The sequence below is a fragment of the Prinia subflava genome, chromosome Z (assembly GCF_021018805.1).
Source record: "Prinia subflava isolate CZ2003 ecotype Zambia chromosome Z, Cam_Psub_1.2, whole genome shotgun sequence".
NCBI classification, from domain to species: domain Eukaryota; kingdom Metazoa; phylum Chordata; class Aves; order Passeriformes; family Cisticolidae; genus Prinia; species Prinia subflava.
The window spans coordinates 82208488-82277207 of NC_086283.1; the positions used below are offsets into that span (position 1 = coordinate 82208488).

The 68720-nt window shown below is 53.7% G+C and overlaps 3 protein-coding genes across 7 annotated transcripts; 1 reads left to right on the forward strand and 2 right to left on the reverse strand.

The window, feature by feature from the left end:
• The first annotated feature begins 11725 nt into the window (after nucleotides 1-11725).
• On the forward strand, nucleotides 11726-37228 carry IL11RA (interleukin 11 receptor subunit alpha). Of its 5 annotated transcripts, none has more exons than XM_063422402.1 (13): nucleotides 11726-11943; nucleotides 30067-30166; nucleotides 30510-30570; nucleotides 30679-30845; nucleotides 31013-31127; nucleotides 31984-32016; nucleotides 32428-32591; nucleotides 32731-32894; nucleotides 33007-33148; nucleotides 33571-33666; nucleotides 33848-33947; nucleotides 34580-34659; nucleotides 34773-37228. In XM_063422402.1, the coding sequence occupies exons 2-13, from the start codon at nucleotides 30067-30069 to the stop codon at nucleotides 34787-34789; spliced, it is 1239 nt and encodes a 412-aa protein (XP_063278472.1). In that variant the 5' UTR covers nucleotides 11726-11943; the 3' UTR covers nucleotides 34790-37228. The 5 variants fall into 5 exon arrangements, with proteins under 5 accessions (XP_063278472.1, XP_063278474.1, XP_063278471.1 ...); XM_063422404.1 differs by lacking the exon at nucleotides 11726-11943 and adding an exon at nucleotides 19732-19765; XM_063422401.1 differs by lacking the exon at nucleotides 11726-11943 and adding an exon at nucleotides 19748-19770.
• Nucleotides 37229-56235: 19007 nt separating this feature from the next.
• On the reverse strand, nucleotides 56236-59712 carry CCL19 (C-C motif chemokine ligand 19). The gene is made up of 4 exons (XM_063422810.1): nucleotides 59247-59712; nucleotides 58022-58145; nucleotides 57585-57681; nucleotides 56236-57088 (listed from the first exon to the last, which is right to left on the reverse strand). The coding sequence occupies exons 1-4, from the start codon at nucleotides 59302-59304 to the stop codon at nucleotides 57068-57070; spliced, it is 300 nt and encodes a 99-aa protein (XP_063278880.1). The 5' UTR covers nucleotides 59305-59712; the 3' UTR covers nucleotides 56236-57067.
• Nucleotides 59713-65480: 5768 nt separating this feature from the next.
• LOC134564244 (C-C motif chemokine 21-like) lies at nucleotides 65481-68568 on the reverse strand. The gene is made up of 4 exons (XM_063422987.1): nucleotides 68411-68568; nucleotides 67777-67897; nucleotides 67493-67667; nucleotides 65481-67177 (listed from the first exon to the last, which is right to left on the reverse strand). The coding sequence occupies exons 1-3, from the start codon at nucleotides 68472-68474 to the stop codon at nucleotides 67508-67510; spliced, it is 345 nt and encodes a 114-aa protein (XP_063279057.1). The 5' UTR covers nucleotides 68475-68568; the 3' UTR covers nucleotides 65481-67177; nucleotides 67493-67507.
• Nucleotides 68569-68720: the final 152 nt, after the last annotated feature.

A 68720-nucleotide genomic window follows, 5' to 3' on the forward strand; every position in this document is an offset into this window, starting at 1 on the left:
CACTGTCCCCTCTGATTTATTGCTGGAAATGCTTAGCCCCAGTGACACTGAAGGGATGGAAAGTAAGACACAGGTGGTAGAGGCTCCAGAGACATACAGACAAGCAGTCCTTAAGTCACTCTGTTCTCCTTGTGAGAACAGGGTCTTCTGGCCCAAAGTATACACTGTGGATCTTAGCTCTAAGACCCCAGTGTGGCTGATTACAAGTGGGGGCTTTGCTCTCAGAACTGTCAATGCCACCAGAGGTTCTCTGACAAAAATACAGATCTTCAGTATGCAAGTATGCAACCAGCCAGCACGGTTCCATTTCTGAGTGATCCACTGTTCATGCAAACCCACACCCTACACACATGGGGTCCAACCAGCCTCACCCCTCCTGCATGGTGGCTGCACCACAATACTCCATCCTGCTCCTCGCAGGTGTCCCTGGTCCAGGTTGGGAATGTGCAGGAGGAATTCAGCCTCCTCTGGTCCTGATGCCAGAGTGGCAGGAATGCCAGAGGATCGTGTTGCCATCCTAAAAGGCTTTGACAGATCTCCAGGCTGGAGATAGGGGCCAACATAGCTTTATGATGTTCAGCAAGGAGAACTGCAAAGTCCTGTGCCTGGGGAGCAGCAGTCCCATGCACAGCTGGGCAGTGGGGTCCACTCAGATGGGAAGAACTGGAGATCCTGGTGGACACCAAGCTGCATATTGGCCAGCAGCATGCTCTTGCTGGAAAAGACTTATCCTGGGCTGGATTACACAGAGTGCTGGCAGCAGGTCAAGGGAGAAGAACCCTGTGCTCTACAAAGCAGTGGTGAGGACACAGCTGGAGCCTTGTATCCAGCTCTGGAATCCCAGAAGAAGGGAGATGCAGACATACTGGGGAGTCCAACAAAGGGCCACAAGATGATGAAGGGATTGGATTATCTCTCCTATGATGAAAAGATGGGAGAGACTTGTCCAGTGACAGGACAAGAGGCAATGGGCACAAACCAGAACACAGGACACACTCTTTTATTGTCCAAGTGACCAGCCACAGGAGCAGATTGGCCAAGGAGACTGCAGTTTACCATCTTTGGACACATTGAAAGGCCTCCTGCATGTGGTTCTTGCCAACCAACTCTAGTGGACCCTGGTTAAACAAAGTTTAGCTCTAGAGGTCCCTGCAAACATCTGCCATTCTGGGATTCTGTGAATAACTTTGCAGACATTACAATTTTTGCATTACTTTACAAATTTTACATGCATTACAACTTTTGAGCTGTATTTTTTTGTGTGCCTGCAGGTTGGAGGCTGACAGGGCTACACTCGGATACTCAGCCAGGAGAAGTTGGGCACTTCTGGAGATACAGCCAAGCCTAAGCAGAGGGGAGAATACTTTCTCAAAGCCTGTTTACATCCATGAGCTAAATGAGCCCAGATGCAACACCTGGCACCCGCACTGGTGGGGTTCACTCCTTTGTCAGCAGCCCCAAACACCATCTAAGATCAGGGTCCTCAGAGCATTCCCTGAGCAGAGCTGGGAGGGAACAGGGAAGCCTTTCTCTTTGTCTGGAGAAAGTTTTACTGCACTGGGTAACACCGTCTAACTCCATTTTCTTTCACAGATTCACTGCCTCGTTCCAGAGCTATTGAGCAGGCGAATGTGTCCAAAAGCAGATGGATCCGCTAAGCGGTCCTTTCTTGCACATTATCTCACACAGTTTGGGTGCAATAAAACTTCCAGGCAGAACTAATCTTCAAGCTTGTGCCGTGCCTTATTTTTAGCTGCAAAGTACGTCTGTTTTAGTGCTCCTAATCCCTAGCTTGGTAGTAATTTATGGAGCAAGCTCTTGGCTTGCTTGGGCCAGAAGATTTGTAGTAAAACTTTTATAAGTTGTAGAGATAAATCCCATGGACTCTTTCAGTCTCAGGGGACTCTCCTCTAGAAGTGTGTATTGCTGAACACTCCCTCAGTATGGGAGTATGTTCAAGAGAGAAAGCATCAGAAGGCTGAGAATAAACTATCCTGGGTGTCATCATGATCTGCAAATCACCTGGAAGGGGAAATCAGGGGAAGCCATGGATTCCCCAGTCTCAGACACTCAGACAGAATTTTGAAAGTACCTGCCCAGCAGGAACTGTTTGCCCGACATTTAGGTCCTCTGAGTAGTGCCTGGCAAACCCTGGGGATGAGCAACGTTATCAGGCAATGCCAGGCAGTGAGAAGCCTGAGACAAGAGTGTGGGCTCTGGCTTTAGTGGGGTAATTGGTGTGATCAACCACCTGCATGTGTATCACCTTGGAGTTTTTAGCATGGATGAGGCTGTGGCTTAAGAAGTAGCAGGGATAGTAGCAAAAGCCTATTTCTCCACTGCCTTGCACTCCCTCAGGGGAGGGGTTTGCAGGATGGAGGAGTACTTTATGCTGCAGTGGAGTAGGGGGATGAAAAAACTCAAGGAGTAGGGAAGGGGAAAGAGATTAAGACGTGAGACCCCAGAGCAGCCCCTTCCAGATCCCAGTGGCAACATAGACCCATAGTTGTTTTCCCAGCTCACCTATCCAAAGGCTATGTGTAGCACCAGACCTGATTTTCTAGAAGCCCAGATGTTTTCTGGAGCTGGCAGCTCTCTGAGATGCCCTGTCCCTGAGTCCAACAGCTGAGCTGGGGCAACAACTGGGGCAAGAGCTGCTGTGTAATGACCATGGCACATCACAGCAGGGAGGAAGGTGATTCACCATCTGCATGCTGTGCTGCAAAGGGCTGGTATTTGCTTTGCAGATGTTCTTAGATTCATGCAGACCCATATCCTCAAACACTTCATATTCCCAAGGGCACTTTTTCTAAAGAGAGGGAATATTTCCAGAAACCATAAAGGAAATAAAGCAAAATCCAGAGAGGAGCTGCTGCAATTCCACACAAATTTATAACCCAAGCAGGTACCAAGGTTAGCTGCAACTGATGAGTAGATGATCTCCTGGTGTGCTGCCTCCTCCAAAAATGGAACAGTCTTCTCTGTTCTTGGCATAAAGATCACGGAATCACAGAACATTCAGGTTGGAAGGGACCTTAAAGATCACCTTGTTTCAATCCCACCAGCATGGGCAGGGACATCTTCCACTAGAGCAGGTTACTCAAAGCCCTGTCCCACCTAGCCGTGAACACTTCCAGGGATGGAGCATCCACAACTTACCTGGGCTCTTGAATAGGACAACCCTCTGGTGTTGTTGCCTGCTGTTATAGTGGGAAGAATGGGTCTTGCTCAAAAGTTTCCCAGTAACTGAGTCAGGGATAAAGCTGTCCAATGCCCAAACTTAGTGCCTGTTTGAAGTTCTTTGGCAAACATGGAGAGCAGAGTCAGTCCCATCACAGCCTGTTGGGACCTGATCAGTCTGGGCTGAGCAGGAACATGGCCCTGAGAGGTATCCTCACACAGTCCTGGTTCTTATTCCAGAAATACAGTTAGTCCAGTCCCAGTGTCTATTTTTCCTGGGAGAAAAGTCATTCAGACACCATCTGGAGCTCAGAAACATTGGAAAACCTGTGTTCTGTGCTCTTCTATCTCTAATGAACACTGTCTGCAACAAGGAATACCTGCAAGATTATCAGCAGGATCCTGCACAAACTTTTGCCTTCTCACCCTCCTGATTGCTGCCGGTCCCAATAGCCTACTGCTCCCTCTGCAGTTCACAGCCCACATGTCTTCTGCCCTGTCACCCTCCCCAGCCCCAACTTCTTTCCCCATCACTTGTAGGAGTAAAGTTGGTTTCCTGACACACTGGAGAGGCTTCTGTCATCCTGGGCATCCTCTCCTCCCTCCACAAGGCTCAGAGGGGCCACTGGGCTGAGCAGATCCCCACTCCCAGAACTCACAAGGTTTTTGTCAGCATGAAACTGGCAAAAACTTCCAGTCCCTGTCCCCAGTGTCATGCAGAGATGTGGCCGCTTGGTGCACAGGGCAAATTCTGAGTGATCAGGGCTCCCCATGCAGTTCCCCATGCAGCTCCCCAAAAGCTGGCTCTGTTTCCTCATATCTTTTCTCATTTCCCCACTGAATGAGAAGGATTCACAAAGCCTGAGGCAGATGACACACCTGGAGTAATGTGCACCCAGCCAGGATGGTCACTGCATCTCATCCACCACGGAGTGGAGAAAGGAGATAACATATTTCCTGAGACAGCAGCAGGAATCGCAGCAGCTCCACTCAATCTGAGCAAGCCCTGACCTGTCTGGGGGAAGGGAGCTCGGGGCAAGGTCCTAGAGGACCTGTGCAGAGGATTGTTGGCAAGCAGGTGTGCAGGCTCTGGTCTGTTCCTGCTGCTGATGCTCCTGCTCTCGGCGGTCTGTGCTGCCCTCACACGGCTGTTCTGGGAGCGCTGCAAACATCCTCCAAATCGAGCAAATGCACTCGGACGCAGACTGCACCGCTTGGACAGCCCGAAGAGACACGGATTAACTAACAATGCCACCCTGCATTGTTGGGAGATGTCTGGAGGGATCCCCGCCTCGGTGACCCTCCCTGGCAGCTGCAGCAGGTGCTCTGCCCTGGGGGAGCTCACACAGCCCCTCACGCAGTCCCTCAGTGAGGGACAGACACATCCCCAAAGGAGAGATGCTTCCCCCTCTCCCACATCACCTTCTCATCCTGATTCCAAGAAACAGGCCCAGACCAGCGTCCAGCAATGACCTGTATTTCAGGGACTTACTTGAGACAGTGGATTTAGACTTATTGCATAAATCCCTCTTTTCTGATCACACACTTCTTCATCTGCCCTACTGTTTCCTCCTCCCTGTGTACAGCCCTGCCATGCTGCTCCTGCCACTGCAAGTGCCACTCTCAGCTCATTTCTCATGGGGAGCAGGTATGAACCCAGTGACACACAGGGAAACATCAGATTTTACTGGTGTCTCACATAAATCTCCAGCCCACAGCATCTCTCCCTGGTGCAGGGGTGGCTGTTGCTCCCTTTCTTGTATGGGTGGTCTGTTCTCCATTGAGACCTGCCCTTGCTCAAGGGATGCTTGCTGTTAAATATTGAAGTTCTCATTTTTTTCTGGTGCCTCTAACCTCAAGGCCCTCATCTTTCATGACCCTGTGCCATAGAGGCAGATGTTATGCTGTTATCCTCACCTGTTATGCTCCTTCTCTCCCAGGTGTCCCACTCTGCTGGGAGCCACATGGAGTAGCAACAGCAGCTTGAAACAAAATAGTCAAACTGGATGCTTTTCCCTTTCTCAAGACTGGACAGCTGTTGACTGAAGGAACTCTTTAGAGGATATACCAGCATAATTCAAAACTCTGGTGAAGTTTTGAATGAGGATGGCTTGGCCCCTCTCAGGAAATCTCTGTCTCACAGACATCCTCTATGCTGCCTGCCTGTCCCTGAACCCCAGCATGACAAGAATTACATCTGACACAGTCCACACAGCACCACTGTCCTTTCCACAACAGTTTTTCTGATTTTTCACTTCCAAAACTTTGGCTTTACAGAGTTTTTTTTGGTTGGTTTTTAAAATTTTTTCTCAGAATAAAAAACTCCTAACAGGTGTGCCCAAAGCTCTGACTGTTTCAGGGTTCCACTGCAGCCCTGAGCACTACTGGGCCCCTGAGCACCAGGGAACCAGGACACCTGGGGCATGGAGGAGAGATGCACCTGTCACCTTCTGCAGAACAAGCCACCACAAGCTAAAAGGGAGCTTGGCTTATAAAAAGAGAGAATTTTCATAAAGGCAGATAGGGTAAGGGAGAATGATTTTGAACTAAAAGAGATTTATATCAGATATTACAAAGAAATCTTTTTGCTATGAGGGTGGTGAAGCACTGGCACAAGTTATCCAGTGAAGTTATGAATGCCCCACCCCTGGAAGTGTTCAAGGCCAGGTTGGATGAGCTTTGACCCCCTGCCCTAGTGAAAGGTGACCTTGCCCAGGGCAGGGGGATGTTGCAATAAGGTCATCTTTAAAGTCCTTTTCACCCCACACCATTCTGTGATTCTACGAGATCCCTGGCATTAGGTATCCCAGCGTTCTTTGTCATTAAGTGTAGGGAACAGCATTTGCCCATTTGAAGCCTGATGCTGTCCTCGCCCCTGCCGTGACTTTCTCAGAAGTAAAAGTGGGGTCACTCAATGCCCAGGAAAGCTCCAGTTTGACAGGTCGGAGTTGCTGGGTACTAATGGTCCTGTGGAGAGGGTAACGAGGGCAGAGGGTTGCAAGCCGCAGGTCTGCAGCAGTCCAGGAGCCCAGAGGAGGCGGATGCTGCCCGGGAACTGAAGCTCAGCCCTGTTCGGCAGCCGGGAGAGGGCAGCCGCAGCCCGAGCGGCGCGGCCGGGAAGAATGCCTGCGTTCCAGGCCTCGCCGACGATGTTCCCTCTCCCCCCGCAGCCGCCCAGCCCCAGCTGAGTCCACCGTGGTCCAGCCTGGGGGCGGCTGATCCCGCCGGGATGGACACACCCAGCCCCGTGCCCGTCCCCGAGGTAAACCTTCAGCAAAATCACTACGTGATGGAGCCGGGGATCCAACAGGGCAGAAGGTGTTTATCACCATGATCCCAGTCTCCCCATCTTACCCCTATTTCCCAACTCTGCTCTGTGCTACAGCATCACCCACGTTCCAAATGCGTGGATCTGGGCTTGTGGGTGTCAGAAGCAATGGGACTTTTTGTATAAACACAAAGACTTTTCCCATTCCATGTGAGCCACAAACCAGGAGCAGCCTCCAGGAGCAAGTGCTTAAGGAGATACCATCCTGCCCAGATTCACAGATGTCAGCAGGTACCAGGAATGGCTGCATCAGCAGGATCAGCAGCATCTCAGCTCTGCTGAGATTTGCTGGAGAGATGAAGAGTTATTCTGCCATGAGACTGAGGAGTAGGAACATGATTGGTATACCCTTGGGTCTGAACAATGAAAAGACAGTCTGCAGACAGTCACTAACAGCTTTGGGAAGCAGCCAAGCCTTGTCCATGGGCAGCATCTCCTTGCATAGCGGCCAGCAGTTGGCTCCATAGGATGGGAAATGCTGGGAGATGCTGCCCAGAGCCTGGAGTGAAATCCACCCTTTCATTCCACCTAACATTCCCATTTTTTCCTTTGCAAATAAATTCTCTTGTTCCATATCTCTGGGTTTGATTTGGTTGGTTAGCTGGTTTTTGCTTGCTATCTCACCCTATAAATTTGATGCCTTCAAAAGGTCATATTCAAATATTGTCATGGTCCTTCAGCAAATGTCTGCCTGGACTTTATTTCGGTAAAAAACACAGAAATTTAAGATTTCTAAATACAGCAAAACTAATATCATGCTCTTAAAATCCTCCTTAAGAGGCAGATCTCACTCTCCCCTGCGTAGATTTAACTCTCCGTGACTCAAAACACAGTGTCAATGATTTCAGACTAAGTACTGAGTCCTCCTTAGTAGGCTCCAGCACCCGGCTGTGTCTTCTGGGAGGAGGGCTGCCAAGTTGTCCATGGTTTCAGAGCTGGCTCACTTTCCCCTGTTTATCAGCTCACTAGCACTTTCTCCCTTTAATAGCAATGCAATCCAGCAAGCCATGTGACCCTATAGGGACCAGGAGCCCTCTGAGAGCTGGGAGGTTTTGTTTCATGTCCCCAGGTTGCTGGCTTGTGGTTTTGGACTGCATTCCCTACACGCCAGCCCAGTCCTTGCTGCTGCCAGTCAGGTCCTGGCGGGAGGGCAGTCCCTATAAACAGACGTGTGTAAGTCACCTCTCTCTGCTTCTCTCTTCAACTGCGAGTTTGCCCACACCTCTCAGCTTGCCGTGCTTAACAAGGTGCCTCCCAGGTGCTTGCAGTGCACAGTCATGGGAGCAGCTGGGATGGCCCAAGTCTCCACACAGGCACATGTCCCCAGCCCCACATGGAGCGATTCCCAGTCCTCAGCAGCCTCCAAACCTTAAACTCCACCCTTAAAGTAACTAGAGTCACCACCATGGTATTCTCTCAAGGGTGCGAACCTGCTGTGGCAGCAGGGATGGAACAGTCTGTGTGAAGCTGATGGCCACGGGCAACAAAAAACTGTGGTCCAAAGAGTGAGCCCAGGCTCTGCACACTGCACTGGTAGCTAAGCAGTGTTCCCCATACCTCCTTTCAGGATGAGATGGATGAAAACCCCTGGAGTAGGAGCTATGCTGACTTAGGGTAATGCTCACTATTGTTTTGCAGAGCAGAAGTGAAGAGCTAGGGAAGATCTAACCAGACTGGGACATCCAGGTGTTAGCACAGGTAACGACTGTGATGTGACAGTGGTCTGGGCATCCATCAGCAATTTCTCCTGGTATTGTGTGGCTGGACACATCCGGGAAAAGCCACCGTACTCTCAGACAGGATGATATGTGCACAGCACCAAGCACCCTGCCATCCTTCTCCCGGACAGGATTGCTCCCAGCTCCAGGACAGCAGTGTGAATCAGAGCAGAGTAGGGCTGGCAGGGCAGGAACTGTGCTGCAGCGCTTGGGGTTTTTGCTACCTTCATTTCACAGTGTGAGCAGCCCAAGCTGTGACCATAATAAATAAAGTGACAGCCAGGGAGCAGAGCTCTCTGGTTTCCTGTACACCTCAGGCTGGCCAGGGTAAACACACAACAAGCCTGCACTTCAGACGGGGCCATGCCCACAGCACGTCAGCCAGAACCTGGACACATGCCAAGCCAGCCAGAGCAAAGCCGCTGAGCAGGAGGCTTCACAGGGCAAGTCCCACACAAGGAAAATAGGCTGGTACTGAAGGGCACAGCCCCGTTGCCCCAAGATGCCCTGCATCCAGCAGGCACCTGCACCTCTGAAATGATCACCTGTGTCTCTGAGATGTCAGGGACAGTCCCTGGGGTTGGCTTCCAGGGCATGTGTGTGCCCCATCCTTGCCCAGGCTGCAGGGTTGTAGAGCATCCTCAGACAGGCAGCTCTGAAATGGGCACTGGGAGAGGCTTCACACTATCAGCCAGGCCTGCTTATGAGGAGATACAGCCTACGGCAGTCCCCTCTGCACAGAAACTACAAAAGGACACCACAGATTTCAGATGCACTCATCTCCAGTCCCCATAGTCCTCTTCCATCCATCCATCTGCTCCCCTCATATGATACAGGCAGAAATCCAGCAAGTGCTAACTCAGCCAGCACAGCTGAGGACCAGCGTTCCCATCCCTCAGCACATCATCATGAGAGGGCACCTGCACATCAGCATGACACATTTCACTTCAAGTCTGGCCCAGCTCCAGGTCTCAAGCTCATGATCCCAAACCTCTCAATCTCTTAACCTAGTCTAGCACATGGGAGCCCAGTTCATGGATGTGACTGCTTCCTTCTGGCAAAATTATCTCAGGACATCTTTGAGCACATAGCAGCAAGTCAGGCAAATCTTCAGCCAGGGAGGGAGGGCACCACACAACTCTTATGGCCCAGTTCAGCTTGTCTTGCGTGGGTTTGTGGTAGTGTAATTCAACCTCCAGACATCTGCTCACATGTCCAAGCCTTGATCTGGCTGGACAAGAACTGTCAACTTCCTCTCTGCTCAAGAGGAAAGGGAAAGGGACCCTATAGTCCCTAAATTCAGTCCTTTTGCTGCTAAGAGGGAGACCAGCTGTTGGAGAGGATGCTGCAGACTGCCTGAATATGTCTTTTTGCCATAGCAGAAAGGAGCCAGGAGTTGTGTGGAGTTCATGATCCTCATCCGAGCCTGAGGATGGAGCACAGCAAGAGCTGCAATGTCAGACCTGCCCTGTGCCAGGGACATCCCACCCCAAGAACCCCCAGGTTGATGCATGCAGCCCTATCAAGTGCCCTGCTCAAATAGCAAGCCCCACATCACTGTCACATCTCCTCCTTCTTCACCCAACATTGCAGCTCTCTAGCTCTGCTCAGAGCTGGTGGCCCAGCACAGTCCAGATCCCCACTACATCCCTCCTCCCAGCACGCCACTGACCTGCTCCATCCCTCTGCACAGACACCCCTCCAAATCAGGTTCTGCTGTCAGATTCTCACCCCCAAGGGTGGCCCCAGCCCTGCAGAGCTGGGGGATTCCCCAGATCCTCGCTCAGCTCAGCTCTCCAGCACTGCAGTGGCGGAGAAAGCAGTGCGTGGCTCCCAGCCAGCACTGGCGCCAAGCAGCCCAGCTCCTGGTGCACTGTGAGCACCACGAGGCATTGTGGAAAGGTCAGGGTCTGTTCCCGGGGGAGGACCCAGGGCCAAATGCGTGCTGCAGCCCGTACAACTCTGCTCCTTCCAAGGGAGCTCACCAATCCTGGAAGATGCTCAGTGTCCCTCAGCTCACACAGGCTGCAGAGACCACAGCAGTATCAGGAGGCAGAAAAGGGAAAGTTTGGAGCTGGATGTTGGAAACCTCTCTCCACCCAGGACCAGCCCCTCCTACATCCCCAGGCTCCCAAAATCCACATGAGCCACTAGCTGAAGGAAGATGTGAGCAGGCTGGTGGAACCAGACCCCTCCTGCAAAGCACCTGAAAGGTAACATGAACTGACTCAAGGAGAGACATCCCCAGCCTTGGCCCAGCCCCAGCTTTTGTAGTGCAGGTGGGATGGATCTGGCCACGTGTGCCTGGCTGAGTAGCCTCAGCCACAAGCAGATGTGCCACATCGGGCTGTTCCTTGGGGGATGTGGGCACCAAGCCTCAATCATGGCTGAGCTTAACACTCACAGTACAGCCAAGGAGCCAGCACAGGAACTGCTCACCCCACACACAGCCTCCACCTCTCCCGAAGTCTGATATGGTGGAGTTGCATGGGAGAGCTGCGATGAAGGAAAACACTAGCTTATTGTCGTATACACAGGAGGTGGGATATCTCATGAGAGTGTTTTTGTGGTGTTGAAGAAATAGGATGGGACAACTGCAGGTAGTCTTTTGTTACTCTGGAGTTCAGGGATTTGCCTGAATATGGCAAGGATCAGTTTGTCACTGTTAAAGAAGGAGGCTGTGACCCTGTTCACTCCTGCCAGCCTAGAGAGCCTTCTGTTTTGAAAAGGGAAGTGCTGCACGGGTGCTGCACACACCTGGAAGATGTGGCCATTACCCCTGCACAGGCAGCTTGCCTTGTGGGGAGGGAAACACTGGGTCCATCCCAGGGCTCCAGCAGTGCCAGCCTTGATGGCATCACATGGGGAAACGCCAAACCAGACCCGGCCTCAGGTGCCACCAGATGGGAAAGCTCCCAGTGGGTCTTCACCAGCTGGTTTCCTGTTGCACACTTCCAGCAAGTCTTTTTCCTCTTCAGAATTTTCATTGCAATAAAATGGCAAACCAAACCCATTTCCACAGGAAAGCAGCTTGGGTGGTGGATGTGTCCTGCAAAAGAGGGATGCAAACATACGCCACAAGCTGCAAGGAGGAACGAGACTTTTCTTCAACTCAGGGACACAAGCCCCGCGGCCAGATTTCACCCAAATTTCCCCATCAATAAACCACCACAACAATAAACCCCAAAGAAATGCCCCCCGCCCAAGGGCAAGGGAAACTGAGTCACAGGCAGGACCTGAGTGCCTCCACTCATTCAGGATGCAGGGATGGGGGCAGGCACGGTTGGTGAATGCCGAAGTGCTGACCCCCGAGAGCACCGGGGAGGGTTGTGCACTCTCAGGGTGTTCCTGAGCCTCGGGGGACCCGCGCTCCAGAAGGCAGTGCACATCAGTGCTCCACGACCGGATCCCCATCCCCGCGCTCCGGCCGGACCGGGACGGGGAGCCCCGCGGGGGCACCACGAGTCCCGGGCAAGCGGAGGGCAGCGGGCTCGGATCCCTCCCGGTCCCGGGGGGCGGCTCACAGGCAGGAAGCGTCCCGGGGTGGTGGCGGCAGATTGGCAGAGCCGTGCTCCAATGGAGCGGCGGCGGCAGCCCCGGCGGCTTCGCACCGCCTGCGCTGCCGGCCCCAGCCAGCCCGGTGCGGGCGCCCCGCTCCCGGCCCCGCTCCCGCTCCGCTAGCGCCATGGACACATAGCCGCGGCGCCACGCAGGAAGGTAGGGAACAGTGCCCCGCTCCCAGCCCGCGACGGGAGCGAGCCGCCGCCGCCCCGGCTTCGCGGTGAGGGACGCGCGGCTGCGGTCAGGCAGCTCCCGGAGCTGTTTGCTGCCCGGGTGGAGAAAGTTGTGTGGCTGTGTGTGGATGTCTGCGTGTCTGTGTCCCGTCGCAAAGCAGCTGCCAGGGACTTGCCCTCCCGGTTCCTCTCGGCTGCTTGTGGGTACCCAGTGCTGCTCCCCCTTCTCCGCCCACCGCGCCTCTGCCTTGCCTGGAGATGCTCGGGGGATTGATGTTCCTGGGGTGGGATGTTGGAGCCCTTTCCCCAGTCTCCACAGACCATCCCCTACTATTTCCGATTTGGACACCCTTACTGTCTCTGAAAGGGGTTTTCTGGAGAAATAATGGAGTGCCAGGCGAAGCGCCCCCCTGGCAGGGCCCCCTCTTCTCCTGGGGGGTCCAGGGAAAAGCTGATCCTAATTAGGAGAGGCGCTGAGAGAGGCGCTTTCCCATGCGCGGGCGCTGGCAGGGCTCTGCCTGCCTTGTCCCTCCTTGCCCCGGGATGCTGTCTCAATCCCAGCTTCTCTGTCCTGTGTCAGCCACGATGAGAGGCCAACCCTGGGCTGTGCCTACCACCCTCACAGGCTGGCCGTGTCACCCACCGGGTCCCCTCCAGGCTCTGCCTCCGGGCTGGTGAAAGCCATCAGAGGTGTCCACGGGGCTCAGCTTGGCTTGGACGTCACTGTCAGCAACTGTGACCCCACTGTGATGGGGCATGAGGGTGCCTTGTGCTTGGTCCCCATGGATAGGAAGAAAACCAGCACTGCAGCAGCTCACAGATGTGTTACCATGCACATGAAATGGTGTTGGATTGACTAGCATACCAGTGGCATAGCCAGAGTTGAGACTTCTGGGGCTGTGCAAGGGCCTTGTGTGCCAGGGGGTGGCTGCCCCATGTGTGGCTGTTGTTTTTGCAGGAGGAAGTGGCGTGTTTGCACTCTACCTGTTTGCAGGAGGACAGGTCGCAGCAAGGTTACGTGTGTGGTGACATGAGACACACTACATCTCAGCCTGGCACAGGGAGATGAGCTTCACAGGGAGCTGAGAGCTGGTGGAGGCCCTCCTGTGGTAGGGACAAGAATGAAATATGGCCACAGTGCCCCTGCATCACTCATACACCCTCTGCCCTGCCAACTTGGCACTTTCTGGCCAGAAATGAAAAGGGCAATATGTGCTCTCCAGAGAGCTGCTAACTGACCTTGGCAGCCAAAGTGGGACTGGAGGTGGGGGACAGGGTCTAACTGGTGACAGCAGGGTTGTGCTCAGGGCTGGATGTCACCAGCAGTGAGTGAACAGGGTATGTGGGGTTCAGTAGGGTGGTGGGGAGGGCTCCCTGGAGGGTGCAGCTAACGGCAGAGCCTGCAGGAAGGTGGAAGAAAATCATCTCTGGTCTTGTGCTTCCTATTCCAGGAAGAGGAACCTCGCAGGGAAGGGAAAACTTGACTTGATTATATCTAATAAGCCACTTTTTCCCTGTCCCAGCAAGCTATCCCAGCGGCGGGGGGAGGAGGATGCTTGGCCCTGTTTGTGAAGGATGAATGAATGACTCACCGCGCAGCGAGTCTCCCCGCCGTTTTCATCGTGGCAGCGGCAACAGCAGCAGCAGTTTCCCTTTGCAGCTGCTGGGTTTATCAGAAGCTGTCATGCTGGGTGGGCTCCCAGGCGGCCCACTCCTGCAACCCACACATGAAGGTGTCCTGCCTCCCCTGCTGTTCTCACACAGTGCACCTGGACCATCCTGAGTGGGGAAACCCTCACGGATGGCAACAGTGTGCAGCATCCTCACCTGCCATGAACTAGCACTCACTTCAAACGCTTTCTTTCCACTCCACTCTTGTTCAAAGGCAACTCCAGGCTTTTCCTGCTCACACAGGCCTCAACCTCCCCCTCCGGTTTCCTGCCGAACGCGTTCCTGGAGAGCTTATTCCCCTGTGGGTTTGTGCCAACATTGTGCTTTTAGTTCAAGACCTCTTCTCCCTCTCTGGTGTTTACTGTGCTATATTTATAGCTTCCTCATTAGGTTAAGCAAGCCAAAGGATTCTTGCCTCCTCTTCTCCCATGGGTTTGGCTCTGGAGGAAAACCCCTTGTGAGATGCTTCCTGCTGGAGGGGGCAGGTGCCAGCTTGTGTCTCTGATTTTCTCCCTTTGGAAAATCTCGGCATCTCTCACAGCTTGTTTCCCCTCCTCTTGTTTAGGCATGAAAGTGGGTGGCTCTGCCCCTGCCCAAGATATAGCCAAGGGCAGAGTTTGGTATGGGAACTCTTCCCTATAGGCAATGCTTGGGATGCTTCAGCAACATTTGGGATGCTGATACAATGCCAGCATAAGGGATTAGCCCTGGGATGTCTGAGTTGGCTCACTGGGTTGTTTAAAGAGCTTTTGGTTTTTCTAGCTGCTTGTGTGGTTACAACAGCATCACACGTGTGAAAATCACCAAATCTCTCTGGACAGGGATGCTATGACCTTATGACCTGAGTTTCCAGCAGCAAATCTCTCTGCACCTCCCTGCGCAGTGGTTTTCTTCTCCCACCCAGGTTATGAAGGTGGAGAATGGCACAAATGCCTTGCAGTTGTGGTTGAGTCTTCTCCAATAGGCAGATTCCCATGGACCATTTCTGTGGAAAAAGGAAATTCCTCTGGAGATTAGTAGCAGGTTTGCGGTGTTGGGGATCAGTGTGTAAACAGGAATTATCTCTCAAGTTTGGCTGCTTCCCAGGTCTCCGAATCACCCTGACATGGCAGTGGGATGGGGTGATCTTTGGGCTCTTTTGAAAGGTCACAGCACCTGCAGCCCCAGGAGCATCTGCCAAGCTCTCTGGTACATGTGGACATGTACACAGCTCTCATGTACATGTGGACAGCTGGGTTGGAAGGTGCCATTCCTTCTCTCTAGTGGTATGAGTCGGGGATGTGGCAAAAAAATCCTCCTCCTACTGTGGTGTTTGAGTTGGGGGCATCCAGGAAAAGAGGCACAAGGAATCTGTCAAGACCTGATTTGCCTCCGTCTTACCAGGACTGCCTACTGTGGTCACATTGGTCACATTTGATCAGCACGGCTTGGACTTGCTGGAGCGGGCATTGATCATTGCTGGAAAGGCTTTTGAGGAATTTTGGAAGAGTCTGGGCAGGGGAAGATCATGTCCACGTGCTCATACATGTTTCCTAAAGATGCTTTTGGAGAGGACAAGGAGGCTGGAGGGACCTCAGGAGATCTGACATGGCCGGACATGGGGCTGTCCCATGCAGGTGGCGATGGCCTGCATGCAGGCAAGACTGCATTGACCAGGAGAAGGGAGGATGCTGAAAGCACTTTAGAAATCAGCCTGGGGCTCCCCAGAGGCTGCTCAGCTCTGGTCCATTCCTCTCAGTATGGAGACAACCAAAATAGAAACTGCCTAATGAAAATTGTTATGAACCCACAGAGATTGCCGTATAGGGAGAGGTGTAAAAGTTCAGGGCTCCATCATCTAATGAAATCCTTATGATGGAAAGAAAATCATTTGGGCATCTTCTGCTTTATTTCACCTCCCAAAGTGAAAACAAGACATGCTAACCCTTGTTGAGAAGCCAGTGCTGATGACATATTGAGGGGAAGAAGGGAAAGAAGAAGCTTCCAGCTTTGGTGAACCATCATCTTTGCAGCTATTTGGGGAGGGTCTTCTGGCCCATTGACTTTAAGGAGTGTTGTGCTCAGCTACAGCTGAGCACAACACTCCCAGCCTCAGGAGCTCCAGACAGGGCTTGGGGCTGCTGCCTGCCATCCTGCTGGCAGCCTAAGGGGTGTGGATGTCCTTACAGAAGAGCATGTGGGAGGCAGTAGGGCTGGCACAGCATCCCTGGAGCCCCCAGGCTGGCGTGGCTGTGCCTGTCCAGCTGTTTCCTTAGCCTTCCTGTGCTTTCACCATCCCCTTCCTTAGGGACAGAAGGCTTTCATCCTGGCCAGACCAATAGTCCCATAGGCACATCACCAGTCCCTTTTTGATGAAGATTGTTATGGGCATCAGTGCCTTTTGAATTCAGTAACATCATGAAAGGTGCAGTCTAGCCCTTACTTTCCTGCAAAAATAGATAGGGAAAACCAGAAAGGGCTGTCGTGAAGGGGCTTCATTGTGGTCCGGCCCAGTGCAGTGCCAGTGTTGCGACAGAGCTCACAACAGCTGTGATGCAACAGCCCTGCAAAGGTCTCCAGGGATGGCCCGGCCGCAGTGGCCCAGCTTGGTTTTGCGAAAGCCGCTGTCACGCAGGGTGCCCAGGCCAGCTGGCACCTCCTCAGACTTCCTTACAGGGCCAGGGCCAGCCCCTGGCTGCTGGGGAGGGCTGCAGGAGTCTTTGCTTTCCATGAGTTTTGCCTGAGGCCTCAAGGCTTAGGAGGAGCTGGTGGACCCAACCAGCTATTGCTCCATCCTCGTCTTGCAAGGGCCAGCACGCAGCCCTGGGGGTTCTTCGGTTGCTTTTGATTTTTTTAGCTCCTGCAAGGCTCCTGCTGGGTTGTTTCATGGCTCCCTTGAGGCTGCTCCACCCCATCCTGGCTTTGAGTTTTGCAGCTTCATGGCTGGAGCATAGCTGTGCCTGGGGAGCATTTTCTTTGGCCTCCCTGATCCTTTGCCCAGCTCCGTCTCCCCTCTCCAGCTGGGATTGTGCCCAGAGTCTTTGCACCTCAGCATCCAAAAAACAGTGTACACAGTGAGGAAGATGAGTACCTCCATTTCCTGTGCTGGCACAGGGAACAGTCAGTGTGAGGGACTGGTCTCTCATCCTGTAGACACAGCTCTTGATCTGCTACACATCCCCATTCCTCCTTTCCAATTGGAGTTTGCAGATGGGCACTGGCTTCTCTGGCAGCTCCTGAAGCTTCGTGATTTGCCCTGGAGATGCTTTGGAGAGCTCTGGTCAGCAAGGCACTGAGGCTTTGGCTCGGAGTGGTCTGGGAGGATGGTGAGATGCCCAAGCTCAGATGGAGCAGCAGTGGTGCTTATGCTGTGCCTGGGATGGATGGATGGATGGACGGATGGATGGAAGGAAGAAGGACTTGAGCAAGGCAAGGTCTGTGGGGAAGCACCCCTGGGGTGCTGCTTTAAGAATGGGATGGTGCTGGTGCAGCATGTCCTGCTACATCCCCAAACTATGTCCCCATGAGGGTGCTTGCTCCAGTAGGGTGCTTGATGGTGAGCCATGCATGGAGAACTTTCTTCCTCCAGTGTTTGGGAAGGTCTCAGAGAGCTTTTTCACCTGTTTTCCTCACCTCTCAAGGGCAGAGGGACTGTGCAGCAGCATTTAGCCCTCCTAGGATATGCGGGGAACCTCACATTGCTGCTGGCGACATGGCTGCTGCATCTCCATCAGCAGCAACATTTCAGGGATGGCAGCAAAAGCCTCTCTACCATCCCTCACCACAACCAGAGGAGGGTGGAGCAGTGCCAGAGGCAGCATTTGCGGCCAGCTCTATGAATTTCCAATTACCAGCTCGCCTTGCCACTGGTATGAGAGGTTCCTGCACCTAATTTTTGGTGAAACGATCCATTTTTCTCAGTAATTTAATAGCGTGGGCAGGCTGCTCCTGTCGGAGAGCCAGCAGCAAGCACCGAGGAGCCTGTGTGCCGGGCTGCTGGGCCATAACCACCTTCCCTGGGCGACGCAAGAATGCTGACCTAATAGAAAAGACATTTAAAAAGGAGTTTTGGAGAGCAGCTCAGCTCACATTCGGCTCATGCGCACAGCTGCTGACTGTAACAGCGCCTCTCCATGCTCCAGCAGGTCCTGGGGAATCGCATGGGCAGTGGGGACATCCCTGATGGGAGCCAGCTACCAGGGCACAAGCCATCAATTGGCACAGTCGTTGCTTTATTTTCTGGAAAAAAAAAAAAAAAGTTGCTTCGCCGGGGGCTGTCACAAGTTGTGAAGCGAGGCTGGGTTCAGCGCCCGGCTGCGGTTCTCCCAGGCTGGAAAAGCCATGGCGTTTTGCTCTTGACATTTTCCAAATGAGATGTTTTGATTTATTCTTCCTTCTTTTTTTTTTTTTTTTTCCCCAAATTATTTTATTCCCTGCCCCAAGGTAATGTTTGGAAGACAAATTTAGCTCGATTTAACTCAAACCTTTTTTAAAAAGTAAAACCACTGAAAACTAAACAAGGCCTATCATTTAGAACAAAATGTTTTGGTTTTCATTTTCCTTTTGGCATGAAAAACACAAACTTCATTTTTTTTTCATTTTCCTCTTGACCTACAAACAATTTTACTATTTTCGTTTCTCCTCCTTGTTCATTCCCAAGACCACATTGTGCATTGTTGCCAGGGAACAGGCGAGCCCTGTTCCCAGTGGGATGGGGGTCCCAGGGTGGGTGCTTCCCTGTGGAGACCAGAGGAATCTTGCAAAATCAAGCAGGAGCTGCTCTCCCTGCTGCCAACACTGACTCAGCTGGGAGCTCCTTGTGGAAAAGGGAGGTTCCCGGTTGTGGGTCTGTTCCAGCTCTCTTAGGGGGATGTGAACCCCTGGGCAGGGCAGAGCTGTGCTGCGGGTGCTGTGCTCTGCTGCTGGGCATCTCTATTGAGAAGGGCGAGCTCTGGCATTGCCTTCTCTCCTTGTTTATTCAGGTTTAAAATTAATCTGACCTTCCACTGCTCAGACTTGTGCAAACATGGCCTGTCTGTGGGCAGGGAGCTCCTGTCGACCTGAGGGGAGCCCTCTCTGTACCCAGCTTTTGGCGTTACTGTCCCCTCTGGATGAGATCCCTAGAGGATGCGGGTGCTGGGGGATGGTGGGGCTTCCTCCTGGCACAGGCAGCTCTGGCCGTCAATCAGCACGGTTAATCCTCCGGTACGAGCTGCCAGGAGACTGAGTGCCCGGGTCTGGCGTCTCTGAGCTGGGCAAGGGGTGGCTGCAATGCTTCCATCCCGGGCAGGAGCCCATGTACCAGAGCCAGCGATTCTTTCCCCAGCCTTGTCCCCCCTCCACTAGCCGCCAACCCAACCCTGCGTCTTCCAGCTTTTGCCAAATCACAGCTCTCCGCTCTGCCCCAGCCTCCCCAGGCTCTCAGCCGGGCAGGGAGCAGGGAAGGGATGATGGGGAGCAACACCGTCGCCAGGCCTGCTGTAGAAGCAAGCACCCGACTCATCCACCACCTGATTTCGTTTTATTCCCCTCTCAGTGCCTCGCTGCATACCACAGCCGTGCTTTTTATAGCCCCCAGCTGCAGCCTCGGCGTGCTCTCAGCCAGCTCCCCGCCGCAGCCCTGCTCGCTCCATGCCAGCAGCCCCGGCCAGGGGGGGATGGACGACATTCCCGGGGTCCCTGTGGCGGTTCAGGGAGCGGAGAGCATGGGCTGCGGAGGAAGGCAGATAATTAAACCCTAACCCGGGGCCACGCTCCCGTGCCGGCGGAGCGTTTAAAGAGCCGCATTAGTCACCCCCCGTGGTGGCCGGCACGTGTCGCCTGCCAGGTCGAGGCCCAGTGCTGGTGGCCCGTCCCTCACTGTCCCCGGAGGTGCTGCCCTGGGCAGCCTGCTGCAGGCAGCCCGAGCCACCAGCTCCTTCCGTGAGCCAGCTTGCTGTGCTGGCTGGTGGAGGGGGTGGTGTGTCAAAGAGGGGTGCCCCCGACTGCCCCCCAGCCTCTGGCGGGTTTACAGAAGTTAGAGGCAGATTAGAAGTTCCTGCCCACTCCCCGGGAGCGCTTTTACGAGCATCTGGGGCTCGCTGCTGCGTTTCCACATCTCACAGCCGCTTCCACAGCTGGGATGCTGCTGCGGGATCCGGAGCGAGGAGGAGGAGGTGAGGTATGAGGCTCTGCTGCAGGCTGCGTGCCTGGAGCGCCCCGCTGCTGGGGTGCGGGGTTTGCAAAGCGGGGGCGGCCGGCCAGCAGGCGGGCAGCGAGCATCCTCGCTGGGAAGCAGCGGGGGGGGCCCCGGCGCCTCACTCCCCGGGCTTTCTCCAGACGTGATTTCACCGCTGCGGGGAGGGAGCGCGGCCAAGGGACAGGCCCTGCTCGCCCCGACGGCACCCGGTTCGCTTGCCGGGGCGTTAGTCATTTGGGCCGCGGCTGGGGATGGGCTGTGCCTCGGGTCCCCGTGGGGCAGGGGGACGAGGGCTTGGAGAGCCTGTACGAAGGGAGAGGGATGGGGGCGGGGATGCATGGATGGGGTGAGGGGGGCCTCCAGGCTTGCAGCCCAAAATCCCCCCTGTACTAAGCTGGGAAGGGGAGCAGAAGGCAATAGTGAAGCCAGATGTGCGCTGGGTATCTCCAGCTGAGCAGGTGGGCCAGGATGGAGACACCCTTGCTGAGCTGATGCCTGCAGCTGCTTCTCCTGCTGAGACTTTCCAGAGCTGGACATGGCAGCATGGAGGCAGAGGCAGTGCTGCGCAGAGGCAGCATCCTACTTCCTGGATGGATCTGGGGAGATATCCCAGAGAGAGGGCTTCTCCTGAGGTTTGCGGGGTCCCTGGGAATGGAAGGAGCCCCACGGACCCTGCCATGTGCCCCTTTTTTGGCATGGGCACAGGGTGTTGGGTGCCTGTGAATAATTTTAAGCCTTGACCAAAAGACCATCCAGCTTATTTTACTTCCAGCAGAGAGGCAGGGAGAGGCCAACCAGTGGAGTACTGGTGGTGTTGCCATGTGGCTGCTGCCAAACAGCTGGGGCCAGGCGGCCTTGGCTCCATGCAGGCAGGGCAGTGGACAAGAGAAAGCTGCGGGGGTGACAAGGGAGGGATGTGCAGGAGCGGGTTTTACAGAAGCACAGCTGTAATGTTGACCCCATATGGGTAGCTGTAGAGGGAGACCCTCCCAAATCTGCTTGCTCATGGAGACAATGAGTTTCAGTCCATGAGGGATGGGGTCTCGCTGACAGCACCTCAGCCCTTGGGCGAGCTGGGGTTGGCTGGAGGGGTTGTGGGAAGGGAGAGCTGCTCATGCTGCCGGCCAGGTGCCGAGCATGACGGGAGTGGGGAAAGCCTCAGAGACTCGTTCTGAAACAAGGCTGCCCTTTTCTTCTACTTTACGACTGCATTTTAATATCCACAAACATCCCGCCCTCCCCGGGCTGCTGCCAGCAGAGCCTGCATCGCCTTGTGCTTGGCCTGCCGAGAAACCCCGGCCAAACCCTGGGCCCCAGCGCAGGGGAGAGGATTATTTTTCCCCCCTCATTTTTTTGTAAGATATGTTTTCTATAGCTCTAATTGGACGGGCTTGAGCCCCGGCCAAGGCAAACACACCTGGGGGAGCCTCACTTTACAGACCCCATCTGCTGTGGCGGGGGCTCTGCTCCTCACACAGCCACTGCCTGGCCCCTTTATAGGGGAGGGGGCTGCTGGGGTTGGGGGGGTAGGACCGCTCCCACGCCAAACCACTGAGCAACCTCCGTGGAGGAGGAGAACCCAGCAAGGCGGCGCAGGGAGATGGTGCAGAGGCAGCGGGGGCACCCGGCAGAGCCCCGTCCCACAGCAAGATTCCAGCCCGGCGTGGAGCTGAGGTATCCCCCCCCCTGCCAGTGCTGCTGTGGTGGCACAGGGCTTTGTGCCCACCAGGGTGGGATGCTGTAGGTGGGAGATGCAGCAGGTACCAGCAATGTTTTGCCTTCCTAGGGTGACAGCATGTTCCTCAAGGGATTGCAGTCCCCAAAATCTGCATGTGCAAAGGGGGGATGTGGGCGTTCCCCAGCATGTCGGGTTGTGTTTCGGGCTGCAGGACCACCTACCCGGTAAACTCATTCAGGGGCTCTTCTGGACAGCAGACAAGGGACATCAGCATGCCAGGCCAGTCCAATGGCTTGCATTGACATCCAAATCCACGCTGGACTGAGGTTTAGGTACTTCTTCTTGCAATTATTGGCTTTTTGTGGAGCTTTCTAGCTGGGCTCTTCCCCTTCCAGTTGTTTCAGGATCTACCTTCAGTGCCCCCATTACCAGCGGGCGGAGCAGTGCTGGCACCCTGGTCACCATGCCAGGGTCTCATGGGTTTCACCTCATATCTGTACTTAGACAAAGCCAAGAGAGCTGTTGGGAGTCTCTGCCTGACCTCGCTAAGGTCTCACCTCTTCTGAGACCAGGGTGCATACTCTGACAGCACCATGTGTGCCAAGGAGCAGCAGCACACTTAGGTGGCACCCACCACTTGGTTCATCCTGGAGTACATTTTGTCCTCCCTTGCACACACCGTCTGTGGGGGTGGGCAGGGCAGTGCTGTTCCCCCGCTCCATCCTCGGGCAGTTATGCAGCACACCGTCCCTTGCTTGTCCGCCTGCCCTTGCGGTGACCCAGCAGCACCAAAGAGACATCACTGCTGCAAAAAGCTCTCCTGGTGCTCGAGGTGCCACTGACTGCTCCCAGTGGCACCCACTGCACCCTCTCCCCTCTGCCTGGTGATAGGGAGATGCTGCCTCCAAAGGGAAATGCTGTGTTTTCTTGGGATGCATTGCCACATATACCCCCACAGTGCACCCAAGTACTTTGCACCAGCACCGCTGACTTGGAGCAATAAGAACTGAAGTGGCACCTTAAAATACAAAGGTAGGATCCAGCCTCACCAAGGCCTGCTGTCTAACTTGAGGTGAATGGGATGAGCTGTGGGGAAGGCTGGAATGTGCCTCTGTTCCCCTCTGGCCAGGCCAGAGGATATCTCCCTGTGCATGGTAGGGAGCTCTGGGGCACAGCCGGAGCTGTGGCAGTGCACAGGGCAGCTCAAGCATTTAGTGAAGAATTTTGGAACTGTCTTGGCCTCCAGTCAGAACAGGCTGCAATGGGAACATTTCGAAATTCTTTTGGATGAGGAAAATTCCATGGGCAGCCCCCCTCCAGAGAAAGTTTGGGATGGCTGAAATGTTTGGAGTGAGAGGCTGCTTGCTTTGTTTACTCTGAACTGTAACATTGAAGGGGGGGGAATCCAAATTAAAAAAGAGACACAATAGGAGCCTGTAAACAGAGCTGGCCCCAAGTGGGGCTGGGGCTTCTCTCCAGCACTGGGGAAGGAGATGTGTCAGCACACTCACTGCATGGCCCTGCTTTCCCCCTCTTGGATACAATCACACTTAATCTTTCAGAACTTGGCTGGGTTTTTTTCCCCTAGCAAAAAATGAGCTGGACGGTGTTTTTCCAACCTTCTCAACTTAAGCAGGGCTCAGCCCCCATTCCCCAGCCCTGTACTACACCCCCCATGTTTTCCCCTCCTTTCCTCTTTTTGCCATGTTTCCATCTCCTTTTGGCTAGGGGACTGCCATCTGATTGGCTGGGCAAGAAGTGTGGGGCACGGATGCTGCCCCCAGTGAGGTGTTTTCCCAGTCTCTGTTCCTGCCGTGTGCCTCAACCAACGGCCTCCCCTGAGCCGCCTCCACGTGGCAAATTTGATGATCTTAGAGGTCTGTTCCAGCCTTAATTATTCAATGATTCTATGGAAGCAGGTAGGGTTGACTACAAGCTTGGAGAAGACAGGTCATGGTTATCCCACGAGGTGAAGGAGACTGGCACCATTATCCCCACATCACACATTTTTGGGTGCCTGCAGTTTCCATCCCCTCGCCCCTCTCCCGCAGGGACACTGCTGTTGGTGTACAAAAGGTTAACGGGACACCCTTTGCTGGTGGCTTTATTTGGGCCACCCCTTGGTGATGCCTTTATTTGGCTGTCCAGGTGGTCCTTAATGGCTTCTGAAATCCCTCTCTTGCCCAGAAGGGATTTTGTTTTGCAAAAGGAGTGACAGTGAATTGCTAGCTGGGGGAGCATTTGTGTAAGGTGAGCTGTTTATTTTGGCCCTGCTGTGTTTTGGCTGACCCATGCGCCTTCATGCCTCAGGGATGGAGCTGAGCCTGACGGCTCTTGGGCTCTGGCCAGCTTTGGAGCAGGGGGAGGGAAGGGGGAGCATCTCATATGGGGGATGCTGTGGGCCCCAGCTCCTAATCAGAGTTCCCAGCCCCAGGCTGGAGTTCATCAGGAGCATCAGAGGGAGCTGGGTGTGCCTGGGCCATTCACAGGTATGTACATGTATGTCTGTCCCCTGCATTTATGGATGCATGCGCTCTTGTATCAACTCCAGGGGCAGCTTATGGGGGAACTTTGTTCTGGGAGATGCAGATGGTCCTGGGAGGGCAGGCTACATGCTGGTACCCGGCTGCTCTGCCGTACTGGGAGCTGCATGTTCACTTAATCTTCTGCCAGCCTGGGCTGAGCCCAGGAGCAGAAAAATGTCCCAAATCCCAAAATGTTCCTGGGACAGGAAAAGCCTTTCCCACCCTGCTGTAATCACAGGGTGGCCCAGCTCTCTGCTGGCAGGTCCCACCCGTGTCCCCAGATCCAGCACTGTGCCCATCCCTGTCCTGTAACTATGTGCCAAGGACAGTGGGGCTGCAGCACCCCCTCCCACCAGCTTCTATGCCTCCACCCTAAAAATAATCTCCAAGCTGTAAAGAAACCCTGAAGCACTAAAGCTACAGCGCTGGTAGGTTTCTTTACAGCCGGGAGATTATTTTTAGGAATGTCTTTGGCACGTGGCTTTGGAGAGAAGAGTGTGGGGATGGGGATGGAGAGGGGGGCGCCCCTTCTCTCCCCCCTCGGAATGCAAACACTGCCAGCTGGCACAGTGTCAGGGCTGCTGGCTGCTAACAGAGCCCTCGCTGTTTTGGCCCTTGCCGATGCCTCCAGTTACAACCGGGAGCCAGAGACTTCATCCCGCAGGATGGAGCAGAGGAGGGCGGAAATCAGGGCGTTGGGGTGAGAGTTTCCCGGCTGGGATAAGAGCAGAGCCTGACCTCCATGGTGCTGCTGGCATGCTGAGGTGGGTAGGGGCCCCCCAGCCCCAAGCACCAGGAACTGCTGGCAGCTGCTGACTCCACAGAGGAGAGAGGTGACCCTCGGGTTATGGCAGGGTTTGGGCTTTGCTTTGGATTCTGGGAGGGCTGTGGTCAGCTGGGTATCACCAGTGGATGTTGGAAGGGGTTGGTCTAATTTGGATGGAGATGTGCATTGTATCTGGCTGTGGAGATAACTGGTTCCCTGGACAATGCTGGAGTTATCCCTGTCTTTGGGCTGAGCTGGGGTTAACCCCACGCCAGGGTTGCATTTGTTTTAGCCCCACATTTGAACTGTGTAACCCGATGACTGGGCTGTGCTGAGGTTAGCCCTGTGTTTGAACTGAGCTGTGGATTAACCCCACTCTTGATCTATGCCAAGTTCAACCCCACATTAGCATGACATAACCACATGTTTGACCTGTGCTAGGTCCAGCCTCACATTTTGGCTGAGCTGGGTTTAGCCCCACTCCTGGGCTGGGATGAGTTTACCCACACATCTAGACTGCACTGGATTTAATTCTCCTGGGCTGGGTGGAATTTATTTCTCCTTCTGGGCTGTGGGGTATAATCCAATATTTGTGTTGTCCTGAGGTAAGCCCCACATTGGGACTGTACTGGGTTTAGTCCTGTGTTCAGACTGTGGACAGGTCTTACTGGACTGGTCTCACAGGGAAAGACTCCAGCTGATTTTGCTGATTTAAGTGGGGTAATTCCACTGTGCTGGGATTGCACTGGCTGCAGCTATGCGTGTGTGTGTTCTGGCACAGCCCAGCATGGCATGGTACCCTCCTCAGCAGGTATGGGGGCCCATGCACCCCAGAGAAGTGGTACAGAGGAAAACAGCCCCTTTTGAGGTCTCCAAGGCACTGGGCAGACCTGGAGACAGTACTCAGAGCATCACCCTTGAAGTGCCCAAGGTGGGGCAAGGCATTGCCTCAGGTGCTGCTGGTAGTCCTAGAGATTTGCATGCCCCTGGTGGCCCTGGTAGTGGTGGGGGACGCACTTCCCTCCAGCACCCACTGCTGGGCTTTCTCTGGGCACCCAGAGAGGGTGCCAGCAGCATTTAGGGGACAGGGGTGGCTGTTGAAGGAGGTCATCCAGCAGTGGAGTTGATGCTCCACTCGCAGTGACACGTTCATGCAGTGATGGTGAAAGTCAACACTGCTGCAGGGATGGGGCGGTCCCAGGGCCTGGGCAGATCAGCAGGGACAGAAACATACTCAGACCACCATGGCTCCTCAGAGCAAGGCATGGTGCTTCTGCAGGCCTGTTAGGCGCAGAGGGATTAGCAAGGCACTTCTCCCTAGGCACATTTCCCCACAGGGAAACAGAGAGGGGAATTCCTTCAGCATTCCATATTTCAGCATAGGACATTTTTCCTGCAGCAGTCACTGGCAGAGGGGAGGGTTTGTAGCACAGGGCCAGGGATGCTCTCCCAGCTCAGGGGATACTCAGAGTGGTGCCATCTCTGAGGCGTTAGAGCTAGCTGTGAGACCACTCTGCCCATTGCTTTTTGCAGGTGGGTGACTCCATCAGGGCCTGGCACAGGGTAGGCAGAGCTGCCAAGTGCTCTTGGATTATTTGCCGTATCTCTGTTGCAGCAGTGCTGCCCCCGACCACCGTAGGAGGAGGTTAAGAGGCACCTCAGCTTTCTGTGCTCGATGGGGAGCATCCCATGCCTCCACGCTGCCATCTGCAGCCTTGAGGCACAGTGTCATCTGCTTCTGTCCCTGTCTCCCCACCGCCCCATCTCTGTGTGCAGCCCATTTGCTTTGAAGAGCAACTTCAAATGAAGTAAAAAAAAAATTAGAAAAAGAAAACCCAATGTCTTTCAAAGCCCTGAGCACAATGGAAAGTTGCCTTCCCCCAGGAATCTGTGCTGGGCTTTGCCAGGCCACGGCAGGCCATGGCACAGAGCAGCTGTGCCGAGGGAACTGTCGCACCCGACATTGGTGCCAGTGCACATGGCCATGATTTTGAGGGAAGTTTTGGCTTACAGGACTTCAGTTTGCATGCAGGAAGGGGCTTATGTCAGGATTTCTCCCCACCACTGCCCAAAAACTTTCGCATGAGCTCAAGTGGTGCCCAGCAGAACAGCAGGACTGGGTAGGGATGGAGAGTGACACCCTGCGTTTCTGGCTCACATCCATTGGTGCCAGATGCTGCCTGGTCACGCTGGCCATGCCAGTGAGAGGAGCATCCCGTGCGGAGGGATCAGGGTCCAGCACTGCTGCCCTTCCTACCAGGACCAAACCACACCCCCGGGCTGAGCTGGGTCCCTCTACCCTGGCTGTGGAAATGGGATGTCACCCAGCCCCGGGCTGGCGGCAGGCGTCTCTCTGGCCAGGATTAGCATGAAGGGAGGAAGAAAAGCTCTGATTGTTCCCTCTGTCCCGGCTCAGCTCCAGGCCCACTGTGCCGGGACTCTGTGTCCCCAGAATGTGTCACTGCTGGTGCAAGCATCAAGGGATGTTTTCTCTGCCTGTGTGCCCATCTGTGGGGGTGTGGAGCCACCAAGGAAGGTAGGCCTGGCCATTCACACGCTTGTGTTCATTTGCACGCCTGTTTTTCCCTTGGCCAGGGTGTTTGGTGGCAGAAAATAAGGGGAGGGCAGGCTGTCATGTAGCTCCTGGCCCCCTGCCCTGCTCCGCACCTGGGCCAGGTGACGGCTCTGGATCTTCTCCAGCTCTGTGGCTCTTTCCCCTTTTGTTTGTGGTGTTTCAGCAGGCAAGGAAGGGCTTGCCCTGCTGCTTCCCTCTGCAGTGATGTTCTGTCCCAGGGATCGTTTTTGGCAGTGCTCATGTGGGTCATTTACTGGGTCAGTGTGTGTCTGGAGGGGCTCGGTGCTGCCTTCTCACACTGCGCTGGTGGGGTGTCCCTCTGAGGTAGGGGAGATCATGGGGTGCTGGGGTGAGGATGGGGAGCTTTGGGAGGACCCTGCAACAAAGGGTAATGAAGGATGGAAGATGTGGACTGGCTGTCAGGATGAGCAGTGTTAGGGTTAGTTTTAGGGTTAGAGTTAGGGACCACTAGGGTTAGGGTCTAGGTTAGTGGTTCCTAAGTAGACTTAACTGCTAGGGTCATTATGGAGATGGGCTGGATACCCTCTGAAGTGTTTGGATGAAAAACCAGTATGGGCAGGAGAAGACATTATTTTATTTTTTTTTATAAAGCTATTTTTCTCTCTTTATATTAACACACTCTCTTTTCTTCCTGGCACACACACATACACCCACTCCCCTTCCCCCTCCCCGCAGAACTATTCCTTCACTCTAGCCCACGTGGTTTTGGAGTTATTTTTGGTTGCTGCTTTTAGGAGAAAATACACTCCTTTCTGTCTTCTTTTTTTTTTCTTCTTTTTTTTTAATTCCATCACCAAAATATTTTACTTTCAGGCCAAATGTTCCTAGTTACTTACCAGCATAGTTTTGGCAGAGACCTTTTGACTGATATGTCTTGGGAACATTTTTGGGTGGTTTGGTAGGAAAAGCTTATGACAGTCTCATGAAATTATTTACATTTGGGGCTTGTGTTTGAGGCTGCCTGGCATGCTCAGAACAGGGTTGATGTGGGGTGCCGCACGCCCTCCCCCCTGCAGCAGATTGCCTTGTAGCTCTTGTTTCCTTCGCCAGGCGGTTTGGTCTGTGGCCACGGGCAGCTGGCCACGGGAGGGGAACCGGCTGCTGCTCTGGGGTGCTTTTGCTGTGCTGGAGCATCCCTCCCTCCAGTCTCTCAGCTGTTGAATGCAGGGGGACACAGATTTATACCTACAGATTTATGCCTGCTCTGGGGGCTGGCAGGGACCTCACTGCCTTGTGTGCCTTCAGCCCTTGCCTGCAGTTGGGAGTAGAGCCCAACCGTATGGGTGTAAATAAACAGGCCTGTCCAGTTGTGAGGAGGGTCTTCTAGGGAGAACTTATTCATTTCTGACTGACAGAGACCGTGTGGCACTCGTGGTAGGGATAGTGTGGTGCTGGCCAGGATAGATGCCCTGGGGTAATGCTTGCTGGCAAAGACAGGGTGATGGAGCTGGGATGGACAGGGTGACACTGGCTGATATGTCCTGCAGATGCAGGACTCTTCAGGTGGGTCCAGATGCTCTAGGGTCATGCTGGCTGGCACAGAAAGGGTCCTGGCTGGGGTGGATATCGTAGAGCACTGCTGGCTGCAATGGACAGGTTGATGATGGTAGGCCAGGACAGGGCAATGCTGGCTGTGTTGGCCAGGGTGACACTGGCTGATGTGCCCACAGTGGTGTAGATTGGGATGGAAAAGGTGATGGTGGCAAGGGGACTCCTGCACGGTGAAATGGGCAACTGAATAACCAAATTATTTCAACAGAAGTCAATTTAGTGTTTACATAAAACTCCAGTTGTAGTTTCTAGCTCTACTGTCTACGCGTACAGGTGTCTCTTGATTGGCCAAGCCACTTGTTCACGAGGCAGGCACACATCCTTCAGGGCTCTTAATTGGTCAGGCATTCATCATCACACTGTGTGTCCTCTAAGTTTTGCATTTTTTGCAAGTAAAATCCCAGGCTCTTGATGAATTCCGGAGAACCCTGAAAACGACTGCAGGTGGCTTGTTAACTACAAACAATTTGGCTGTTACACAGAATGGCCTAAGTTGTGCAGATGCATCTTTACAGACTCCAGTCTGTGGCAGAGGTTGACCCAAGAAGAGCTGGGTGCACATCCCCTGCCCCTCTCATTGGTGATCACTGAGTGGGAGGAAGGGATTTCAGGACCATTCTCCCACAAATGGAGACTTACCTGGACCAGCCTCACAGTGGGTGCAGGCATGGACAGTGATGTGGGACTTGGTACAACCTGAGCTAGCACAGCCCTGCTCTCCCTAACTCTGTGAGTCTGTTTAGATCTGATTGCTGTCACCTGCCATGTAAATACAGGCCAGAATTTCTCCTTAGTTCCTTCTCATCCCAGCTGCACGTGCACAGGTCTCTGGACCACCCTTGGGAGCCAGCCAAGGATCCCAGCACAGGATTGCAATGGCAAAGAACCCTTAATCCCACACATCTCCAAGCTCCTGGTCAATGTTTGCCCCCTGCATCCCTGCTGCAGGCATGGGGATTGCTGTGACTGCAGCACAGACACTGCCAGATGTCCCAGCTGGAGTCCCGGGATTCAGTCCTTGTTCTGTCCCCAGCAGGATGTGATGAAATGAGAGGGAGATGCAGCATCCATGTCCCTGCAGGAATGCTGTGGGCTGTGGACCATATCAGCTGCCCCACTGCAGGGAATAACACTCTCTCCTCCCCTTCTCTGCCTCCTCCAGATGCGCAGTTCCATCCCAGGCCTGGGCAGGGTGATGGTGTTCCTTGCAGCAGCCCTGGCATCAGCCTCCTTTGCAGTCCCTGAAGACTGGGGAGAGGAAGGTGAGACCCACACCAAGTTCCCCCATAAAGCACCCACCCCACCATGTCCCAGGCTTGAGGACCCAGAGGGCACACCATTTCCCCCAGACAGAAACGGACCTAGCAGGGCTACATGAAACACAGCCCTGCATCCTACAGTGATGGCCAGCCTGTGTTTCTGCTCACTGCCCAGCCCCAGCTGGGACGAGTCCTTACTAGTCCCCTTTGGTGGTACCTGCATGAAGCAAAACCCCATAGCCAGTGCCCACTGTTGGCACCCCAGGGGCTCCCCACCTGCACCCCCAGCCCTGGTGTGGGGTGGCATGGAGTGCTAACACCCATATGGGGATGTGTGTCCCTCCAGGCGTGCAGTATGGACAGCTGGGGACAGACGTGACCCTACCATGCCCTGGTGCCCATGCCAGGTAAGTCTTTTCCATGCACATCAAGGGATCTATCCAGTGGGATGGTTTACGGGGTGGGCCTAGGCATGCCCGTTCTCTGACACAGCCTGCCTGGTCTCTCCTCCTCAGCTCGCCAGTGCAATGGAGACGAGCGGGTGCCATGGCACTGCCGGAGGGCTCAGCCATCCAGCAGGGATCCCTGGTGCTGCCCAGCGCCAGCTTGGCCCTCATGGGAACGTACAGCTGCCATGGCGAGGATGGGGGCCTCCTGCACACCGTGTCCCTGCGCCTGGGGCGTGAGTAGCATGTCTGTGTGCTGGGCTGTTCTAGGGGCAGTGTGGTGCCTGCACCCCTACCACAGGCTTGCCAAAAGGGGGCTTGGTGTTGACACAGGCATCCCTGTGTGCTGGGTGGGCTGCGGGATGGGGGGCTTCCTGCTGACTGCTGTTTCCCCTGGACACAGACCTGCCTGGAGTCCCCTTTGTGTCCTGCAGAGCATCTGACTATGAGAATTTCTCTTGCTCCTGGACCTCCAGTGTGGAGACCTTCCTTCCCACCAGATACATCACCACATACAGGTGAAATATCCCCACAGGGCATGGATTTGGCTTGTCATGGTGAGAGCTCTGGGTTACAGCCAAGGATAACCTCCAAATCCATCTGGGCCATCCCACACATGCCCTGGGTTCACCTCTGGCCCCAAGGACCATGCTGCACACCAAAGCAGGTCTTGTCCTGGGGTGAGAAGAGCACCAGGCATTTGCTTGCTCTCAGTGGGGGTCTCAGCCGCCATGGGGGGCTGGCACAGGCAGGCCCCCTCCCTGCTGACAGCTCTGCCAGCACCAGAGGGGCAATAAAAGAGAAGCAGGTCATCTGCAAGCCTCCACGCTCCGCTCCGGCATGCTTTCGGATGAAAGGAGCCCTGACAGCATAGCTGCTTCTAATTATCCCTGCAAGCCAAATTAGCAGGCAGCTTTGAAGTCCAATGAGCTCATAAAGCACAGCCCTGCTGAAAGCTGCAGGAGCCGGGGGCTTGGTGGGGAGGGGGCTGAGTGGAGCATCAGGGGCTCCACAGGGAGGGGGAGTGAAAGCATGGGATTTGAGGGGCTTTAGGGGGAGGGTGAAGCCAGCTCTGGGGAGCAGCTTTTATCAGTGTCTCTATGTCTTTGCTGCCGAGTGATGAAATCCCAGGCAGGGAAGGGTGTCCTATTTCTTTTCCCTGGGATGCCCAGCTCCTGCTGCCAGGCTGTTCACCAGAAGAGCTGGACATGGTTTTAGCTCTGTCTCCCATGCTGTCACATGTGTGTGTCAGGGTGGGAGTGTGGGGCTGTTTTGCAGTGTGGACTCCTGTCCCTCCCCTGGGGTCATGGTGGGGTTGACTTTGTGCTGCCCCCTCATCCTAATCATCTGCTTTTCCATCTGTCTCCATGGCAGGAAGAAATCCCTGACAGGCGAAGAAAAGCGGAGGTAGGACTGACTCCCACCCTGCTCCTGCTCCCTAGGGACTGGCCCCGATCCCAAAGGCTCTGCTGCTGTCTTCATCAGGGACCCCAAAGCAAGAGCTGGGAGTCCCCATCAGGGAGCCAACTACTTCCCAGCTACCCTGGGAGTTGGGGAAAAGGGTTTGCCTCAGTGAGAAGGGTTTGCCTCAGGGGGGGACCTTCCCAGGCAGAGTGTGGAGCTGGAATGAGGGTGCCTTCTGTTGTGCTGAGAGGGATATGCTGGACTCTGGAAGGGTGAGTGCAGCTGAGCCAGAGGGGCTGCCTCCTCCACCAGAGTGTTGGGATTGGAGGTATCCCATGGCACCTCCTTGGCAGCATTTGGAAACTGCATGGTGGGTGGGTAGGACGTGTCACCACCCTGCCTCCCTGTCTGCAGGAACAAGAACGGGCAGGTGGGGCTGTGCCTGCAGGATCCGTCCCGCCCCGGCACCTGCACCGTCCACAGGTCAGAGTTCTGGAGCTCCTACCGCCTAAACATCACTGAGGTGAACCCCCTGGGCTTCAGCTACCGCCTTCTTGATGTCACCATGCAGGCCATCAGTGAGTCCCCATCCATCTGTCTGTCTGTCCCACTGTTTGTCCATCCCTGGGCAGTTACCTGTGGATGACAGCGGGGAACCCTACACCCCTGTGCACAGCAGTGTGGGGTGACAAGGGCCTCCTGTCCTTTCCCACACAGTTAAGCCAGACCCTCCAGAGGGCTTGGTGGTGGAGCCCATCCCCCTGGCCCCGCGGCGACTCCATGTGAGCTGGAAGTACCCTTCCTCCTGGCCAAAGGAGCCCCACTTCCAGCTGAGGTTTCGGCTCCAGTACCGACCCGTCATCCACCGTTCCTGGTCTGTGGTAAGTGTGCGAGGAAAGGCAGGGCCAGCACAGGAGCTGGGCGTGCATGGGGCCAGGGAGGGCAGTGAGGGATGGCCCTGCCTGCTGCACAGCTCCCCTCTGCCTGGCACAGGTAGAGACAGTGAATCTGTCCGAGGTTATCACAGACGCCTTCGCCGGGCTGGAGCACGTGGTCCAAGTCAGTGCCAAGGATTTCCTGGATGCAGGGAATTGGAGCGAGTGGAGTGCCGAGGCCCGGGCAACACCAGTCAGAGGTGAGAGGGGGACAGGCTGCAGCCCCCAGCAGCTTACCACGTTTTGCCATCCCTCCCCAAAGTCCCTCCGGAACCCCAAACTGCCCCTCTTCAGTCCCTCCCTCATGGCATTCATTATCCCAGATATCAACTAGAGTGAGTCTCAATTCCAGGGCCACTTAAGGTTGGGAGGCAGAGCTGCAGGAGGACAAAACATCTCCCAGCCCCTGTCAGCCTGTAGCTGTGCTGATGCCATTCAGGGATTGCCCTCTACAGGCCTGGGACAGAGTGGGCCTTCCAAAAGCACCATTAGCACCTCAGTGGCACCCTTGGGCTCATGGGACCTCTGGGGTACAAAGATACCCTTCCACACTCCTCTCTGTGGGTCTCTGGGCTGCTGCATGTGCTTTTGGTGAGTGTTTCTATTCCTTCTGTCCTTCTAGACCTGGCTGCCACAGCAAGTGAAGAAACCACTACAGATGCCAGACTGGAGAGCCTGGCTGAGGAGCCCTCCAAGGCTCCCCACCCTGAGCCCATCAGTGAGTAGAGCTAGGGGTGGTGGGCAGGAGTGCCACGTGTGTGGCTGAGACTAATGGCAAGGGTCTCTTGCCCCAAGTCTTTGTGTAGCTGGGCTGCTGGAGTGTCCAGGAGCTTGCCATAGGGTTCCCCAGGTGCTGGGGACTGTGGCATCCCTCAGCTGTGACAGTGTCTCTGTCCCAGATCGCAGTGACCCCTTGGAGAAGATGGCCGTCCTGGTGTCCCTTGGGATCTTTGCCTTCTTTGTCCTGGCTGCTGTTCTTCTCATCACCACCCTCATCTGGTAGGCTGGGTTTTGAGAAGGAGGAGCTGTATGATTGCTGTCCCCCATCCCATCCTGAACCCTCAGCATGGAGTGTTCTGTGATCCCCCAGCCCTATTCTGGGGTCCCTGCCAAAACACACTTGATGCCCCGTAGGGTGGTTTGTGCTTCCCGTGCCCCTGTGCCAGACCAGTGCGTTTTCCCAGCACACCCATTACTGCTCAGCCTGCCTGGGCTCTTTCTGACCCCAGATACAAGGGACCTTTCTCTGAATCCCCTCAAGATGCTGCTCCTTCTAATCTTCCAAAGGCTCCTGCTGGGGAGTCTCATGCTCCAGAGTCAGCATAGACATCCCTCCATGTGCTTTGCTCCCTGGGAATCCTGTCCCCGGGTCCCCTCTCATCCTGCCATCATGGCATCTCCCTGCCATGCTCTGGCTCTGCTGTCAGTCCCTGTTCCCATCCCAATCCTGCTCTGTCTGCTGACCAGTTCCTCCTGTAGCCCTGGAACTGACCCACTGGAGAGGTTAAGCTGAGCTGGGCACATCTGGGCACAGCTAGATGGAAGCACAGCAGGATCACTGGGAGTGTGGGCAATCCTCATGCTCAGGGAGGCTGTTTAGGGTCTTCAGCCACCACTGCTCTCATCCCTAGGCTCCGGGTGAGGAAACATGGCAAGGACAAGACCAAACCAAACTTTTTGGTTGCTGCCACCCACTTGAAGGCACTACCAAGTGAGTCGAGGTGCAGGGTGGGGAATGGGGGAAATGTGGGGCAGGGAATGTGGAGCATGGGCAGGCCAGTGTCTTCTGTGTCCCGCTTGACCCCCTGTCCTCTCTCTCGGCAGAAGCTCAGATCCTGTAGTGAGCCCTGGCCGATCCCTGCTCCCTGCACCCGCTTGCCCATGCGTGGGACTCGATGCCACTGCTGGCCCCCAAGGACCCCACGCCTCCTGGGTCACCCCACAGCTGTGGACATTGCCAGAGCCTCCAACACCCTGGGGTTGCAGGATGGATCCTAAGGAGAGAGGCTCTGCTCTCAGGGGCGTTGGACTGCCTGAGCCCACCAGGAGCCAGCTGGAGTCACTTCAGGCTCAGGGTGACAGGCCATCTCCACCTCCGAGCGCTGCTAAACAAATGGGGATAAGATACTGAGCCAGCCCCACTTCACTGCCTAGTGTTGAGGGGGACCATGGGTGTAGGCTCCGGGGGGTGCCAGGCATCAGTGCCAGACCCAGGGGTGCTGATCCCTGCCCGTCACCCCCCACCAGCCGCCAGCAGGTGGAAGAGAACAGCCCCTGCCCCTTCCCTCTGCCCCATTCCCCGTGCTGTGGCTGGACGGAGCAGCGATGCCAATAAAGGGGATATGCCAATGCTATCATTGGCACTGTCCAGGCACAACCCCCTTGCAGACGATGCTGGGCCAAGGGAGGGGTGAGTGCCAGCTTGGGAATGGTCCTTGCAGGAGGTGTGTATGCAGCAGGGCTGCCTCCCAAACTATTCAGCCCTCTCCCCAGGTGCCTGGAGGGGCTGAGAGAGACCCATGCTGAAGCTAAGTGCCAGAAGAGGATGCAGACAGGCAGCTGTGTGGGACATCTGCCATGCCCTCACCAGCGTGACAGCTGAGAGAGGACCCTCAGCACAGCCCCCCTTGCTCTGCATGTGGCCCCCTTGCTGCACCTCGATCCGGCCCCTCTAATGGCTTCCATGTGTTGGCACCTCCCAGCCCTGGTGCTCAGTGCCAGCAGCCCAACGAGATCCAGATGGAGCTGGGTGGAAATTCAGACTGTGGCAACGCATGGAGCTTGGGGAGCAGAGCCAGGGCAGAGTGGGGACCCACCTGGGTCCTGGGGCTGCCTGTGAACCCACAATGCAGAGGGAGCCTGGACTGGGGCACCCACAAAGGGTCCTTGTGTGGACTGAGTTGGAGGGAACTGGGACAGGCTGTGCCCTTTGCAATGTGTTGTATGCCCAGAGGCTCCCTGCTGCTCTCACTGGTTCTGGGGTCATGGGGACTCTCCATGCTTGGCTCTGTGGGGTTGCAGCCCCTCACGGTCCCTCATGAGCACAGACACACTGAATGAGAGAGATGGGGGTCAGCCCTCTATCTGCAGTGTGCTACTGGCATGGCACTATCCCTGGACCACAGCAGAGCTCTCCACAGGGCAGGTAAGGCAGGTAACCAAGCTGGGGAGGTATTAAGGAGCCAGGTCTTGCCTGGACTTCCAGGCTCAGCAGCCACATCACCGCTCCCAGGTGTATCCTATAGCTTGACAGCTCCAGTTATATCACACTGCCATGACCTGCTGGGCCCCAGCATCCAACCCAACCAACACACATTCTGATGTGTCACACAGTAACCCTTGTCTTGCCATGGTCACCCTTGTCTTTTCTCAGTCCCCAGCATGGCATGAGCAGCATTTACTGTTGGAAACCTCCTCTTATCACCACCAGAACCCATTCCTCTGCCACTAAGGAAGGGATCAAGGCAGTGGTTGTCCAGAGATGCTGGGGAACACAGGTGATGTACATCCCATAGCTGTGGCTCCGGTGTTTGCAAACTCAGTAATTTCCCAGCATCTGGTGCTGGTTTAGAGACTGATGCCTGCTTAAGATGTAGCAGCACAGCAGCCAGAAAATGGGAGATGGCAGCTCTGGCCTCTATATTCTACCTGCTTTCAAACTCCAGAAAGTCCAGGCATGCTCCAAATAAAAACTTGTTGCTGCTGGCTGGGGAACCCATAGGTCTGTTGTCCCCATGTACCAAGCCCTGTGTCACCTTCCTTAGCTGGGGCTTGCCTGGCCAGGCAGTAGGGACACCCAGTTCTGGTGACCAGGGCAGCTTGAGGGCAGGAGAGGCACATCTGGTCCTCATCCCTGTATCCTGCTGCCCATGCCCCTGGAGGGTAACCCCCTTCCTCTCTGGTGTAAGGAGTCTTGGCCTGCCATCCATCTGGCAGCTGGAGAGACCACGAGCAGGCAGGGGGTCTGCATACCACCACAGATCCCTGCCTGCCTGCACTGTGGCTTCTTGCTGGGATGCCCCATGGCTCAGCTCCCTGCCCCAGCAGCCTGTAAATGTGACACACGGGCCTTGCGGGCCCAAAGGAAACAGCAGATTCTGTGCTTTGGGGAAAAAAGATGCCTGGTGCTGGGTGCTGCCCTCCCCATTGCCAAAGGGGAAGATGCGCTGGTGCTGGACGTGGGTAAACAGGGCTTTCCAGTGGACTGAGAAGATGCAAGGGGAGGGCTGGGGTGAGCAGCAATCTGGAATAAAGGAGAGGGATCCAGATGCCAAAATCAACTTTGTCTTCAAGCTGTGGAGAAGAAAAACAGGAAGGGACCATGAGACCAGTCCCAGTGCCGGCACCTCCCTGTCCCACTGTGGGGCCAGGGCACTTCCTCCAGGCTTGGGCTCTCTGGTGGCTCACGCAGCCACTGAGTGAGCAGGAAGCTTCCTGCTGCAGGCTGGAGCCCTGCCTGGACACACCCTGCCCCAAGGAGGCAGAGGCACATCCAAACTTACGTTTTCTGCCATGTCCCACCCTCCCCAAGGGTGGATGCTGTGCCAAGATCGCCAGGGAAGCTGGTACAAGCCAGGCCAGGAGATACTAAGAATGTGCCAGGTTAAAGCAGCCTGTGGACTGCATCTACATGAGGCAGGGATGGGTCCAGCTTCCTGGCATGGAACAGGGACCAGTCCAAGCCCAGCAGGAAAAGTGTGGGAGAACATGGCCTGGGATATATGTGGTTTAGAGAGTTTCCATCAGCCAATGCTACACATCAGGGAAGGTCCTTGGCGCTGAGACACAGAGACATCCATATCCATTGTCTCCATCCAGCACAGGGTGGCCAGATCATGTCTCGGGCAGGGGCTTGTTTGGGAAATCCATAGCTTTGGCAAAAGCCCTTTGCAGCAGGGCACTGGTTTTGTGCGGTTGTGCAGAACTGCCTGGGCTGTTTGACTGCCACCAACGCTGCCAAATTTCTGAGCTAGCCCTCAGAACTAACCTCCTCCTCTCCCTGCCTCATTGCCAGGATCAGCCCGCATTTTGCAGGGGAGGAGGCGAATTGCACAGGACTGTGAAGCAAAACAGTCTCAACTTACCTCTCATGGCTGCTTCTGCTTCCTTCTGTGCCAAATCCTGAGCCAAGGAAAGAAGTGAAAGCAGCTTCAGCAGAACAGCCATGAAACATACATCTATATGTGTCATGAGATGATGTAGAGAGCAAGGGTACATACACGTCAGTGATTCGGCAGGGAGGGAAGGGTGCATGGACTGAGGGAAGGAGACATGCAGAGGTAAATATGGGTGCGTGGATCAGTTGTCACAGGGAAGAAGGGATAGATGAACATATAGATTAATATATGGATAGGTAGTTTGGACACTCAGTTATATCCTGAGCATCAAAGACACTCACTCAGCAGGAGCTGACTTGTGAAGAAAGATGAGAGTCCATGGGCAGAGAACAAGGACTGTGTTTGGGAACAAGTCTTGGGTGTGACCTATGCACCCAGGCCTCATACAAGTGGCATCACAGCTGACATGAGACAACTGTCACCAGTGCAGGTCCTGAGAGTACTGGGGAGAATGTGGGCCATCCCCAGAGGGATTGCATTCCCCTCAGGAGCTGCTTCCATCTCACACTGCCCAGGCAGAGAGCAGGAACAGCAGGGACAATGCCCAGAGACACGGTGAATCCAAACATGAATGCTTTAAAAATGTAGTGCTGAGCATTTGCCATGGTTTTCTTCTCACCTGCATGTGGATACCTCTGCCTGGGAAATTACTAGAGATCCAGGCACTCAACCCATTAGAGACCCCTGCAATCCCGCATACTCCCTCTTCTTCATCTGCCTCCCTTTCTAGCTGTCACAGGCCTGAGAATTCCTTGCTCTCCTTTCCTGAAACAGGAGACATCACCTGCCAGGCCAGATGAGGAGAAGGGAGTGATCTGAGACATCTTTTGCTGCTGCATTGTCAGCTTCTCCCTCCAGAAATGGGTTGTTTCTTTCTTTTCTTGCTGGGGCTGGCCCCTTCCCTGCTTCTAGGATGCTTTTGGTCTTTCACAGATGGGAAATGCCAAGCACCTGGCCACAGAGATCCTGGGAGGCAACAGCCAGCAACACAGCTCTGCCTAAGCACTGCTGCTCGTTATTCCTTGGGAAGTGGCTGCTCCCTGCTCCAAGCAGCAGCAACCCACGATTTTCCTGCTAGGTTTTTTTGGGTTTTTTTCTTTCTTTCTTTCTTTTTTCTTTTTTCTTTTTTTCTTTTTTTCCCCCAGCACTGGAAACAGTCCTATCTCCCAAGCAAAAGTTGCCAGTGTTTTGTGTTCCTGCCCTGGAGTGTGGTGGCACAAGGAGACGTATGCTGTGTGCTCCCCGTGCATGCATTTCTGCTGTGCAACATGAGGACTACACTTCCTCAGTACTGCCATCTCCCTTGTTCAGAGGAGATGGTCTCCTCCCTTCCCCATGGGAGGAACTCCATCTTCTCCTCCAGCTGCAGGGACTAAAACAGAGCAGGACACACTTTGGGAGCTTCCCTCAGCAGCATCTCTGCCTGATCTCCTGCCACCAGCTGCACCTTTTCCTCCCCTTCATTCACTGCCACATCAACTGCTTTGTTGGCATATGCAAAATAACCAAGTAGAGGTTATGGACAGCATGGCCCAGACCTATGCAGGAACTTCTGAACCAGCTGGGGCATCCAGTGCTCCCCATGTTTCCAGGATTCCATGGTGCAGGCACTGGGCAGGCAGAGCTCTGTACAGCTGCGCCTTTGTCTGCATCCCGAATCTAATGGACTCAAGTTAAATGTGCCTCTGGGAGTCTCGTGTGGTCTTTGTAGGGTCACATCACATTCAAGCAGCTCCCAGCCTTTGTTCTCCACTGGGAGATCTGCCAGAGGTGGGAGCAGCTGAGCTCCACATGAATTCTAGGCACTGGCACGGCATAGTCACCTCTGTGCTGATGGATCTGGAGTTTGTAAGGTGCCAAAAGTGTCAGATCTGTCTGATATCCCCTCCTGGGTTGATGACTGATCCCTAGGATGTCACGGGATCCTGCTACAATCCCTGCAGCTCTTAAAGGCACTGATTCCCAGGAGAAAGCTAACCTGGAAAGTACTGATCACTAGAAATATGCTGACCTGGGGGGCACTGATGCCAGAGAGGATGCTGACTTGGAAGGTGCTGATTGCCAGTGGAGTGCTGGAGATGCCAGCCTGGAGGGCACTGATCCCCTGGAGGTTACTAACCTGGAAGAGAGATGCCTGGGAGGATGCCAGTCCGGAAGGCACCAATCCCCAGGGGTTTGCTGACCTGAAAGGCACCGTTTATCCAGAACATGGTGCTTTTTCCCCTACTACAGAGCACTTGTTTCAGCTCCCCACTAACACTGGGCAGCAGCTTGGCCAGGGTCCTCCCCAGGGGCTTGGGCTAGGGATCCACGCTCAGGCAGGCACCTATGGCTGGCGGCAAAGAGCCTGGCGAGCTGCCTGAAGGAAGCTGAACCAGCACCACCTATTCCAGTTTCCCTCCTCCCCGGAATTCGCAGCTGGGAGCCGCTGCCCAGCTAAGAGCAAGGGGGCGTGTGGCTCCCAGCTATTGGCAAGATAACTACGAGCCGCATCCTTCTGCAGGCAAGATACACAGGCTCTGTTTTCCCACTAGATGGCAAACATTGTCTTCAAAAACAACCTTCGGAGAAATTGTGTCCATCCCTGTGAGAGGAGGCTGAGAAAACCCTCAGGGAAAAGCCTTGGGGGCGACGGGCCTGAGGCTTCTTTCTTCATCATGGGACTGGGGGTAGCAGGGATCCCGGCATGCTCCTTATCTTTTTCTGTCATTTCTGGAACGGTTTTCCTTTCCCACCTGCCTGGTTTCTCCCTGGTCCTGGAAGACCCATCCCTTGCCCTGTGCTGGTGGGACTGAGCACCCTGGGCGTGCAGGAGAAGCATCTGATTAACCCTGGGTAGCATCTTGATCTTCCACAGCCACAGAATGAAGCCCAGAAGCTTTTCTGGGAATTAATTACTCTGTGGTTTGCAAACCAAATGAGTGTTCATTCCTCTCTGCAAGTGCGCAGGTCCACAGACAAGCCATTATGCTGTGTGTAAATAAAGGAGGCAGGTATGAAGGCTGTGCATGGGGATGTGCACGCTTGTCTAAGGTCTTCTTCCAGCTCAGAAGTATTTCCAGGCTTGTTTAAGTTTAAATTCAGAGTCGGATTTTTTCATGGTCTCTGCATTATCCTTCTGCAGAAGTTTGCTGAGTGTTTGCTGCTGGCCCTGGCATTGATGCAATATTCCTGTGTGGTTAAACATGATGTGTCATAGCTAATGAAGGAGCTAACTATGGATGGTAAATGTTTAATATGGACAAATCAAGCCAATTAGGGAATGTCAAGAAAAATGTGTCATCTCAGCTGTCTGTCCTGTGGGGAGGAGAGGTTCTGTGGAAGGGTGAAACCCCTGCCACTGCAGGATCAGCAGCTCCTAACACCAGCCAACGGTCAAGATGCTGGATGCAGGTCTTCCTCCAGATCTCCAGTCCACCCTGTGGGTACCTTCACCTGGGGACAAGGACAGTTGTTTCAGAATAAGACTTTGTTTCTGGAATGCAAACCTCTAGGTGGCTGGAGGGGATGGCAGCCATCTCTAGTACCGAGCTGGCAAATGAGAACTAGTAAATCATCTCACTTAAAACACTCCTTGTAGACCCCCAGCAGGACTCTTGGCCATTCACAGCATGCTGCCTGGTTTTGTGGAGAGCCTGTAGCTCAGCAGTGCTCTGACAGCAGCACCATGGATCACCAACAATGGCTGCCCCTCACCAAGCATTAATTAACTAGTGGCAGCAGCTGTAGTCTCTCCACAAAGCACCCTGGAGCGTGCTCCTCACAGCTTCCTCTGCCCTGCTGCCTCAGTTTCCTCCTGGGTACTTTCTTTGCTATCATTTACACTTGGGTTAGAAGGATCCTTTATGAGTCCTGGCCACTTCCTTCAGGAAGAGATTATTTCCTCTTCTTCCACAAATGCTGGCAAGTCCCTCACAAGGCTATTTATAGTCACAGAGAAAACTCTGGAAAATGAAAGGGAGAATGTGACTAGGGAATAGAAACTGAGGGAGCTGTTGGGAGTTAGTCTGTAGCCTGTGGCTCAGGGCTGCAAGCCAGTGAGGGATTGTGATGAGCCAAGCAGGTATAAAGTCCTTCTGGCCCTTTCCAGCTGGGCTCCCTGCCAACCCTTGTATTGGTATGTGCTGATGCCTGGGGACAACAGGGACAGCAGTGACAACGTGGATGGTGTGGGCTCTGGTGCAGCACCCCTGCGGCTTGAGGCTTCCCCATCTCTTGGTGAAACTCACGGCCTCTGCAGGCAGCAGAGCAGAAGTTAAGCACAAATGAGACTGCTTCACTCCTGGAGCTGAGATTTACCAGTCCAGGAGGGATTGACCTCTTGACCTGCAGACACCAAGGAATGGACAAGTCCCCGTGTCTGGGGCTGTCGTATCTTTTTTGCCTTGTGTGCCTAATTCCAGCTTTCCAGTCCAGGTCCTGGGAGGGGTTCTGTCCCTTCCCTGTAGGCTCAGGGTTCTGGGGGTGGTTTCCACCAAATAAACGCTTCCTGCTTCTGCAGGGCATCTCTAATTGGTGACAGGCTGCCACAGGTAGCAGCTACCCTCCCACCCTCCAGTCTTACTTTAAGCCCCGTCTCAGATCCCTGAAGGCTGGGCCCTGTCAGGAGTGATCTCAAGATAACCAGGGGCTGAAGCAAACTGGGAGCCATGATCTTTCCTATCTGCAGCAGAGTGACACCATCCACATCCCTCAGCTCGTGCTGCCTGGTGAGAAAATCCTCTAAGCATGAAGCCGGCATGTTTCAGAAATACTGCTAGAGTTGCACCAAGTTAGGCAAGGACCTGCACCTCTCTCCCAGTGACCTTGCCCGGGATTTTGGCATGATGTGGGGCACTGGTGGCAAACTCGAAAGGCTGCAGGGGACTGTGGGGCTGGACATCCCCTTTGTGCTGGTTGAGATGCCCCAGCAGGTAATGGGTGAGAGGCATGAGCAGGCAAGGTAGCAAAGGAGCTGGAGAAATGCTTTTGCTGTGTGCAGAGCTGTGGGATGAGCCTCTCCAGACCCATGAGGCAGGGTAAAGACAGCAACCCACCATGGCACTCCGAGAGCCCCAGCAGAAGCATCGTGCAGAAACCAACACTCAGGCCTGCACAGAGAGGTGCAAGGATGCTCCAGCTACATTTGCAGTAAGAAATCAGCTCTGCCAAGGACTACTTTCTGGTAGGGAGTGTTGCCTGCCTTTGGGGTTAGGCTGGCTGACCTGGGCCACAACCTGCCGGAAATGACGCTCAGAGTGTTCCAGCACAATGGGACATTTGCTTCAGCTGCTGTCACCTGTGCAGCCCTGATGCCTTGCAGTGGGCATCCCTCTGTCTTCAGGGGCACTGGGACAGTCAAGAAGGTCAGACTACTGCCTGTGGCCTGGCTAGAGAGAAATGCTGCATTCAGGGGCCCACTGGAAGGGCAGATGGAAGGAAGCACAGTACAATTTGTGTGCTACCATTGCGGGGAGGGCAACCTGCTGTTTCCCAGCAGGAGAGGAACCCAGCAGAAACAGTAGCCTTAGTTGGAGGAAAGAGGAAGAAGTCAGCGCTGTTGGTGGCTCAGATCCTGCAGCGGGTTAGTGGCCTCCCCTTCCTGCGGGATTTTTGCTGTTTACTTATTACATAATCATAGGAGTTTGGCTCTGCTCCAGGGCCCAGTTCTGCAGAAAATAACCTCTTTTCCTTTTTGCATCACAATCCTTTAAAAGCAGCAGTTCCTAGTGTGAGGCCTGAGGTGAAGACCTGACAGGTGATCTACAGACCTGCTTCACCTCTACAGTGCTTCTTGCTCTGCAGGGCTGGAAACCTATAAAAGTGTTAGAACTGGGACCTTGGAGACCAGAGGAAATATATTGATGCCGGAAAGGTCATGCTTTCATTTCTTGAGGAAGGCAGTCACTTCAAAGATAAGAACCAGAAAGGATCTGTCATCTTTGCTGGAACATCAGCTGCAAAGGGAAGCCCAGGTTCCCTTTGCACAGGCTCCAGCACAGCCCATGGTGACTGGTACTGTGATTCTTTTGGTATAATCAATCTGGTACCCTTTCTCAAAGCACAGCTCAGATCTAGAAAGTAAGAAAATCCCAAAAAAAGACAAGGACACTGGTTGTCAGGGTGATGGGCAGCAGCTGAAACCTCACGAGGTGCAAGAAGGGGGTGCTGCCCACCCATCTGTGGGATCTTGCTCCTGTCACACCAAGGGAAGCCCAGCCTCTTCTTATCTCTGGGATCTAGGCTGTTGATGTTTCATATCTCTCCTGTGCTCCTCATCTTTGCCAAGAACGGCAAGGACACAACACAACTCCACACTGCTTCTCTGCTCATGGCTGGGGCCAGGAGTGACAAAGTACCTCTCCAAGCCACACAATCCATCACCAGCAAAGGACAAATTACCATTGGCAGTGCAAAAAGAGAGAGGATAAGACCAAGGTGTGGAGCTTGCGAGTGTCTCTGCAAGGAAATGAACCTTCATTGTAGCACTGTATTTACTGAAATGTACACAGGGCTGTGTAATCTGTAAACCTGAGCAGACTCTAAAAAGGAGGATAAGGTGCCAAGTCCTTCCTTTATCATTTAGATTTACCTTCTCTTCTTTTTTCTTTGGAGACAGTTACTAGGCTGAGTTTTTGTATCTTGTACCCAATAAAGATATTGAAAGCCCTTTAATCTACTGCTGTGTAATCAGCAGCTTATTTCACTGCAGAGGTAAATGACACTGGGGTGAGACATCACCTGTGCATGGCTGGGAGCTCTCTAGAAAACATCCTTGATTAGCTGGGAAGTATTCACTGGCATGCACCTGGGGCAGGCTGAGCAGGCTTACCCCATGCCTGGCTGCAGACCTGGTGGCTTTCAGTGTCCTCACGCAGGTTCAGGGGGCCATGCTCAGCCTTGTGACACCATCTAAGTACACCAGGAGGATGCCAGAAGGGATAAACCCAGCAAATGGCAGTATGGAATGTGTCTGGGGCTCTGATGTGATGTCAGCTCTGAACTGACACTAGCTTACACGTACCAGTGTGGGAACATTGGAAAAGAGTAGCAGAGACCCAGCAGGATGGAGATTTTGGCTTCCTCCCGTGCTCACTGTGTCCTGTGCAAGCTCTTTCACCATAAGCCATGGGCATCTGTGGCTGTCACCTGTGCCCACCTCCCACTGCCTGCCTGCAGCCACTGCTGGTGCTGGTGGGAGTTTGGCAGATGCCTTCTCCTTGCTCTGTGTTTGTATGAGAAGGGAGCTATGGGGGGAAAGGCTTGGGGACCCATATCCCAGCACATCACAAACTCCTTGAGATGGCGTCTCCAGCAAAGACAACCCTTACATAACCAAAGCAGCACTCTCCTGGCCTTGAGGATTGTAATAGTGTCCTCCTGTGATATTAGGACAGTAGGGAGGTGAAGAGAATGCTGAAGCATTTCCCATGGCCCATGCCAGCACTCTGTACTGTGGCTTCAGTTCCTACACAGCAAAAGGAGCATCAGCACTCAAGAGCAGGATGTGCCAGCCATGTGTGCCTCTGTCAAGGAACTGCTGCTCTTACAGGCGCTGTCCAGAGACTCAGACCTGCACCAGACCCCAAAGCCCTCACAATCCTATCTGAACAGACCAGGCACACAATTAATGGAAGAGTTATCTGCCACTCCTGTACACAGGGAAGGAGGAGGACACTGAGTGATGTACAGAGGCCGTGGCAGGGCTACAGTTAAAGAATGAGCCTACTGTCACTGTGGAGCAGAGCTCAGCAGTGTTGTTCTCCCACAGCCCAGGTGCCCCTGGGTTCAGTGCTGCAGCTACATCTCTCTGATAAGCTCTCCAACATAGGGAGGGAGCAATCTCTTCTGCTAGGTCTGCTCCTCCACCTTGGGGCATGCTGATGACAAGGGGCAACTTCCCACAGCATGACCACCAACCTTCTTGTCCCTTCAGAAATGGTGTTTGGGATGCAGAAACAGCAGCTGCAAGAAATTTAGAGGAAGGGTAGGCATCTGTCAGAGCAGCCTCTTACTTTGTGCCTATATTTGAGTCCTGTTATGTTCACCCCAAGCACTCCTGTCCACAGAAATCACTCTCTTTTTAAATAAAAGGAACCAAACCAACCAACCAAAAAAATGAATGAAACCCACAAACAGAAACCAAACCACAAAATACTTCAAATGTGTTGGAGTAACCCACCAGCATTTTTCAGTCAGTAGTCAGCACAGATGTGGTCTGGGCTGCTGTTTCTCTACTGCAAGGAACTGGAGGTACCCTTTGGTAGCACTTGTGAGTTCACATAAAACCAGCCCAACCTCATGTATTATGTCCTGAGCCCTGTATCGCCCCTGGATGCCCTCAGGCAAAGTTCTCTCCAGCTTTTTTATCTCTGCTGCTGGTTTCTGTAGGTCTCCAGGATGTGCTGCCACACACCCACAGCCTGGAAGAGCTCTGTGTGACAGCTAGCCTTGGACTTTGCCTGCCTGAACAAAGACAAGAAGAGACCCGGTGGTGCCTTCCTTCTTCCCAGTGGGTGGCTGCCTTTTTCTGCTGGTCGGGAGTTTTCAGGGAGTCAGGGACATTGGGTTAAGCTTTGCTAGAGCAGGGCAGAGAGCCAGGAGAGCTCTTGTTCCCGTAGCACAGGAGGTCAAAGTACCAGCACAATCCCTCCCAGGCAGCACTCACAGCTCCTCTGTCTGCAGCCACTTCCTCAGGATGTGAGAAATGCTGGGTAGGTAAAGATCTCTTGGGGCTGAAGGACAGAGAAGAACCTCTGCTGGTACCCCTTATCCCAGCCCCCTGTAGGGTGAGGGGGGCCTCAGCAAGCAGGATGCCTGGAAAGAGCAGCTGCCCCAGTACCCTGTGGGGTTCATCAGAGGACATCAACAAGGAAGGTGAGAACAGGTTAATGAGCCTCTTTGATCATTCAGAAAAGTGGCAGTATATACCTCTTGTAAGAATAAAAGGATGTGAAAGGCATCATGTGAAATTTCACAATGCAAAGGGTGAAGGAAGCAGCCCAAGAGCAGCAGTGCTGGGTCAGAGGCTCTCTCATTCCATCTCTCTCTTCAGCTGAGACCACTACTAGGTACATAAGAGAAATCAGCAGACAGAGAGGAATCCAGAGCCATCTTTCTCTACCAGCACTCAGGAGTCACCAGTGCAGGAGCTTCCCCAGGTGTAGCTTGTGTGGGAACCACATGCACCTACCTGTGGTGGGTTTGTCCAGCCCCTGGCTGTGCCCCACCAGCACCCTGTGCTGAGAGTTCAATGGATTATCAACAGAGTGTGAAAAGAACACTGCTGTTGTTTTTAAACTTTGACCTGAGCATTTCAGGGATGCACATGGAACAGTGCCTTTGGGCTGACCCTGGCAATGCTGTAGTGGGCTGTGCAGAGGAAGTTTCTAACCAAATTTGACCAGGGGTCCTGGGTCAGCCTCCCTGAAGAAGAAGGAGGCTTTAAAAGTCCTTTAAGGTCTCCAGGGCATCAGTGCACTACTAATGCTGCAGGGGTAGCTTTATGAGAAGGGAGAGGAGCTCAGGGGCTCAGTAGCTTTCCATGCTGCCCAGTTTCTGATAGTTCCTTTCCAACAGTTTAGGAGTCTGGCTAATGCAATGGCTGTGCTTGGAGTGGGACGCATTTTCTTTTCCCATCCTTCTGACTGTTATCTTGATGACTCTCCCCTCTGTTTCCAGTAAGAGAGGATGCACAAGAAAGTCCTTCCTTAGCAGGGCATGGAGCCAGTCTGCCTTATCAGGCACAGAAGAGCCAGCCAGGGACTTCCCACTCCTTGCTACTGTGCCCCTTCAGGAATACCAGCCTAGTACATCTTACATGCTAGAGACTTCCCTAGCTCCCCCTGTGCACTCTTGGCAATTCTGTCCCAGAAGACTTTAGCTTGACTTTCTTTGATGGCTTTTTCCTGTTCCTGATAAGCCTCTGCCTGGAAATCCTTGGACAGGGTTATCCCACAGGAAAACTGGGAAGGATGACGCTGTTCTGGAACAGTACAGCCCCTTTGCTCCACAGGGAAGCCCTCAAAATCCCAGACACTGCGGCCTTCTCCAGCTACCTTTGCAAGCAGCTGAGGAAAGGTCTCACTTTGGAATTTTGATGTTCAGCTCTGTGCTATCCCTGATGGCCCATGAAAGTATGGCATGGAGCTGCAGACTCTCTTCACAACAGAGCTGTGCCAAGATTTGATCTCTTGCCTGTCAAAGAAATCCCATTGTAGCTGCTCTGTATCAAATCCCTGCAGAACTAGCTGCCCTCCATGTCCATACACGCTGTCCAGAACAGGAGAGCAGACAGGAAGGAGAAATGCTGAGCAGAATGAGGCTGTTCAGACTGGAAAGTACTGACCCAGGAGGTTTTTGTGCAAGTACAACCAGACACAGTCAATGAGGGGCAAGATCTGGACCAGGAGGAATTCCTTCCCAGAGTACACTGAAGGAGTTCTGGAAACAGAGAGGGCAATGACCCAGAGTCCTTGTGAAAAAGCACCTCAGGGTCACATTCACAGGGGTGAATGCCCTGTTGAAAGAAGTTGTTCTCTCCCTACCTTTGCCTGCATGCAGCACAAGAAAGGCTGCAGCCTCAAAACTAGTGGTGCAAGTGAGGCAGAGCCCTCTGGAAAACTGGACCGTTCTGCTCATCATGGACTTGCCCCAGCTGCCAGCACAGCCCATGATGAATGGCCCCAGCATGTTCCAGCACACCACAGCCCCCCAGCATTTACTTTAGACAGCTGCAGCACAAGGAAGACAAATGAGATCCAAAGAAACCCAACCTTCTGTTGGCCCCCTCCGTCTCTATTTACATGACTGTTTTCTCCTCCAAGGCCATGCATCTCCTTTGTTTAGGAGAGTGTCTGGCTTCTGATCTTGTTCCAGATGTTTTTTTGCTTGAATCCTTCTTTATTCTGCTAGAGCACTGAGCACAGACACTTGAAGGCCTGTTTTGATTAGAACTCCCTTGACTCCAGTGCTTCAGACATTGCACCAACCCAAAACCATGGCCTCTGCTTGGCACTGCCCTGGGGGCTAGGCAGTGCACATCTCGTGCCAGCCAAACTTTCACAGCTGCCTCTCACTCCAAATCTTGGAAACATCACAAGGGTGAGGATACACCAGAAAGTGGAATGGTCTCCATCTCTCTGAGCTCTCCAGAGAAAAAAAGGACCCTGCAAGGGCTTCCCCCTCAAGATGAGCCTGAGCTGTGCCCTCGCTCCAAGCCCGGGCTGAGCATCAGGATGCTGATGATACACCCATCCACTCCACCAGAGCGTGCAGCAGCATGAGCGCTCTGCAGGGAACCCAGCCCTCCGAGGACAGGTGGTCTGGGAAGGGCTTGGCAAGATGGGAACAGTGTGTGCTGCCAGCTAGCTCTCCAGCTTCAAACCAGCCTTTATTTATCCCTGAGCAAGGCTGCACAGCTGCTTTCAAAAGGCGCTTGATGCTAAACTCCTTGGCTTCACGTTCACCCTGAAGAGCTAATTTCTGTTATCTCTTTGGGCTGCTTTCTTTTTTTCCTCAAGCCCAAACTCAAATTATGCTGGTGAAACCAAGCCAAGCCTGCCAAGGCCCTCATCAGGAGCACACTAGCATGTGGCCCAGATGGTGACAACAAGAATGCTGGTTTTCACTGCTGGTGGTTCACGCTCTACTATTAGCACCACACATTCTGCTCCACTTCAAAGGTACTTCTGACGGAAGACACAAAAGAGCTGTTTCTTTCAGTCTGGCATGGAAAGCTCTCCCCATACTCCCAAGGCATCTTCATCATTTTGGCACTAGGTCACCACCTGCACTTGCATCCAGGAGCATGGGTTTCTCTTGTGATCACAGGCAGCCTCACGTCAAGCACCCAACAAGTAAATGGGGGCTTCAGAGTGTAACTCCATCCTCCATTCTGCACCTTTTAGAGAGATTCCCAAGGTCACAGGAAGTGAAAGATTTCATGTAGCCCTCAGAAGTATAGCATAAGGCAGAGAAAGTCCATCTCACCCACTAGGAACCTGGTAGGACTGTATGGGGGTGGAAAATGTATCAGGAAGGACTGCCTGGGGTTGTCTAACCCATCCTGTGCTGAGCCAGAGCCAGCACTACTTCCGGCTTTCTGACAAGCTCTGGTCTCTCTGTAAAAGTTTCTGGCAGTGGACATGCAGCATTTCTTCATCTGCTTCTTCCTGAGAAATGGAATTTCCCCCAAAGGTCTGACCCTTATTGTTTCTTGACTTATCAGAATTAAACTCAGTACTTCTTTTCACTTTCTCTTCACTATATCCCTCTGTGCACTTGGAGACCATGTCATCCATTCCTGACAGCAAGATTAAATCAAGTTCCTTCAGCCTGTTGTTTGAGGCCACATCATTCACACCTCTGATCAAACTCACCACTGTCCTTCACAACCCTCCCAAGTGGGTGCACCTTTCCAGAGTCCAGTTGTCCCATCTGGGACCACCCCTCCCAGTGAGACTGATTTTTATGATTCATGCACTACAAGACCACTTCATGAGCTATGTCCAGAATCCTAACTAAAGAAATCTCAGAGACAAATCAAGCAGCCACCCCTGCTGAAAGGGAAGGGGACAGCACCCGAATGCAGTGACAGAAAGCTGCAGGACATGTACCCCTTTTTCCTCATCCAAACACAACCCCCAATTGTCCCATTAGCACTGCACCAGCCGCCAAGTTGGGCTGGAGACCTGAGCGCCTCCTGATGTGAGGCTGACTCACAAATGGCTCTTTGTGGTGATTTTTTACTTCAGTCTGCAACTAAGTTTTAAACACCAGCTCTACAGCACACAGGCATGCCAGGAGATGCTATTTTCTGCAACAAACCACCTGTGCTGGATTTGCTGGCAGCAGGGCTAGTGAGTAGTTTAGCTGGAAACCAGATCAAGGGAGAGAGAGCATCCTTCCTACCACCCTCTGTCAAGCTGCAAAATATCTGCTGCTCCAAGTGTCTGTACTGGGATGGAGGGCAAAGCAGTGCAAACAGGACAGAGCCTGCCTACCCAGAGTGAGAAGGGCTGAGCTGAATGACAGCATCTCCAGGACCTGCTGCCCTCCTGAAGCCAGCTGAATCTCATGGGCTCAGCAAAGAGCCACTGCACAGTGCAGACACAGCCTTCAGAAACAGCCAGGTTTCTTCCAGCAGATATCAGCCCTGCTTTCACCCCAGGCAAGCAGTGAAACACACAGCCCTGTTGGCTCTGAAACTGGGAATTCCCTGGGGTAGCTGTCCTCGGCAGGGTCAGAGGACAAAGCAGTGGCTGGGAAATGAAACCAAGCACTGTGAGAAGAGGCTGAATCCGTAGCTGTAGCGTATCCGGGACACTTCTCCTTTTGTTCTTTGCTGTCATCCATCACCGTAAATGCTGACTGATGCCTTTCCAAAAGCTGTGTCAGCTAAATAGAAAGGGGGGAAACTACACTTGCAGGTACTTTCAAGAAAAGCACTTGATTTATTTGCCAAAGACCACCTCAGCAGCTCACATTTCTGGAGCATTGTCCCTCCCACAGAGAGCAGAAAGTCACAGCTTGATAATTTAAACAGGATTAAGGAGTGTCCATGTAAACAGAGTTGTGGGTTTGCAGTGTGAGGACAGACTGTGCACATCCCAGCAGAGGAGGGGCTTTCCCAGCCATAACATCTGCAAGAAAGAAAATGTTGCTTTCTGTGAGAAAGTGGGGAAGAACGAGATATGTTTGGAGCGAGGAACAACTAAAGGCTGCAGCGGGTGAACCTCCCAAGCCAGGAAGCTTGTGAAACACCACACCTTGCAAATCTGCATTGACTCAGCACGGCTGCCAAATCCTCTGGACAGGCACAGAATAGTCACCACGCCAGTAAAATATATCTAGGGCAGATGGATCCAAGGAAACTGGGCAGAAACTGGGCAGCACAGGGCCAAGCAGACAGAGTGAGACACCAGGATTAGAGGTTTGAGTTTGTTAGATCTAAAGAAAGGTTCCAGGAAGAGCCCCTGGGTCTGCCTTGTTACCAGCAATCTCCTGGCTTTCCCTTTTCACCATGGACAAGGAAAGATTTCTCATGCTTATGGGTATAATGCATCCCAGGCAGCCGCAGGCTGCACACCAATTTCACAGATTCTCAAGAAGGTCTAAAATCTTCTTGTCTTTGCTTGCCCCATGGCTGTCCCTTTCATCCCAAACGGAGCTAACCAGGTGTTTGCTAGCCTCCTCCAAGCCCCATCCCTGCAGTCTGAGTTGGCGGTGACCCCTCACCTCAGTCTCTGGCAGAAACAGTTCTCTTTTGCCCTGTATCCAGACCATTTTGCTGTGGTTGTAGAGCAATTGAGAAAAGAAGGGAGGATAGGCTTCCCCCAGCCTTCTGTTGGGAGGGCAGAAAACATCATGGAGATTAGAAAAAACCTAGAGGCACAGCTAAGCATGAAAACAGGAGGGAGAGGTGAGGAAGACCATGGAAATGGCATTAAGCCTCCTGTCGCAGCCTACTGCTTATTCAGGAGGGATGGGTAACAGGTACTTTCCAGAGTGTTCTTCTCAGCAGGTTGAGTCTTCTCTTTGACTGCCCTCCTGGTGTTGTTTTTATCTCCAGTTTTTAGTGCTTCTGTGCACAGAGAGACCATGTGTAACTGAGGGCAGAGAGATGGGTCCCCCCTCCCTTTCTAAAGGGAGCCCTGGGACCTAGGCAGGGCTGTGCCTGGCTCATGGTTCAGCCCCCAGTACAATGAGCTGTAGTTCCTGCTACTTCTAGAAACACAAAGCTGAGTCAAGTCCTGTCTAGGCACAAGGGTCTCCATATAAGGCAGTTTCTGCGCTCAATTTGACTCCAGGAGCTCAGGGCAGGAAAAACACCCTAGTCCCATGCTCCAGTCCTGGGGATCAGACCATGGAGGTGCAGGCTGGGCAATGCCACCAGGGAGAGTTCAGATGCAGGAGGAGCAGGGCAGGAATGGCACCAGCTCCTTCCTGGAAACATACAGCCTGGCTAAGAGTGCTGGCATCTTCCCACAGGACAAATCTCAGCAGAGAGTGTCTAGACAAGCAGCAGTGGTGATGATATGCTGGAAATGAGGGGGGAGCAAGCAGGGGCCTGAGGATGAGAGATGCCAGGTCTGGATCCTCTCCATCATGCATATATGTTGTTTAGGCACGAGCAAACAATGGAACAAAACTAAAGGGGCTTTTCCACCCTGGCTTCTCACCCTACCCAACCATCCACATGTCCCATCTCTTCACATAAACCCAGACAAGTCCCTGAGCCCCTGCCAGCTGGATCTGGCATTTGTGCCAAGGAAGAGCAGCCCCTTGCCTTGGCACCATGGGGTGGAGACCACCAGAGTGGGGAAAAACTGGCCCATGCACTGGCAAATGTGCCCAGGGCATGTCCACAATTCCTGTTGACTCTTGGCACTAGGGAGTCACATGAAGAAGCTGCATGAAGGTTGTGGGGTGGGAAACAGCTTTTAGCCCCTGTGGTGTTGCTCACCTTGCCTGCAAGTCCGTGTGGGAAAGATGCAGTCGGCTCCTTCCCAGTCGGCTGCTTCCCAGGAGCAGCATGTGCAGCACATGGGGGATGCTTGTGACAGAAAAAGCCCCAGTCTACCATCTCTTTGGAGATGGGGGACAAAACCAGTTCCAGTAAATACCCTTACTGAAAAGGTATTATGGCACCAAAGGAGACCAACATTGCATTTCCTTTGGTGCCTTGCTTGCAGAGAAGCAGATGGGTGTATTTCCAATGGAACCTTCAATCCTACTTCCAGCTCAGTATGTCTGTGCCAGGTCAGACCTTGAGACCACAGCAGATTGTGCCTGCTGTGTCTGGTGCCCCTTGAACTCAGCCTGGGCAGAATCCAAGACTGCTTTCACCATGCCAGGCAGACACACGAGTGCTCTCATGATCCCAGCTGCGAGTGCTGGCAGCCAGGGAGCAACCCGATGCCTGCTCAGTTTGCTTGCATAGATACAGCCTTGTCGTTTCTCTCCTGCCTTGTGCACAGCCACCGAGAGAGTGACTGTTTTGCCAGCTCCTTGTGGAGGCTTTGTAGTTATAGCATCTTGTTACTCCACAATATGTGAAATACAGGTCCCCAGGTTTGAATAAAGGGCTACAGGTGATACAATCAATACTCCAGAGCCTAAGTGATCCCTGCACCTAATTCCTGAGCTACTGAGGGTATGTCTACATCACACTGCAGTGGATTATGGTCCTGTACCACCCACCCCTGAGGATGCAGTGAGGGTAGGAAAAGAGTAAGAAAAACATATCTGGGGAGAGAAAAGCAGGAGGGCTTTTTAACTGAAACTACCTTGGGCTGGAAACTGAGGATTTTGACATGGTAGTGGCTAGCTGCTTTCCCTGAGGAAAGTGGCTGCTTCCTTCTAAAAAGATCGTTGACATTTTAAATCAGAGAAACTTACTCCCTAGTTTATTAAGCACTGAACCAGTCTGGTTTTTGACAGATTTCCAAGAGGAGCTGGGCTCTGGTGGTTGGGGGAGAGGCTGCTGCAGGGCTGGAGGAGGGACAGGAGCCAGGACCACATACCTGGTGCAGGACAGTATCTCTTCTTGTCCTCCCCTGTGGGAGGTAAGAGCAGCCTGCTGCCAGAGCTGGGATCTGGATCACCATCCACTCGAGAACCATGGCAGGCAAGGACCTAGCAGGGATCTCTGGTGTGCAGCTGCATTGCTCTGAGGAGAACACATCTACTGCTCCCAGGAGAGATAGGAACCCTGGGCTTTGCAACCATGCTCTTACGAGCTGGTTGGCTAAGACATCCCTGAAATTCTTATGGAAATGGATTAACCTGCTTCCAACATCCAAGAGATTAGTGCAAGCCCCTTCTCCCTCATTTTCCATGTCCAGGACACTGTTCTCCTTGTCATGGTAGCCTGCAGCCAAGGATGAGTCTGATCCACCCAAGGCTAAGCCCCTCTGGCAGTCCCTGCCCTTCACAGGGACCTGCTCCAGCTGCAGCAGCTCAGCCTTAGAGAAGATCTATGCCAAGCATCCTCCTCCTCCCCGTCACGCCCCCTCACAGGTCACTGAGCGAGCAGCAGGAAGGCTTCTGTCCAAGCCAGCGCCAATTATCCTCATTTCCCACTCACACTGTTTGTCTTGGCCTCTCTTCCCATACCAGCCTTCCTTCCCTTCCTTCTGCTCAGGATTGAATTCCTGGGGCTGTCACTAGAGTTAATGATCTGGGACAGAGCTGGTGCTCTGTGGGAATCACACTCAGAGACATCCGAGCCCGAGGCATTGCTTGTGCAGATACCAGGGATGAGGACCCCAGAGGGGAGAACACCTGAAAGGGAAACAAGCCACCAACTGAGTGAGCCAGGTGACCAGGGGAAAAGAAGGGACAGGATTAAGCTTGCATTCAAGAGGTGTCAGCAAAAAGCCATCAGGCACCTGGGCTTGAACAGCCCTGCCACTGCACCACCATGGATGCCATCCCCTGAGGGCTGGTGGCCATGTTCCCCTTGCTTTCAGGAATAGTCCTGGGCCATTTCAATCCCAACCTGTGCCCAGGCATGCTGACTATCACCAAATCTGACTAATTTAATGATGCAGACAGTCACACAGCAGTGCTTGGGTGGAGAGGATGGTGCCTGCCTGTTGGACACACAAATGCTTCAGCTGGACAGAAAAGCTGTGTTCAAATGGCCTGGACAAAAGGGGACATAATGAAGTTTATCTTTCTATTCACCTGCACCCCAGCTGCCAGCAAGTACTGACCTGCCAGAGTAATCAACCACACTGCACCTCAGTTTCCCTTTACTGCAAGGACAAACCTCCCATTCCTGCAGCGCTTCTTCCATGTCCCCTGCTCCTGTGGAAGCTGGTTCCACTCCTGTGGAACCCAGCATCTGCACTTGCAGAATTGAAGCGTTTGGGGCTGGATGGTGCAATGGTGGCATGCTCCCTTCCACCCCATCCCTGCACACCTTCCCACAGGGACCCGCTCCTGCAGCCTGGCTGAGCAGTGCAGAGCAGGGCGCCTGTTTTGCCACCTTGCTGAGAGACTCCCAGGTGAGACCTGCAGCCCAGCTGCTGTGTCCTTCATCCCTAGGAACCCTCCTTCCTTCTCCCCACACCCCAGCACAGCCCCCTTGCCACTGCAGCACAGTAGGCAGAGCTGTCTGCTCACCACACACTCCACGCTGGCTTTCAGGCTCAAACATGAGGCATGACAACTACCTGCTGGCCTTTCTTTTTATTTAACAAAACCCCAGCATAATAAAACAAAAGAAAGTAAGGAAGAGGCATACACATGGAATTGTTGCAATGAACAGATCTAGCAGCAAATAACCTGAGAGCAGCATGAGCTCCAGGCGTGGGCACGGCGCAGGGCTGGACAGTGGTGTCAGGCTGGGGGACTGAGAAAGGGTGCAATGTCCCAGAGGAGAGCAGGGGCTAGGAGCCACATCTCTGCCTGCTCTGCACTTGTGGCTGTGTTTCTACTCTTGCAAAGAAGGGCAGGTGGGAAATGGTGAAGGGAAATCAGGAGTGAGAGTGGAACCACTTCAGCCACACATTTTCTGAGGGCATCTGGGTTGTGCTTGGCAAGGATCAGCACAATGTATGGCCACTGTGGAACATCTCCATCACTCCCCTCCATCCCCACACTGTTCTATGCTTGCAGCCCTTCCCAGGGACATAGAAGAACTCTAGGTTGGGGCTAACAGTGGAAACCAAAGAGATGGGACTAGAGGTGGAGGTCACAGCTGCTGTGCTGATGGGAAGTCTGAGGCTCCCCAGCTCACCTCGCAAATCAGTCTATCAAACAGCTTCCAGGCTGCAAAGGTGATGGAGTCCAGCAGCCCCTGGCTCAGCCTGACAGCCTGCCGGGTCACATTGGAGGCAGAGGGAAAGAGACAGAACAGACAGGGCTCTGCCCAGCCCCATACGCTGGCATGAGTCTCAAGGAGGGTCAGCCCTGAGGCTGGAGGTGGAAGCAGGCTGGCTTCACTAGCATCAAATTCACAGATGGGAGGTGGTCCCCTCCAGCTATTGGGACCAGCCATGGCTTCTTCAGGACCTACTTGCCCTGGGGTTTGCCCTGTAGAAGTGAAAAACCCAACTGGTATTAGTGTGTTCCTTGGGGTATGAGCTTCCCCAGGGTCCCTTCCTCTGCCAGACAAGCCACAGTGATGGACCTGTCAGGGCTTGTAAAGAACCCACCAAACTCATCTAAGCCCTCTCCTTGAAGATGCACAAGCAGCAGACTCCAAGCTTGCGGGGCAGAAGTGAGGAGGGATTTTGCTCCCAGTGTCATTTGCCATGGCACACACCAGGCTCAGAAAAGAGTGACACTGGGAAGACAAAAGTCCCAGGGCTGAATTTATTTGGGATGGAAGAGGGGCTGCCAAGGAGGCAGACTGGTCCCAGTTGGAGGCAGGAGGGATGGAGACCAAGACAAATTATCCATTCCTCAGCAGAGCATGCCCCTGCTCTTCCCAGCAGCCCAGCCACAATAGGAAAAGCCTGTTTGGCACAGGATAAACCCACCCCCTAGGCTGATCTCTTGCCTGGCTGAGAACAGGGATGGTTCTTACCCTCTTGACAGAGCTGGCATTCAGCCTCTCTTGGAGACGAATCACCCATGGGGAATGGAGGGGTGCACAGAGGCGCTTGCCCTTTGTGGTGATGAATCTGCCAGGCCCATGAGAGAAAACACAAGATGTAGTGAGCAGACACCCCGTGGTGTCTGCTCTCACCTGCTCCCTACCTCGCTGCCCTCTCCTATCTATGACTGTAGATGACTTTCTTCCCTGGCTTTTGTCCCATGCTCTCCCCTCTCAGCTTCTCCCACTCCCACTGAGCCTCTGGATCTCCAGGATCTCTTCTGCAGTTCTCCCTATTCCTTCAGCCTCAAATCCAGCTCAATGTCCCTCCTCCATCCTGCCCTGCCTTCAACCCTGCCTCCGTGCAAGGTCCATCCCTTGGCCATCCCAAGGCCTTGTCCCTCATCCATCCCTGCCTGGGCTCTTACACGGCAGCAGGGATGTCACAGCCGTCCTGTACCAGCTGCAGGCGGTAATCCTGCACGATCCACCGCGGGATGGGCGTCTCGCTTGTCCGCAGGCAGCAGTCGAGGACGTTGTTCCCACCGTGCACTGGAGGAGGAACACACCGTGCCGGCTGAGGTCAGCTGCATCTCTGCCAGCTTCCCCAGAGGGTGAAGGGGCTGTGGCAGGATGGTTCCTGCAGGAATGCTGTCACGCAGTGCCCTGCTGGGCACACAGGCACCAGCTTTACTGCACTCACACCCCAGTGCTGGGAGCCCTTTGCCTCCTTCCAACAGAGAGCAAAGAAGATAGGGAAGAATAAACATGCAGAAAGCAATCCTTCTGCATGACTGTGTCACTCCTGCACCCGAGCTAGCAGGGCAGGACATGGAGGTCTTTATTTACCCTGCTTCAGCGTGCTGCAATACAGACACACATTTCCGAGGGGCTGTGGATGACTTCAGCTTTATTTACTGAAGCAATCACAGGTTGGCAGCTACCCCACCACCAGCCCACCCCACACAGATCATTCATGTGACAGCTGAAGGACATAGCTGTCTGTGCTTCTCTGCAGGGAAGGAGATCCAGAGTCACCCTCCCAGCAAATGCTGCATTCACTGCTAACACCTGACAAGGCTGGCAGCACCCACGGACGTCTGTACCCTCAGCAGCAAGCTGTGGTGCAACATCACAAGGTGTCTGGACCCCCCAGCTCCCCAGCACAGGTAGAGGTTCTGATGTCACCCACCCAGACAGCTGTGACCTGTGCAAACCCCACATCTAACACCAACAGCCCTCAAACACCAGCCCTGCCCTAACAACACCTTCCCTCTGACTCCAAGCCCTGCCACTTGTCTCCAGGCTGCCCTACACCGCGGGATGACAGGAATGTTCCCTCGGTGTACTGGGGAGAATGGGACAAGGACAACCCCAGCCCAATGTGTGCAAGCTGGGCTAGGGCACTGGGAGGCAGGATTGCTCCATGGCCTTTCCCAAACACGCCTTACCAGCCCCAGAATCCTGCAGGCTCCTGTCTGGACTTTGGGTAGGACAAAGTCCCTGTGGGACAGGCTACAAGAAGAGGATGCAGGAGGGCTGTGATGGAGTGGGAGCCACATGTCCATCTAAAAGACTGCTGAAAATGCAAGAGAGAAGAAACAGAACCCTCTCACTTCCATAGGAAAGCCAGACTGAGAGGTCCCCTCTTACCATTCAGGATATGTCCCTGCAACAGGAGACTGAGGCAGAGAAGATACAGCTGCTGCATTTTGCTGCTGAGTCTGGCAGAGGATGGGCTGTAGGCGATGGAGCTCCAGGCAGGAGAGGTGAGCTCTGCACAGCTTCCCTGTGCCCTGCTGCTGCTGCTCCCCACTGCTTATATAGCTCCAGCCCATGGCTTTCACTTTCTTTTAGAGGCTGTGAGGTTGTAAAAAGTCTTACAACAGGCTGGATTTTAATCTCGAGCAGCTCCAATATCCCAGCAGATGCTTTCCCTGCAGCCAGCTGTTCTGTGATCCCATAGCCAAACATACTCTTGCCCTCTCTGCCAGCACTCAGGCCATAGGTGTTGCTGGTCAGGACCAGGCAGCTCAAGGGTTCCTTTACCTTGTGAAAGCACCCCAGGGCCCGGGGGTGGCACCTGGGGGGCTCTCACCCCACACATTTCCCGGTCTCTTCTCTGAGACGTCTCTGGAACATTCACATTAAATATCTCATAGTGTCAACACTCTGATCCTATGGGGGGTAAGAACTTGCCTCAACCCCATTTTTGGGGTATATGTTGGTACTGGGCTGGTGTCTGTCTGCCCCCCAGAGCCTCCCTGGCTGGTTGCTGAAGCCTGGCTTTCTCCTCCTGCCCTCCCCAGTGCCTGCATGGGGACACATCCGAGAGGAGAGAGAGAGAGGAGAGCCCAATCAGCATGCTCTGCTCCAGGGCCAAGATCTCACGGACCAGAAGACAACCTGATTTCCAGGTGTCCCAAAAAATGAGTTCTTGGCCAAAGGCAGCTACAGAGCTTCCTGTAAACAGGTTTTCTCCATGCAAGAGCAGAAATCCCCCACGGAGGCTGTGTGCACAGCACAGGGTGCCAGCAGCTCACCCGCTGCGTGGGCACTGCTGAGTGAGGACCAATGCTCCTGCTTTGAATCTTCACAGGAGCACAGGGACGGGGGTTGTTTCTCCTTGGTGTGGTGACTCACCACTGTGCCAGTGCCAGTGCCACCTGCAGTGATGTCCCTTAAACCAGGCTGCTTCTGTCTCTTGTGGGAAGCAGAGAGCACTGGGGTTGTGCAGCCCAGGGAAAGAATGATGGAAGGCTCACTGCTGTCAGCAGCTGCCTTGTAGGGAGTTGGAGATGCCAGAGTCGGGGTCTCCTTTGAGGGGCCCAGGGACAGACAAATGTGAAGGCATCAGATGCACCCAGATAAATTCCCACCAACAACAGGAAAAATATTTTTCATGAGGGGTGAACAAATGCTGGAGCAGAGTCTCTATGCCTCACCTTTTCCCTTGCTCAAGCTTTGGACTTGTCCTTGCACCTCAGTGGAGAGCAGTGTACAGACCCCTTCCATCCGGCCAAATAAGCACCTGGGTACAAGACACACAGCTGGGACCCGGGGACCTCAGTGAGTCCCTCTGCTCCTCTCAGCAGTAGGAGAGGCTCTGCCCCTTCCCTACTCCATGGTAAGAAGCAAGAGGAGCCGTGTCACCAGACATGGTGCTGCATCCCTGCATGGCACTGGCACTGTCACCAGCCTCATATGTGGGGTGATCTCTTCCATCAGGAGAGCATTGCCTCTGGCTGCTCCTGTGCCCCAGTAAGCCAGCGCTGTGGAGAAGGGATCAGGTGGGGGCTGGTGGGCAGGAGGAGTAGCACAAACAGGATGTGCCAGCTTAACTTCAGTCAGCACCTGCTGACACTCACAAGCCAGCAGAAGGTGAGTTTAGGTGGCGAAGGATTAGTGTCCGTCATCAGCCCCAGGCTCCCTGCAGGTTTGGAGATGTAGGCTGGTTCTGCAACCTGGTCTCTACTTAATCTCCTCAGGACACTGCCAAAGAGATGTCACAGCAGGGAGGATGACAGCTCCTGGCTGCTGGTGGCCAGAACTGCTCCCAACCCAGAGCCAGCTCCTTGCTGGGGGTCGGTCTGACAGTGTGGAGCTCTCTGCAAAGAGTGGGTCCCCAGAGCAGAGCTCTGACCCACTGGCAAGGGGTGCCGAGGGACCTGCTCAGCAACAAACCCTCACCTCTTTGCATGTTCAGTGTGTTTGACAGACCTTGGAGCACAACCAAGGGCTGGCAAGGGGTGCTGGGTGTCCCATGCTGTGACTCCCCCCAGGCACTGCTGGGTTCTTCACGCCGTGGCAAGCAGGGCTGTCCCCAGCAATCACTTCCCTGGTACAAGGTTCTCCCACCAGCTGCTGGCTCCTAACTGGCTCTACACCAAAAGGAGCATGCTGAATTGGGAATATATCCATCTGGGACTAAACCTCTTACCCACCTCAGGCTGCAGGAGACCCCCACCCTGGAGTTGCCCACAGCCCTTGCCAACAACATGGGCAGGAAAGGGAGGTTGTTCTTCCTCATGACAGTTGTCGGGGAGCCAAGTGGGTCAAAGCACAGCAGCTTCACACGCCTCTGCTCCCCAGGAAGAACACCAGAGTGAGGAAAGGGGCTTTCCACTTGCATTATGAAAGGGGAATGTAGTGGGTTTCCCCCCTCTAGTGAGGTCAATAAGATTTCTAAGAAAAAGTGTGGTCATCTCTGAAGTGCATCCCTGTGGTATTCAGAAGGCCACCCATCCCCCTCGCAGGACTGAGCCTCAGGGACCAAAAGAGGTGGTGCAGATGGGAAAGAAGGGATTCTTCAGGGTCCAGGGTCCCCAGAGGCACAAACAGGCAGGGGATTTGGTGGGGATAGAGAAGAGCATTGTTCAAACTGACTCATTTAAGGCTCTTTCTGAGCAATTCAGGAGCGCTGGATCTGCAGCCCTGAGGACACCACAGGATACAGCATGAAGCATCCATAAGCACTCACTCCTGCAGAAACCTCGAGAATGCAGTTGTTAGTTAAACTGGAAATCGGAAGGGACTAATGATGCCTGTGGGAAATCCAACCTATCAAAATGTAAATGGACCATAAGGGTATCACCTTCATCCCTGGGCTCTCCTCAGAGAGCACTGACCATGCTGCTGCCTTCCTTTCAGCCACAGGAGTCACCGGGACAGCTGCTCCCCAGGCTGTCTGGTAGTGGTCTCCTTCCACCTCTGAGCTACAGAATTGGAAAGGGCAAAGGGGGAATTTCAGCGAATTCCAGCTACAGCCAGTCCCTGTTGTGGGATCTGGCCTGGCTGCATTCATTTCATTGGGAAATACTGGGAAAGCACTGCAGCTGCTCCAATTCCCCTTGCAACACGCAGCTCGTGGCAGCCTCACACAGCTCCCATCACTTTCCCAGCCCTGGTGTAGCCAAAGGACTGAGGGCACAGCAGCCTATGGGGCTCAGGGCCCCACTGGATCTCCTGTAGCTGAGTGAACACAGCCAATCTGATTTACATGGAGACAAGGAGGGGAAAATAGCAAGTCACGCCTTTGCCCAGAAGTAGCAGCGATGAACCTGTGGATCTAGTTCAGAAAGATTCTAAAGGTTCCAATTCCTGCTCTGTCTCTAATACTCACTGGTTCAGTGTCACTGATGTTGATGTCACCATAAATGATGAGCAGTAGATCCACCTTGCTCTACACTCCTAGGCAAGCAGCCATCCACCAGGATCCCTGCAACACACGTGTCCCTCACCATCACCTTTGGGCTCCAGTTTCCCAGCCAGATGCTTCGTGCAAGTAACATTGAGATGGCAGTGGCCAGGTGGGATGCCCCCCGCCCTGATTCCCTGCCATCATTCTGCTCTCTCTGCAACCCCTCCAGGGATTTCAGAGGGGATGGCTGGGGACAGCTCAAACACCTCTACAAAAAGCAGCCAATCAGCAATTTCCTTGACACGCCTGCATGGCTTGGCAGAGAAGGATGCTGCCTTCTCACACCTTCTCTCCAGCCTTCTCTGGTGAGTGTGCAGCCTCACCCAGTTCACCTGTGGACAGATCTACAAGCATATGGGACTGAACAAACCCTTGGGGGCTGCTCTCCACTGCTCTGTTGGCTCTTTGACAGTGGTCAGGGGAGACTGTGAAGTTCTTGGTTTGCTGCAGCTCTGGGGCAGGGCTCACATTGGCCCCAACACAGAATATCCTCAGAGTAGAGCTGGTGCTTTTTCACAGCCAAGGAGCAGATCTGCAATTGGGACACAAGGATGGGAGACAAGCAGAGAGACCTTGGGTTCTGAGGAAATGGAAGGAAGAATAACAGCATGAGACTCCCAAAGCCAAGGGTCTTCAGACAGCAAAACAGAAGGGGGGAGAAGGAGGACGCTTGGGAGTTACACATAGGCAACAAAAGGGTTGAGAGGAAGCTCTGGGCTGTGCCCTCTAGGACAACATGAATGCCAGGGGATGGCCAGGGAAATACCTTGGGGCAGGAAGAGTGACAGCCCCTGTTGCCCACCAACCACTTTCCCACATCCTCTTTTCTCTCAAGACCATAGCAGACCTCAGGAGAGCAGTGTTGGTGGAGAGAACACAAAAAAAACCACCTTGAAGCTTTGCTTGGAATCCAAAGCCCCTCGAATATCTGTGCAGCCCCAAATGCAGCCCTTGGCCCCCACAAGGCTGCTGCAGCACAGCCCACCTCTGCTGCTGGGCAAGGATCTGGGATGGAGGGACAGAGCTGGTGTGCCTGTGTCCAGGTGAGCCTTGCTGGAGCTCCACCTGGCATCACAGCCCAGAGCACTACGATGCTGGCACAACCCTGGAGCATCGTCTGCACCAGCTAATGATGTGAGCTAATCGTTTGGCCTGGGCTCAAGGCTTTCTTGGCTGCATTCTGTTTTCCGTCTCACCCGGCTGCTCTCTGCTGTCACTGAAGTCTTTCTGCTCCAGGGTGGCTGAGCTTTCCTAACTCTTTGCTCAGCTTGACATTGTTGTAAGTTTCCTTCCTTCCCTGCAGACTGATTCTGTCTAGCTGGGCTGTCATACAGCTCTTGCCCACCTAAGACCCCAGCACATACCTAAACACTGCCTTTTCTTAGCATCAAGTTTGCCCTGCCCAGGTGTGCATCTGTGTAAATTCCTTTCTGCTGCTCCACTGCTGCACTGCCTTAGACCTTCTTCTTCACATCTCTTGTCCCAGCTGGGGCCCATGGGTTCAGCTCCTTTGTGAAGAAGGAGTTTTGGTGCCCGCTGAGTGCTGCAGGTCGCGGCTCATCACTTCTCACAGGAAGTCTCCTCAGAGGTGTTTCCCTGGTGCCATCTCACTGTAGCAGCTCTGTGATCAGCTGTTTCACACTTGCCTCGAGAGGCTCCCAGTAACCCTGCCACCTTGTTTGCCTGGAAAGAAGCATTTGGCAAAAAATCTGGAAGAGGAGTGCAAACACCTGTGCATGTTCAGGCACAGGCACATGTGAGGTTACATTTGTGCATCTGTGCCCATGCTCACATGTGCCTTCTTGAGCATGGAACAAACTCCGGTGTGCTCCCAGACCCTGTTTTTTGGGTAAATTTTAGTGCAAATGAGAACACCACTACTGGCACGTCTTTTAATGTGTTTTTAGCCTAATGCCCTCCTTGCATTTAAAGGGAAAAAGCCCTCCTGTGCGGTGTTTTCTTCCACAGCCACAGAGACACCAGAGCACATTTCACATCCTGGCTCCCTCCTGCCATCTTCTCAAGCTTAGTTGTTTGTGGTTGCAGATGTATTCATCTGGACCTCATTTTTAGGGAATTTTTGCAACTGTTTCACAATCCCCTGACACCACAGTCAGCACAAGCAGTTCAGAGGCAGGGCCACTGGATGCAGTGTGTCCCATAAAACACAAGGCTGCCTTCAGCCCTCCTACAGCACACCCACCTGACTCTTTGTGTGTGGGTATCACCCAGGCTCCCAGCAAAGCCCAGACCAGAGCACAGCCTCATTAATAATCTGTTTTATTGCTGTCATCCCAAAGCAGCAAGGAGCACGGAGCCCCTGCTTTGAACAAGGAGTGCACATCCATGATGGGTTGTTGGAGTTAGACGGAGAGGCTTGGCCGTGGCAGAAGGTGCTGTGTCCAAACCAGTGTGCTGCCTATGTTCGCTGGCACCTCAGAACCACTCACAGGGGCAGATGAGAACCAGGATATCTCCACCTTGCTGGGCAACACAGCCACAAGAGAGGGGACTTGCACTGCTCCCCTGTGCCAGCAGGTCCCAGCCCAAGCACCCCTGGGGTTCATCGCACAGGAGCACTGCAAAAGCCTGCACCTGGGGGTGATGGTGAGTGGGGCAGGAGAGCACCCCACCATCCAGCCCTTCCCACCCCACCAAAGCCCATCACAACAGCTGGAACGAGTGCATTTGGTTATAAAGAATACATTTTATTGCCAACATCCTGTCCAAAAGCCGGTCTGGCAGACAGCCACAAGTTCAATGTGGAGGAGGCAGCAGCAAGGAGACAGCTCAGTGCCTGTCCCTTGCTCAGGGCCGCTATCTTGGACTTCACAGTTACTTTACACAGCCTTAAAATGATAGACCTAAATGCCCTCTTAATAAAGCAGTCAAGCCACATATGTATTTGGTAGAAACACTCAGCTACAAGCTTTACTCCAACAAACACACAGCGCGCACTGATACTGTTAAGCTCTGCAAATCCTATTATTGCATTTATATGACTTAATAGACCTTTACTGACCAAAGTCCACATTCAAAATCTCTGCAAGCAGATAGCAGTGATGCTCTAGTACAGCTGTTTTATTTGCTGCTTCTCAGCATGCCAGGGAAAACAGGTTGCAAGCACAGGGAGATGCCATTTTCCACCCAACCCTGTCCCAGGGGTCTGTCCCACCTCAACTTGCATTCTCACCTAAAGGTGCCCTCTACTTAGTGACTTCTCTCACTAAATGTTTGGGATAGAGTTGCTCTCAAATGGCTGCAGGATGTCTACAATGAATTTTACAAAATCTTCTATTCCTCCATCTTCATGGCCTCACATGTGTTTTTCACTATGTGGGCTCTTCGGATTTGGTAAATAAGTATAAAGGAGTTGCTGGTGCACTTTTTTTTCCCCTAGAAAACTAAGCATTTGTCTTAATAGTGTCTGAATTCCTGACACAAGCAAAGCCAGGGTAAAAAAAAAAAAAGGGTAAAATTCCACTAAACCGAACAATTTGTTCTGATTTGATTGCAATTTTGTAGCCAGGGGAGCTAAAAGGGTATAATTCCACTAAATTGAACAATTAGTTCTGATTTCATGGAAATGTACCTAAAAAAGAAAATTTAAAAAAAAGGGGGGCGGAAATTGTGGCTATCTTTATCCAAACTACAATGCAACAGTGCACCATAAAACTTGAAAGATTAGAACAGTCCAGACACAGAGCTACCCTGTTACCACTATTACCCCAAAACTCTCCATCTTAGCTGCTATTAATCGCTCTGCAAAGAAGCGCCCAACAAGCAGCTCAAGTAGGACCACAGGACTTGGGACCTGCCTAGCTCCCCACAGCCTTGCAAGCCAAGAAGGAGCAAAGAGATGAGAGGAAAATAAAATGCAGCCATTTAGTAGAAAAATAAGAGAAATTTTCCAGAAAATCTAGCCTGCAGCATAAAGGCTACTTTGTGAAGCACAAGGAAGACAGAAGGAAAGACTTTCAGGAAGACTGAATGAAAGCACAGTTTTCAAATATAAATACAAGTGTATGATATCCCCCCAAAAAAGTCATAGAAAAAGCATCCATCCTACTAGGCTAAATAACTCCCCTTCAGTGGGAAGCCTGTCCCCTCTAGAGGCCATGGCTCAGCTCCCACGCCCAGGTCCCCACTTATTTGGCTGCGGGACAAGTGACGACCTGGGTGCCTGCTTTGCTGAGAGCACCCAGGCACTGTAAGTGCTGGGGGATCTCTTGTCAGGCATAGCAGCAACAAAGAGGTGGCGGGGCAGAGGGAATCCTCCCCAGCCTGCCCCATCCCCGCCCATGGTTGGCGGGTGGGTGGGTGTGTGGTTTGCGTATGTCCATTGCCGGGCCGTGGGTCAGTCACCAGTGGGAAGGCATCCGTCCTAACAAAGGCAAGGAAGAGGAGGTCAGATAGAGAGGGTCTCAGCAAGATCATCCACCCCAGCTGGGGGCCATTCTCCTGCATGACCTGCCCTGCTCATCCCCAAGCATTGCCTTATCCCAGCAGCTCCAGAAAAAAAATAGTTTCAAGGAAAGCACAGACCAGGAGATAGTTGCTCCCTAAGGGTCCCTGTGTTCCAATCATGGCTCTGACAGCTCTCCCAAACTTTGCACCAGGAGCTGAGCACCCACCTTCCCGCACAGAAGAATCCAGAATAGGATGCAGCACCCTCACTCTACTGACCCCCCTCACCTACCTCTTCAGGCCTGACTTAGACCCGCTGCTGCCTCTGTTTCTTGGGTCTGCCCCCGGGATGCCCCATCTTCCTGTTCTTGCCATTCTTGGCCTTCTTGTCCAGGTACTTCATCATCTTCTGGACAGCGCTGTCCGTGGGAGAGGCACAGATTTTCCTGTTCTTCTTGGTGGTGAACCTGGGGGAGCAGCAGAAAGATTTTCTGGTGGGGAGCAGCGAGAGGACAGGGGAGGGTTTGTCTGAAGCCAAACCCTTGCAAGTGGTCCTGGCTGCCACAAAGTACTCACACGACAGCACGAAGCAAACATCCCGACTCGGGTCCCTGGAGGCGGTAGGATGTCACCACGCCTTTGGGGATGGATTTCTGACTGAGCTTCAGGCAGCAGTCTGAGGCTGAGCTTCCAATGCCTGTGAGCAAGGAGGTGATGTGGGATTTGGGATCGTTAGTGAGTAAGGAATGCCGTGCCTTCAGCACGGAATGCCATCTGACAGCACAGGGCTTGCTTGGTGTCATGGGGTGATCCTGGGCAGCACATGGGGTTGGAAACTCTCAACCCCAGCTCCCAGCTACAGGCCAGATCTGGCCGCAGGAATACAAGACACCACATCCGAGAGTGGTGGAGGGGAAACTGAGGCAGAGATGAGCTCCCTGAAAAGGGACTGAACCTTGTTCTCCTCCTCTTCTTTTCAGCTTGGGGTGCTGCTGCCCCACCAGCTACATGCACACAGATACACTCCCAAGCCAAGCAAGCACTCAAGCCAATGCCACAGGCACACACACAGAGCCCTACACACAGCCCACACACCACTGCACTCCAAACACCACCCTCACCTCCCAGCACCCTGTGCAGACCCTGCTGAGTACCCGTGCACCCTGCCCCATCCCAGCAGGAGCAGGCAGGAGGGCTCCTCACCCCTCACCTTGAGCCTGGCTGATGAGGATGGTAGCCAGCATCAGCAGCAGCAGGAAGGGGCGGAGAGCCATGGTGCTGCCACGGGCGCTGAGCAGGACAAGGCTTGGGAGCAGAACACGCACTGCTGTCCCGTGCTGAGGCTGCTCCTATTTATCCCTGGATTCCTTGCTTTCGTTTTCGGACAGCCTGGCAGGCAGCCCACCAGCCAGCCAAGGCGGAATGATGCAGAAGTAGAGGGTGGGGGATTCCTGTAAGCTGCAAGCCCCCCTTTTACAGACACGTCCTGTCTTGTTCCCAGCTGCCCATCACAGCGTGGA

Bases quoted from the DNA above. Each gene is read 5' to 3' on its own strand.
- CCL19 (XM_063422810.1), bottom strand. From the start codon at position 59,304: ATGCAGCAGCTGTATCTTCTCTGCCTCAGTCTCCTGTTGCAGGGACAT. The intron at 57,682-58,021 runs GTAAGAGCCCAG...TGGGCCTGGCAG, and splicing joins TGTGACATCCCTGCTGCCGT to ATTCATCACCACAAAGGGCA. The intron at 57,089-57,584 runs GTAAGAACCATC...TCACTTCTACAG, and splicing joins ATGCCAGCTCTGTCAAGAGG to GGCAAACCCCAGGGCAAGTA.
- IL11RA (XM_063422402.1), top strand. From the start codon at position 30,067: ATGCGCAGTTCCATCCCAGGCCTGGGCAGGGTGATGGTGTTCCTTGCA. The intron at 33,667-33,847 runs GTGAGTAGAGCT...TCTCTGTCCCAG, and splicing joins TCCCCACCCTGAGCCCATCA to ATCGCAGTGACCCCTTGGAG. The intron at 33,948-34,579 runs GTAGGCTGGGTT...TCTCATCCCTAG, and splicing joins CTCATCACCACCCTCATCTG to GCTCCGGGTGAGGAAACATG.
- LOC134564244 (XM_063422987.1), bottom strand. From the start codon at position 68,474: ATGGCTCTCCGCCCCTTCCTGCTGCTGCTGATGCTGGCTACCATCCTC. The intron at 67,898-68,410 runs GTGAGGGGTGAG...CCTTGCTCACAG, and splicing joins CCTCATCAGCCAGGCTCAAG to GCATTGGAAGCTCAGCCTCA. The intron at 67,668-67,776 runs GTGAGTACTTTG...CTGCTCCCCCAG, and splicing joins TGTTTGCTTCGTGCTGTCGT to GTTCACCACCAAGAAGAACA.